The 63418-nt window shown below is 29.4% G+C and overlaps 8 protein-coding genes across 9 annotated transcripts in view; 5 read left to right on the top strand and 3 right to left on the bottom strand.

Moving 5' to 3' along the window:
• Window positions 1-1715: 1715 nt before the first annotated feature.
• LOC129912351 (transcription factor 15-like) lies at window positions 1716-3264 on the bottom strand. Of its 2 annotated transcripts, none has more exons than XM_055990571.1 (3): window positions 2203-3264; window positions 2003-2145; window positions 1716-1943 (listed from the first exon to the last, which is right to left on the bottom strand). In XM_055990571.1, the coding sequence occupies exons 1-3, from the start codon at window positions 2349-2351 to the stop codon at window positions 1816-1818; spliced, it is 420 nt and encodes a 139-aa protein (XP_055846546.1). In that variant the 5' UTR covers window positions 2352-3264; the 3' UTR covers window positions 1716-1815. The 2 variants fall into 2 exon arrangements, with proteins under 2 accessions (XP_055846546.1, XP_055846547.1); XM_055990572.1 differs by having other exon boundaries at window positions 2003-2133; window positions 2203-3255.
• Window positions 3265-6174: 2910 nt separating this feature from the next.
• On the top strand, window positions 6175-9146 carry LOC129909682 (glutamate receptor ionotropic, delta-2-like). The gene is made up of 3 exons (XM_055986756.1): window positions 6175-6458; window positions 7343-7652; window positions 8148-9146. The coding sequence occupies exons 1-3, from the start codon at window positions 6175-6177 to the stop codon at window positions 9144-9146; spliced, it is 1593 nt and encodes a 530-aa protein (XP_055842731.1).
• A 7723-nt stretch (window positions 9147-16869) lies between these two features.
• LOC129909681 (uncharacterized) lies at window positions 16870-18646 on the bottom strand. The gene is made up of 3 exons (XM_055986755.1): window positions 18510-18646; window positions 17943-18450; window positions 16870-17883 (listed from the first exon to the last, which is right to left on the bottom strand). Exons 1-3 carry the CDS (start codon window positions 18644-18646, stop codon window positions 16870-16872), a joined length of 1659 nt encoding a protein of 552 aa, XP_055842730.1.
• A 5307-nt stretch (window positions 18647-23953) lies between these two features.
• Window positions 23954-26641, top strand: LOC129909680 (uncharacterized). Its single transcript, XM_055986754.1, has 5 exons — window positions 23954-24027; window positions 24664-24852; window positions 24913-25420; window positions 25480-26457; window positions 26606-26641. The coding sequence occupies exons 1-5, from the start codon at window positions 23954-23956 to the stop codon at window positions 26639-26641; spliced, it is 1785 nt and encodes a 594-aa protein (XP_055842729.1).
• Window positions 26642-27748: 1107 nt separating this feature from the next.
• Window positions 27749-29701, bottom strand: LOC129909679 (uncharacterized). The gene is made up of 2 exons (XM_055986753.1): window positions 28862-29701; window positions 27749-28798 (listed from the first exon to the last, which is right to left on the bottom strand). Exons 1-2 carry the CDS (start codon window positions 29699-29701, stop codon window positions 27749-27751), a joined length of 1890 nt encoding a protein of 629 aa, XP_055842728.1.
• Window positions 29702-32794: 3093 nt separating this feature from the next.
• LOC129909678 (uncharacterized) lies at window positions 32795-39927 on the top strand. Its single transcript, XM_055986752.1, has 5 exons — window positions 32795-33141; window positions 33196-33715; window positions 35240-35440; window positions 35486-36215; window positions 39836-39927. The coding sequence occupies exons 1-5, from the start codon at window positions 32795-32797 to the stop codon at window positions 39925-39927; spliced, it is 1890 nt and encodes a 629-aa protein (XP_055842727.1).
• Window positions 39928-41071: 1144 nt separating this feature from the next.
• On the top strand, window positions 41072-42534 carry LOC129909677 (uncharacterized). The gene is made up of 2 exons (XM_055986751.1): window positions 41072-41914; window positions 41977-42534. The coding sequence occupies exons 1-2, from the start codon at window positions 41072-41074 to the stop codon at window positions 42532-42534; spliced, it is 1401 nt and encodes a 466-aa protein (XP_055842726.1).
• Window positions 42535-56213: 13679 nt separating this feature from the next.
• LOC129909676 (uncharacterized) overlaps window positions 56214-63418 on the top strand; it is a 13701-nt gene continuing 6496 nt past the window's right edge. The window contains exons 1-4 of the mRNA XM_055986750.1: window positions 56214-56545; window positions 56613-57141; window positions 59205-59604; window positions 60101-60554. Coding sequence (XP_055842725.1) covers window positions 56214-56545; window positions 56613-57141; window positions 59205-59604; window positions 60101-60554 — 1715 coding nt within the window. The remainder of the gene's footprint in view (window positions 56546-56612; window positions 57142-59204; window positions 59605-60100; window positions 60555-63418) is intronic.

The raw sequence follows: 63418 nt of genomic DNA, 5'->3' as shown, positions 1-63418 counted from the left end.
ATTCTGTAGGTAATGTCGGTAAAAAAAGTGTTTCAGTGCTACCAATCTGCATTTTTATTTCAAAGATTATTTTAAAACTCAAACGTTTGTAGTTTTGATTATAGCCCTGTTCCTTTGGGAGGTGGCAAAAGTACTACTAGTAGTTTACTAGCGATTTTTAATGGAACGCACTTTTAACGAATCAATGCAATTTCCGTCTACTCGGCAAAAAAGCGTGAATAGTTCTAGTAGTACTAGTAAATGTACTAGATTATCTACTCATGAGTAAACTTCTACCTCCAAAGGAACAAAGGAATACGAATTTCATTGCCTTTTATTAGGCCTGTTCATTTTGGGGGTGGCAAAAGTACCACTAGTAGTTTACTACACACCTTTTCTCGATGCTTGAAGCGTTTATTTAACATCTGATAAATGACAAAGGCGTCAAATTTTAAATGATTTAATAAAATGCTAAAGCCATTTTAGTAATGGCTAAGTTAAAAAACAATCGACAACTTACTTAAACCGCTTTAGCATTTTACTAAAGGATTTTATTTGATTTTACTAACATTGATGTGATCCGAATCTTAACCACTCTTGTTTTTTCTCTTTTAACTATTTTTTTTGATCATACGTTAACGAACGTATGCCGTAATTCGGCCCCTGTTTGATTTCTTTAAACGTACTTGATGAAAGAAAGTAAGCCTTTTTGTTTAATACGTAAATATGTTAATTTTAGTCGAAGATTATTCAGTGGCTGATATGTTAAGAACACGGAAAGCGTGGTCTTAAATGTTTAACACACTATGTATCCCGAAAATCATCTGTCCAAGTCTATTCTCTCATAACTGAGGCTGAGGGATTGAAAGTCTTGTTTGTTGAAAATATCTATGTCCCAATGAAAAAGTACAAAAGTGAAAATTTTCAAATGCATTTTTCTATAGTTTTTTGGACTGGAAAATTAAAACAAATGATGCAGAAAGCTTAATTTTTGGTCTAAGAAACAGTTTAATATACTCTTGGTGTAAGACTTCAAGCATAATAAATTTTTTTTCATTTTGTTGATATACCTGAAAGGTATTTTGGTTTTCATGCTCATTGGCGGGCGTTAAATTAAATTAATAATAACCTACCTACATAAAAATGAAAAATGTAGGTATGCAAATTAGTTGTTTCTGTTCACTTCTCTTGTGGTTTTTTTTTGTAAAATACTTTGATTTTAAAGGAGCCTTAAATTGCCAAGTTCGCTGTTTGGAGAAAAAAAGCTGGCTCTGGCAATTCATAACACCGGCACACAAAAAAAAAGTGTCATTTACCAGAAACCACACCAGATCCGCTGAATTGGAATTTCAAGTTCGTTTTGCCCGGTCACCCTCCAGTTTTGAGAAAAATGCAAAAAAAAAAAAAAACTTTCTTTTTTGTGAGTTTTTTGCATTTTACTCAAAACTCAAGGGTTACCGGACCAAATGGACTTGAAATTCGGATTCAGCGGGTCCAAAAACATATAGAAAGATAGGTCTGGTTTATGTTACATGACACCTTTTTTTTTTGTGTGGCCGGTGTAATTTAAGAGGCTCATTAGACCATTCAACACACAATTCATACAACTTCGTGGGTTCGAACACTCTTCTTAATTTGATCGCTAAAAAAAAAAAAAAAACTATGAAAACGTATAAGTTTGATCTTTCAATCCTGTTGTACCATTGTCCCATTCACCAGTAAAAAATAGACACGACTTAAAATTTTAAAATAATTTTTGTTTTTATTAAGAGACTAAAATATGTATTTAAATAACCTTTATGTACATTCCTCAATTAACACTTTAATAAACCTACATCAGCTTCGAGCGTTGATTGCTTTAGCACAAAAAGTACAAATATTCGACCTTGTTCCAGAATCTCCTTCAATAACAGCACAATTATGACCTTGAAGACTGTGACTAGTACAAGGTTTCTCTGTAGTTCCTAAAAAATAAATTTATAAATCAGCAAATTCTATAACACCTTGTCACTATTTTCCATACCTGTCAAAACTATAGCATCCAAATGAGCTATATAACTTTTGGCCAATCGAAGTATCTCAATTTTCGACAACTTCCTGTCAGATGGTTCAGTTGGAATTAACGTTCTCAAAGTATTAAATGCTGTGTTAACACTGGAAACGCGACTTTTTCACATCACTGATGGGTTTTCTTTTTGTTAAAAATAGAAAGTATTCACATACCTTTGAGTGCGAAATCTTTCACGAGCATTCACTTCCTGTCGGGGTTTTAAGGGGCTATTTGATGAGTCCGATTCACTTGGACTCACTCGACTATTGCTATTGCTATTAGTGTCGTAGGTAAAATTTTGATAATTTGTATAGAAATCCATTTTTGAAATGCGTGCGAGATGTGCACTCGAACTGCAGTTCAAAGATTAACTGATCCAACACAGGCCTTTTTTAAAAAACCAAATACTGTGCAGCCACTCTCACTTGTTTTGTTTTTTCTGAGTTTTTTTTATATTACTCAGCCAGACGTTGGGGTCAAAACAATTAACAGTTATTTCTAATTTTTTAATAAATATTATTAACATGAGCTCTCTAGCGACTTAATTAATACACTTTTCTGCTGTCCGTAGTCACTTGTCCTCGTCATCAACAACGTTACCATCAGAGTGTGAGTTCTCAGTTTTTCAAACCCGCGAACAGCGATTCTACATTCTCAAACCAGAGGCCGAGATATTAATTTATCGTATCGAGAGTTTGGGTCTGGGAAATGAATTAAGTCATTAGCGACGACAAATAACCCATAAACACCCCCGACTCTCTACTATACAGAAGCAACAAAATGTGGAACAAACTTTATACTGCCGTCGTCACCGCCCGTATCAATCCGCACACTTTTGAGTTTGTTCTTCTCAAGACCCTCAGAGTATCTCAGAGATTCTTTTGCGTTTCGCCACAAAGTACTTGGGACTTTGGGGTCGACCAATAATGATGATGTTGATGATGATGTCCGCAAAAAAATAAATTAAATGTACGGACTGGCTTATTAATTTCTTTCTTTTTTTTTTTGTATTCGTTCGTTTGTTGTTTTGAAAAATAAAAATACGGAACACGACGAAAAAATAAACGAACTGCCTTCTCTTCTCAGACAAAAAGATTTGAATCAATGGGCGGTCAGTAAGGCACTGAGATAAGGGCAATGAGTAAAGAGCACCCGAGCCCCGCCACAAGGGTTGCCTTTTTGCCTTTCCTTTTTATTTTCCAACTATCAGTACTCCCAAGTACCAAGTAGGTACACAAACAATCTGAATATGGATGCTGTGTATAGAAAATTTATAAGCAAAGCAGAGTGAAAGTGACAAGAGATGCCAATAAAAATGAGTCAAGTGATCTTATTGTTTATATTATTGTGGTGGCGGTGGCGATGACGTCATGTTGTGAATAGTATTTTAAATTGTATATAAATGGTGCAGCTGCAATTTTACATTACTTAAAGTTAAGTGGAAAAAATGTTTATCTAAAGAAATTAGTTTTTTAATCTAAAAATAGAGAGGAAGCAGGATGGAACTGAAAAAAAGGTTCTGATAAATCAAACAATATACACTTGATCATTTCCACACATTTTCTTTTTGTTTTGTTTAAAGGGATATGGAGTTGAGAATTAAGAAAAATATGTATGTGGAATTATGAACTCTTATCGGGGAAAAGTTTTTTTTTTGTAAACAGAAAATTTGGACCAAAATAAACTTATTCGTGTGTGTTTTGAGTCGATTAAGGAAATTGATTAAAAATAGATAGGTAGGTATAATTTCGGAAAACAATAAAACACATGAAATGTATATTCCCTTCAATGTGTGATCAAAATAGCTTCTGAAATGTTAGAAATTTAAAATATTGTCGATATAAGATTATTAACCCTATTCTGCTATCCGATTCACGTAAATGTGTAAAATAAATAGGAAAAAGGAAGTCACAATGAAGGAGCACTACACCATTATTTGCAGGATCCAACTTAGACCATTTTCGGCCTATTTCTAACTTTATTTTATTACCAATGGAGACAAAAATGTCAAACTTGCATCAGTAGTTCCTGAGATATACCTATGGCTTCAAATATCACAAAAACTGTAACTGTCTGACTAGCTGACTTACTAACTCATTGACAGATCATAAAAGTCATGAGAGTACTTCCAGTTGTCATAGAAACTTGAAATTTTGCACAGCGATTGGTATTGTGAAATTTTCCACTCGGGCGCGTAGTAGCCGCCCATTTCTTCTTGATACTTTCAAAAAAACACAGAAACAATGTTTTACCGTTGAAAGATAGCAATTTTTGGATACTGTATAGAGGGGTTTTTGGAATTAATTTTTTGGTGGAAAAATAACGGTCCTGCCATATACCAATTTTTGAAATGTTTAATTTTCTCAAAAACGGCTCCTACGAATTTGATTCAAAAAATAGTTTTTATACAAGGTCTGATCTTTTCATTAAAAAAGTTGTTTTTTTTTTTTTTTCAAAAATCGTTAGCGGTACCTCCCAAAGAACCGTTTTTTAAATATCTGAATCTACCGTATTACTGGTTAAATTTCAACGGAATGTTTGTATGGAAAATCATTTATATCGCTTGAATATAAATCAAATTTTTCAAAATTAAAAATGTTTGATTTAAAAAAAAAAAATTAAAAATTTTTTGTTGAAAAATTAAATTTTCGAAAAAGGGATTAAAATTTTGGTTTAAGATGTTGATTAATAGTTGGTTCAAAATGGCATACCAACTTTATTTTTGAAAAATTAAAGTTTGTATTTGGTATATAATTAAAACAAAAACTAAAAATACGCTTTTATCATGCACTAAAAACTATAGAATAATTTAATTGCTTTATTGGAAATGGCTAGATCAAAAAGCTTTGGGCGTTTTGTTCAAACTTAAGACATAAAATACACGCAAAAAAAGTGCTCTACGCTTTTTGATATTATTTTTTATTTTTTAGTCTTTTCATGATTAAAAGTAGGTTCAATTCAACTTGGGTTGTATTAGCCTATACTTGGGTTTTATAAACCCTATTAAATGAAACGAGTTGCAAGCCATTGTAAAACACCTTGTCAAAAAGGAAATGAACAAAGACAACTTCAATCGTTTCATTTAATAGGGTTTATACCTTCCTTATATAATTCAAAATTCATAAGCTTAATTTTAGGTCGACTGAGATAGCAGTGTCCACTATAAATTACAATCTGAGATAGCAAACGTCACTGTAAATAACAGTCTAAGATCACTATAAATTACGGTCCGAGATAGCAGACTACTTAAGAACCTGGGATTCCACTTTTGGAGCCTAAGTCTTTTTCAAAAATGGAGGACATTCCTGACATTTTATAAACAAAGGGCATTATCTCCAAATAGATATGTTATGTTTAAAAGAATACGTAGATAAAATGATGCTTTACACAACAATACCTACAAATTTTTAATTATTGAAAAATAAAATTTCATAAATTCGCAAAAACTAATATAGCAGCTTGATTTCTCAACCCCAAAAATTATAGAAAAACACCCCTTTATTGCGTTCATCTCAAAATACGGAAAGACAGTACAACGTTAATCGGAAACAGGGACAACAATTTTTAAATTTACTCGTAAAAAATATATCATAAAAAAAAATGTATTGAAATAAAATATATATAAAAAAAAATTCATAGAAGTAGTTTTTAACGACATTCTTTGAAAGCGATTACCATGTTTATAGAGCACTAGCACAGAGTATATTAGTTCTTCTAGCCCATCACATGTAGGTACTCAGAAATTAAGGACAACTGTTTGCTCAGTGGATGTAATTAAACCACAACACCATACCATAACTTAGATGCAACTTTGTTATAATTTATTAGATTACATTTGTTTAAAAAAAGTGACTTAAAAACAACCGCAATTTGATTTGTTGAACATTATAGCCTAATGATTTAACAGATAAAGTAGAAAGGTTTCTTTTTTTTTTTTTCATTTTCGTGCTTCCTTTTTCCCATTAGCTACATATAATCGGAATTCATATAATATTTCTACATTGTCAACTACCTTCTTCGGTTATTACCTAACATAGTTAGTATTTTTATTTCATATTCTGTCAGAAATGCATTGGTATCAGCTGCTTAGAAGTTTATTTTTGCTAATATTTTTACTGCTTTTCATAAATGTGTTTATTTTAGAAATGGTTCTTGCTTCTATATCGAATTTCGAAAGTCATGAAAATCATAATAATGCCATTTTGACAATTGAATATATCACGCGAACTCTTGTGGTCGAACAAAAAAGAACTTTTACTTTTTCAACACAAGCTGAAAATCAAAAAATGCTCTCAATGTTTGGTGAAATAGTTGATAAAGTTTTAAAAAGAATTGATTATGCAGCAATACAAATTGATCAGAAAAATTATGATATGGTTGGAATTAGAGAATGTAACATCTTATTTGTGGATAGTTTCAATGCATTCAAGTGAGTAGAAGAAGTATTTAGCTTCCGTCAAATAAAGGATGTCTATTTTTTTTTGTTAAAAATATTATTTCAACCCCATTTGCTACTAGTAACTAATGCCATGATCCGACTTAAATATAACTCTGCTTAGAAGGTTTTTTCTTTCTAGCTATGTCTAGCCTACACGGAGAAAAAAGGGCACTTTAAAGCAATACGACCGACCGACTCACGTCCGCTTAAAATAAGTGGAATCCGTTTAAATTCTATTAAATTTAAGGTGAACTTTATTTCATTTTAATGTGAGTTTTTATCTTAAAAATGCGACAAAAAAATTTAAATTATCGTCAGTTTTTTTTAATTGAAAGGTTTCCACATAAAAATAAGATGAATTTCTGTTTAAATTAAGCGGATTTCTTTAAAATTTTTGCATTCAAGAAATAAAGAAGATTTGTCCGCTTAATTTAAGACGGAATTCATCTTGGCAAAAAACTATGTAGAAATTCGCTTAATTTAATGTAGAATCCGCTTTTTTTAAGGTGGTCTTTTTTCTCCGTGTAGTAATGGGTAACCTCATTAAGCTTTTGTTTAATGTGAGATTAAGCTGATAAAACGATTATACCTATTTTTTATAAAAATGAAAAAAAAAAAATGTAATAAATTCATATTTCTATTCAATCAAGGAACATCGATCCAGCCAAGAAGACTAGTACCTACGATTTTAATGAATATTATATAATCTTTTTGAAAGAAAAATCTAACGACCAAAGTTTAACTTATAAAGATCTCCTTCGAATTTTAACTTACTGTTGGAAAAACTACATCATCAATGTTAGCATTCTCGTTGAACATTCACCAGAAGTCACTCATCTTTACACTTACTTTCCATTCTCCAAACACAAATGTAGAAACACTGAACCCATTTTAATAAATCAATTTGAAAACGGTATTCCAACAAACGGAACTGATAATATTTTTCCGCCAAAGTTAAATACCCTTCAGGGATGTCCGCTGAAAGCTGTATTATGGGATCTTCCTCCATTTTTAAGAATCTTTCCCGATCGAGAGGGACTTGATAAGTTTATAGATTTTGAAGGTGTTCTTTTAAGGACCTTTGCTGAAAAGATGGATTTTTCTTTGGATTATATCATTCCGCTAAATGATGAATTTCGTGGGAAAAGGTTTCCAAATGGTACTACCAATGGAGCTATGAAGATGGTAAGAAAAATGTACATTCACAGAGAAAAAGATCACCTAAAATTAAGCGGATTTCTGCACGTTTTTTGTCAAGATGATTGCCGTCTCAAATCAGGCGGAAATCCACTTAATTAATGATGATTTTCATCTTAAATAAAGTGGATTTCCGCTTAATTTAAGACGGCAGTCATCTTTGAAAAAAAACATCCAGAAATCCGCTCAGTTTAAGATAAAAAACGTATTATTTTTATGATAATAAGATGATTTTCATCTTAATTTAAGTGGATTTCCGCTTAATTTAAGACACCAGTAATCTTGGAAAAAAAAAACAAGCAGAAATCCGCTTAGTTTAAGATGACAATCTTCTTATTTTTATGATAATAAGAAGATTTTCATCTTAATTTAAGTGGATTTCCGCTTAATTGAAATTGAGAAATCCGCTTAATTTTAGGTGTTTTTTTTCTTCGTGTTTCTGGTTAGTAAAAACAAACAGTCAGCTATTTTTCATTGTTTCAGTTACAAGATCGAACAGCAGATTTGAGTCTTGGAAGTTTCCGATACACTATGGAAAGAGCCGATATAATGACAGCTGCTTTGCCTTACTATCAAAACTGGCAAATCTTTGGGGTCCTCAAATACACTCGACCATATACGGCAATAGAAATACTAATTTTCCCATTCACCACATCAACATGGCTCAGTTTGATAACATTTGTTGTAGTTTTAATGTCTTTGGGACTCTTAGCAATGTCTTATTGCAAAATTGTGGAACGATTGTTTTTGGAATTCTCAGGAATTCAACTTGTCGAAAGTTTTTTTGGAGTTTCAATATCACATTTACCTCATGGAAATTTCCTACGATACTTGTTAATAATGTGGGCAATTTTTGCATTTGTAATACGAAGTGCTTATCAAAGCTTGCTTTTTAAACTTCTTCAATCAAAATTATATCAAAAACCACCGGAAACTTTACAAGAACTAGTAACTCAAGGTTATACACTTGTTTTAACTCAAGGCACATTCGAAACAGTTGTTAATATGCTAAAAATTGAGAATAAAAAAATTCGATATTTAATTAGAGATAATCCATCGGATTTAGCAATCTATGAATTTATCGAACGTACTCCTGGAAAATATGCTGGAGTATCACCAATTGATTTTTTAACATATTATGTCCAGGCCAATTCCAGACGAGATATTTTTCATATTCTTCGTGAGAAAGTTTCTGCTCAACATAATACTATGTATTTTTCAAAACACTCTTATTTGATTGAGAGGTTTAATAAAATATTGATGAATTTACGAGGTTGTGGTATGATTGATTTGTGGGCATCACAAAGTTGGGATACGTCTTATTTTGATCAACGGAATAAGGGTGGTTATGTGAAGGAACCATTGAAATTGTCACAACTCAGAGGAGCGTTCGATATTTATTTGGTATTAATATTTGTAGCTTTTGTAGTATTTCTACTTGAAATGATATTGAATAGAATAAAGTGTATCAAGAAAACTTGATAGTTTTTGAACTAATTTTAATTTATAATAATAAAAGATGGTATTTATTTTAAACAGATTTTTATAGTTATTTTTTTTGCTTAGATTTCTAATGTGTAAAAAGTGCCAACAGAAACTCTGCAGTTTTTCTACTCATTTCAAAAACTGAGAAAATTGAATGCATAAAAATAATATTTCAGATAAAGTTTTGATATCTATTCTCTTTGAGTTTGAAGATGAACTCAAGGCCCAAAGACGCGCGTCAGTTTTCAAAAGTGACGCGCGTCAGTTTTCAATAAGTGACGCGCGTCAGTTTTCAATAAGTGACGCGCCCCATTGCTATGTACGGCCTGTTGCTTAGTGTGACGTTGAAATCTCTGCACTTAACGCTTTAAATTTATGTATTTTATTTGAAATTCTGTTCTACCGTAATAGCTGCTAAACACTTCCTAAAAAACCAAAAGTTCATTGTCCATCATATACACACCCAAGTGTGTTATTCTAACTTTAAAGTTAATTTCTTTCGCTTTCATCGCACAAATTGATCCAACACAAATACACATACAACACTAGGTCAAGCAATTATGTCATAAAAGAACCTATTAGGTCACACCTCCTAGAGTCTAAATGTTGAACATCAAAACCAACATTTAGTGCTCGTATGATAACCCTTACATTAGCACACACTCTCAGCATACATCCATATACACAATTTGACCACATTCCCATATACCAAGCCAACAACTTGATGTCCTTGCATTAATCATAATTATAGTTCTCAGTTCTCATAGAGTTTGCTTCTAGCTAGGTTGGTGTATAGGTTTCTTCATTATTGAAGTAAACATCGTTTGTGTGTGTCCGAAGTCCGAGCCTCAACTCAACTAGACATGCAAATTTCGTAAGCGCCTCGGAATTCCTTCATCTTTATTTTCTTAAAGAAAAAAGAAAAACTGAATTTGTGTATCGTCCTCATGAGCAACCAGTGATGATGATTTTAGGACGAGAGAGTTCGGACTTTGAAAGTTAAACGTTTAAATGAAATTCCCTCGTCTTTTACCCGTTTGGTCCTCATGTATGGTATTTGCTTAAAGCTATTAATTGGCTCTCAAGTGAAATTCCTATATATGTATATTATGAACGTGACATACCTATCTAGACACAATACAACTATAAAGTTCCTTGTATGCTAGCGCATACGATGTAGAAACTCTCGTAACACATTAAACTTTCACATGAGTCCTTCAACATTTAGCCTCTGTCTCTATTTTGTCACACAACAGGAGCGATTTCAATAAAGTGGGAGCCCTGTTTTTACAAAATTGACAATTTAGTAAAGTAGTATACCTACACACTAAAGACAGCATTAAACTTTCACATGAAATGCTCTTTAACATTCAGGCTCTGTCTCTACTTCGTCACCAAAAGGACCGATTTCAATAAAGTGGGAACCCTGTTTTTAAAAAATTGATATTTTTTAAAAGTTCCATTCTCACTAAAGATAGCATTAAACTTTCACATGAAATGCAATTCAATACTAGCCTCTATCTCTATTTGTTCAATAACAGGACCGATTTCAATAAAGTGGGAACCCTGTTTTAACAAAAATGTCAATTTAATAAAGTCTCATTCACACTAGTGACAGCTTATGTGAGTAATTTTGTCAGAGCTTACCCATTTACTGTCATAATTGTGTTTAATGAGAAATAATGGGCTATAATTGCTGACAAAATTACTGACAAGTTGCTATTTTCTTTCTTTTGCTTTATATTTTTGTTTAATTCATTGTCATACTTTTTTTCATTCTTTCACAATTTCTTAGCATCATGGTATGCGTGATGCACCATCTTCTTCTTTGAGTCCAACAGCTCATTCTGTCAAAATGAGAAACTACAATAATTTAAAGATGAGCTAAGTCGTGATTTTGTAAATCATAGGTATATTTGTGACTGTGATTTTTAATTCACGGTGATTTTAAAGTGTGATTCAGGTCAAAACGTAAATTGTTTTGACCGGAATTCACGCGAAAATGCATTGGAAATTATTTTTAATCTGTGATTTTTCCCAATTATGATTGAAAAAAACCAAATCATATCCTAGAACGAACTTGTCCAAATGACATTTAGTGTAAATGCTTTATTTGTGCGAACTGTGAAGTAAAAAGTGAATACTCAAATCACTTTTAAGATAATCACAGGTTATCTATGAACTGTTCACAAGTAGTTATTGTGATTTGTTATTCACCAGGTTAAAAATCACAGGTTGTGATTTTTATTTTTCAGCGAGTTGGTAATACATTAATGGAAGAATCAATTGATTTTTTTTCCATTATTTGTCACATTAATGGCGCACAATTTTTCAAAACTTATTTCTCCTTGGCCTTGTTACAAGTCATTGTTGGCATCACTCTTAGATACATCCCTGTCATATGCTATATGTCACAAGTCACTATCATATTGTGTATTTAATTATTACTACTAATTTGGGGTAGACCAATGGGGTGGTGTGCGAGGTATAGTGTGGACACTGAAACCGATGGAATTACAACTTCTATATGTATAACAAGTAGGTACTCGTACTCGTATGGAACTTGTGCCAACGGCTTCGGACAAAAATCGTTCATTCGTAATGAACTTTTGACAGATGTACGTGTTGTTGATGTATTTTGTCGTAATTAAAACTGAAGTGTCCTTAATATAAGTCCCTAGAACTTACACACATACACATAAACGTACATAATATCGTATTTCAAAATAAACATAATATAGGGAAAACTCTTATTTTTGAAATAATGTTGTAATATTTTTGTTTGAAGAAAAATAACATATCCTTAGGTTATGAATCAGTCTGAAAATGTTTATTATTTTCTCTATTTACTTTTTCTACAGGATTAAATTTATATATGTAGATATCAAGGTACTGAAAGGATTTTTAATATGATGAAATGTAGCCACAAGAAGGTCAAGACATTATATGAAAAAAATCAATGCCTGATTTTGATGAAATTATTAAACTTTGAGCTTTAAGGTGCTTGTTCAATATGTTTTCAAACTGTTTTCGATTTTGGAAATTATGTGACTAAGATCTAAATAAATAAAAGTAAGATTTTGCTTGAAGTTGTCTACAGGAAAAAACTTTAACTTATTCGACTAGGTACTTTTCACTGAATTTTAACTAAAATTTTAAAAGAAATTATATCGCAAAGAAAAATGATAAATAAAATAGAAAATTAAACAAATATTTGTGATCCTGTAATAAATTATTACAAAAGATTAAGTTACAAACCCAACAAGTGTACGACAAAATTTTCAAGTGTGCCAGTTAAACACCCTAACCATAACCACACAAAACAAACAATATCGAAAAATACTGTTTCATTGTTATTTTTCTTTTAGACTCCGATCCGGAAGTGACTGAAGTGAAATGAATGTCACAACACTCACAACAACAATAACATTTCAATTTGACTCAATTATGCTGTCTCAAATGGAAATATGAAATTGTTTTTTTGTTTTGCTTGAAAATTGAGCAATGTTTAAAAATAGATTTTTATGGAATGGCATGAGCAAAACGATAACACGTTACGTTTATTTTTGGATAACTATTTAAAGTATTTTTAAAATAAATTATATGCACAACTCTGTCGCTTTAAGGTGCTTGTTCAATATGTTTTCAAACTGTTTTCGATTTTGGAAATTATGTCAATCCGATCTAAACAAATAAAACTAAGCTTTTGCTTAAAGTTGTCTACAGGAAAAAACTTTAACTTATTCGACTAGGTACTTTCCACTGAATTTTAACTAAAATTTTAAAAGAAATTATATCGCAAAGAAAAATGATAAATAAAATAGAAAATTAAACAAATATTTGTGATCCTGTAATAAATTATTACAAAAGATTAAGTTACAAACCCAACAAGTGTACGACAAAATTTTCAAGTGTGCCAGTTAAACACCCTAACCATAACCAAACCATACAAAAGAAACAATATCGAAAAATACTGCTTCATTGTTATTTGTCTTTTCAGACTCCGATCCGGAAGTGACTGAAGTGAAATGAATGTCACAACAACAATAACATTTCAATTTGACTCAATTATGCTGTCTCAAATGGAAATATGAAATTGTTTTTTTTTTTTTGTTTTGCTTGAAAAATTGAATAATGTTTAAAAATAGATTTTTATGTTGTGTATGTGGAATGGCATGAGCAAAACGATAACACTTTACGTTTGGATTTGGATAACTATTATTATATTAACGTATTTTAAAAATAAATTATATGCACAACTGGGTCGCATGAAGTTGGTCTTGTAGTTCAAAGTTATATTAGTTAATTATTCAAAATATTAAATTTCAACAATTCGAAATTTTAAACGGTAAGAGCCGAAATGTATAACATTTTTTTTTTTTTTAAACTTTCATCATTCTATTTTTTGAGAAAAAAACAAAAACGCAGTTTTATCGGGATCAGATAGGGCGGTTTAAAAAAAAAGTCATGAGTGCAATTCACACGTGGAAGAAGTGAAACCTTAAAAAAAATTTTTCTTGAAAAAAAAAAGAAAAAATCTACCTATTTTTTATTCTATCTCCTTTTAATACATGTTTTTTATTTGACAACCTATATTAATTTTATATTATCTGAAAGCTTATTGTTTCAGCTCAAAATATTTATATCGTCCATAGTACAGGAAAGATAGACTTTTTCGTGGAACGAAATATAGGACGGCTGAATTTTTCAAATCTGAAAGAGGGGTATTAGAAAAGCTTAAGTCCTGGTTTTCGGGACGCCAACCCCCTGGCGAAATCCGCCATTTTGGAAAACGCGAATCAGTCTATTTCTCCAAAACTATTTGTCCCAAAGAAAAGTTTATCAGATCAAAGTTCTTGGAAATTTAATTATCTTTTTCTTTGTGATACATTATTTTTCTGAGCGGCCAATAGTTTTGAGGTTATCTTGTTTTGATTTATTTTTTTTCGTTTTTTTAAAGATTTTATCATTCCCGGTATTAGTTACATATTTTTTTAAGCAGTACAAGATATAGACCATCAAATTTCCAATAAGTATATTTTTGAAAGTCATGCGATGTATGAGTCGAAAGTTATTAATCTGAAAACTATAGTCTAAGTACAGGAAAGTTAGTAAAAAAACAGTAATTTGATGAAACGAAATATAGGGAGGCTGATTTTTTCAAATCTGAAAGAAGGGTATTAGAAAAGCTTAAGTCCTGATTCTCGGGACGCCAACCATCTGGTGAAATCCGCCATTTTGAAAAACGTGAATTGGTCTATATCTGCTACACTATTGACTTCACCGTATAAGTTACCCAACCAAGTTGTAGGTAATAAAAATATCTTATCTTGTACATGCACTGTTTTTCAGCGAAAACAACACTTTTGAGGTTATGTTGTTTTAATTTTTATTTTTTCGGTTTTTTAATTTTTCTCAGACTCTATGATAGAAACATAATTTTTTAGCATCATAAAAGTTGGATGTTTGACTTAACACAAAATGTGTGTACCACAATATTCTAAGTTTTACCATTACCCACCTTAATAACTCCCTCTCATACCATATGTTTCTTGTTGTTACATTACCTACACGATTTAGCCTTTTTTCATACCTTATCCAAAAATATATTAGTATATTTTTTGAAAATATTGAAAAGGATTTCTCTTAAAATTATGTATCTTTGTTTTGAAAAGTCATATAAACTTCAAAAGTACACCAAATTAATAGAAATTTGATGTTCTACAACATTATTCATGCTAAAAAATTATGTTTCTATCACAGAGACTGAGAAAAATTTAAAAAAACCGAAAAATAAAAAATAAAACAACATAACCTTAAAAGTGTTGTTCTCGCAAAAAAAAAAAAACAGTTAATGCACAAGAAAAGATATTTATATTACCTACAACTTTGGTAAAGCAACTTATTCGGTCAAGTCAATAGTTTAGTAGATATAGACTAATTTGCGTTTTTCAAAATGGCGGATTTCGCCATGGGGTTGGCGTCTTGAGAACCAGGACTTAAGCTTTTCTAATAACCTTATTTCAGATTTGAACAAATCAGCCTCCCTATATTTCGTTTCACAAAATGCCTTTATTTACTAATTTTCCTGTCCTTAGACTATAGTTTTCAGATCAATAACTTTCGACTCATACATCGCAAGACTTTCAAAAATATACAGAATTATTGGAAATTTGATGGTGTATAACTTGTAATGTTTAAAAAATTATGTTACTACTGCCGGGAATGATAAAAACTAAAAAAAAACCGAAAAAAAAAATTAAAAAACAAGATAACCTCAAAACTATTGGCCGCTCAGAAAAATAATGTATCACAAAGAAAAAGATAATTATATTTCCAAAAACTTTGGTCCAATAAACATTTCTCTAGGACAAATAGTTTTGGAGATATAGACTGATTCGCGATTTCCAAAATGGCGGATTTCACCAGGGGGGTGGCGTTCCGAAAAATTCAGCCGTCCTATATTTCGTTCCACAATATGCCTGTTTTTTACTAGCTTTCCTGTACTACCATGTCTCTACAACATTTACAAAAAGAGCTTATTTTTTTCAAACCAAATCACTTTTCATCAAAAAAAGCAAAAAAAATCAATCTTTTTTCTCTTTTAACACCATTAAATATATTTTTTTAAATGACAATCTATAGTAAATTTTATATCATCTGAAAGGTTATTTCACCTTATATATGACGTATGAATCATATTTCTACCATGTCTAGAAAAAAAATAAAAAATTTTTAAAGCCAACTATGTCGAAATTTCAAGCTGAGATTACGGTACTTCCTACACTGGTCATCGTCAACAGATCTCCACAGGTGTTTGAGGTATTTTTCAAGTTTTTCAATTTAAGATTGTGTAACTTGTAGAGCTCGTACAGTTAATATATATCAAGATATATCGAATGAAAGGTTATGTTATCTATCAGCATGCGTATTAAAGTTAAATCAAATTTGTATGTGCACTAGATCAAAAGATGTAACGTGTGTAGAAAAAGATCATCTTTTTACCGTTATCTCATAATTTTTTAATATGAAATTAATTGAAATTTTGTACATTTATAGTTTATTTAATTACCTATCTACAAAACAAATTTCATTCATCTATCTATTAAAACAAAAAAGTTATAACAAGTTGAATGTTCGTGTCGCGTTTTCGTTTCATCTTGTTTCAAATCACTACGGTACTAAAAAAGTTTTCACTTAAAAAAAAATTGCAATACCTCGAAAATATTGCATGGGAGGTATGCGTTTTAGAAATTCACAATCGGGTCTTACGTACTTACTTATATTAAAAGTTGCTTGATTTATAATTTTTTTTAAAAAATCATAAAAGAATTTTTTGAAAAATTTAAAAATAAAAAGAAGTAAATTTGGTTAAATGTTGCAAAAACAATCTTTAAAATGATTCTGACCTCAGTTTTCTAAAAATTGATTTTACAAACAAAAAATACCTAACCTAATTTTAAAAATTTGAAAGAAATTTTAAAATGTTGTTTTCTTAATTTCAACATTAAAATTACTTAAACCTTTTCATGCAAAAGTTTTCATTGAAATCGGTAATGTCGCTCTACTAGCAGTTTTGCTTGTATAACGCTATACTTACCGTAAAGCTTTATGGAGGCGAAGTTGTTGGTCCCACATAACGCGTCTACCGGTTCACATAAAATCTTTTTTGATCACCTTAACAAAAAACAGAAAAAAATCAATAGTTTTTTAATTCATTTTATTCAAACAATTTTCTGATATATGCAAATTTCACTGAAATAAGTTCCACAACAAATATCAAAACCGAAACAATTAAACATGACGACAACAACCAAAAAACACCATCAAACTGATCCATTTTCAACGATACTTCACCTTTAGGTTCAAATGGATTCTTCTCTATCATATCATCGGCAAGATTCTTAGATGCCCAATATTCAATTAAACCAAAACTTCGAAAACTTTTCAACACTTCATCAAATCGAGCTGTTAGAAATGAATGTTTTGTAAAATACACAACAATTTGATGTGTAAACACTGATTCTTTTAAAATATGAAATACTCCATATTTCTTTGTTTTTGCAACATGATAGCTTACGAAATCTCTTGGCAGCGAAGATGCTAATTTCATTGAGGAATTTTCCAATATCGGATATGTATCTTGTTCGTTGATTTTCTTTACCAACAAACGTAAATTACCATTTCGAATAATTGGCAATTGTGATAGAGTATCATTGCTCGATGAACTGACTACAGCGACATAATTTTGTTCAGCTAATTCCTTCGATGTATCCGGTGGAAGTTTTGCTAAATTCGAACTCAAAAGATAATACACCAATCCTTGATAGGAATTCCTCAATACCAAAGCTGAAAACATCCAAAGAATCAATATGAATCTGGCGAAATTTCTTCTTGGTTCCGGAGTAATGGGGTAACCCAGCAATACCGTGAAAATATTGAAGACATTTCCTGATTTTCCAGAGCCAAAGACAAACATCAAAATGTTGGGTTGGTATTTTTCCAAGAAAATACTCAACATTATCGTGGATATAATAATGATCAGCATTAAATACCAAATGTAAATGTCAAATGGGTAAAGCATAATCTCAAATGATGTCCAAGGTTCAATATGAGTTTTCACAAAGAAAACCTGCACCGTTTGATAAAAACTGTAAGACGCAGTCAACACAACTGCCCTATCCAGTGTGTATCTGAAGCAGCCAGTACTGAAATGTGCTTGTTTTTCCTGTAACTGTTTAAAAAAAACTTCTTAGTTGAGAAATTTGACAGGTAGACAAAATTTAAGTTTACCATTTTTACAGCTCCTGTAACGGTTCCATTTGGAAATATCAATCCACGTCTTTCATCATTTTTCGGAGTATCAACTTTAATAGTAAAATTCATATTTCTTGCCACTTCTATAAGCATTTGACCTTCCAAACCAATAAACCTATCAATATTGGTTGACCCTTTTTTCCAGCTTACATAAGGCGGATTCCACCAAATAGCACCAATAAGTTCACATTGATGTAAATTACGACTTTTTGATGGGAAGATTTCTTTGAAAGTTAGACCGTCTATTTCAACGATAGAAGTTGAGAAACATTTCTTTTTGTTAAAGGGAAAGTAAGTGAAGATTCGAAGAATTCCCATTGAATCCATCAGCATTATGCTGACATTAACTATGTGATAACTCCAACAATAAGTAAATATACCCTCGAGGTCTTGTGATAGATTGTCAAATGTTAAAGGCTGATAAACTACCAAGTAGAACTCACTGAAGTCTTGATGTTTGGTTTTTACACCAGGGTTAATTCTTCTAGAATTAAAAAGAACAGAATTCTTCAAAAACCTTGAGACAATATGTCCTTATTTTACCTGAATGAACTTGCTGAATCCACATAAATTATATTGTAATAATCCCAAAGCTTGGAATTGTTATGGCCAAAGGTGTCAAGTTGAACCTTGACAAGTTCAATACTCTTCAACAATTGATCTGCAAAGTCATTGAACATATATCAAGCTTCAATAGTGTTAACGTCTGCTGAAATGGTTATAGAACTGGATCTTGATTGAAAATGGGTGCTAGAGATAAAACGAGCCATATCGGATAGCTCTTTATGACTCTGCCAAAAATCAAGTTCAATTTTGTAAGTTGAAGTAGGTGGAAATCCACAAAGACACAGAATTATAACTATTCTAGACAACATAACTTTATTGTCTGCGGTTGTTGACGTTACCCTTCTTGATATACTGTGTCATTTTATAGGCCTCAAAGGATTAAGCTATAATAGACCATCTGTCTAGAGAAATAATGGAAGAACCATGTTAACGATAGAACTAGACGTAGAAAACTGGCACTAATAGGTTGTAAAAGGGTTGTTAAAAGGTAATATAAATATTAACCAGAACTAAGGATATGAGTAATTATCAACTTCTTATTGCTGTGTCAATATTGTGCGTATTCATTTGTAGACTTAGCAGAGAACGGAAAAAAAATAGTTAATTTTATGAAACGGGAGAAATACATGCTATTGAGGTATTATGTGACGCAGAATGTTAATGACTTTATATTTTACTCCATTTCAGCTTTTAATGGATGGTTTTACCGGAACTACAATTGGATCCCAGTTTAATATAATTTTTTTTTTTATATTTTTGTTTATAAACTAAATACAACACCTTAAAAGCTTGATGAGTTAAGATAATTATAGATTTCAATGAAGACAGAGAGAGTTTTGACAAAGAGGAGTTCAAGAATGACTTAAAAGACACAGCACCGATAAAAATGAGACCTACCTACAACCTATATATATTGTTAATTTTAAATAATAAATGTGAATTAATTTTTTTTCCAAAACCCATTCCAGGAACTTGCTTATGACTATTCATAAAAAGCATAAAAAGCACAACAAATTAATACTCATTAACGTGTTTTTTTTGACTTAAATGATATGAAAGTATAAAAAACAACTTAAAAAACGAAGAAAATTGCGTTTGAAGCAAAATTGTGGAGAAACGGTTGTCCGCAGAAAAAAAGTTTTGAGACAAACTTAAACTGTAATAAATTCTTGATTGGTTGTAAAAAAATCTTTCAAATCAAACGTAGTTTGGCAAAGATAAGGCCAGTTAAAGGACAAGAGAGCAAAAATCATAAAAACCGTGGTAACTCGAAAACGGGACGAAAACGAGAAAATTACCTCTTCAGTTTTTTGACTTAAAATGACCTCAGGAATCTATGGTTTTCATTTGGAGCGGTGTCTGTGGGACACCCTGTATATCGATCATGTCTATTAGGCATCTAAAAAAGAGTTAGAATTTTTTAAACTCGATCAATTTTCATAGAAAAAAGCAAAAAAAAACATATAATTTTATGTTCTCACGCTATTGAATCAACTTTTTTTAGACAACCTATAAAAAATTTTATATCATGTATAATTTTACCTTTCATATGACGTTTCAATCTTATTTCTGCGATGCCTAGAAAAAAAGTTAGAATTTTTTAAAGCCAACCAGGTATTTCGCAAGTTTTTTAATTTAACATTGTGTAGCTTGTAGTGAATGTACAGTTATGTGTGATATATCAAATGAAAGGTAACGTCATCAGAATGCTCAATAAAGTATCAATAAATCAAATTTGTATTTGCTTTAGTTCAAAAGATAGAACCTGTTGAATAATAATATTTTACCGTTATCTCAAAATTGTGACTACAAAATTGATTGAAATTTTGCACAGATATAGTCCTGTCTATTACACGGTGTAACACTCAAAATATACGCGGGCGGAGACCTATCAGGTTTTGTAGAGCTAGTCGCACTGAATACGAAACGGTATTGGAAAATCCCCTAACACCCCCAAAATCTGGAGTTACGGGCAAAAAACGGTTTTTTGGACCTTCACCCATTGAAAAAATTCTAGCTTCTACAATTTTTTACCCATTTTTGATTTTTTTACAGTTTCTGATAGAAGATAAATATACCTTTTTAACAATGTATAAAACATGTAACTCGGTTAAACCACTTAGAATTTATAAGATGTCAAAGTTCAAAAATTCAATTTTTTTTGTCATTTGCCCAACTTCGGCATCAATTTAAAGTATATGTTTTCAAAACAACATGCTATTTAAAAAATATATTCTAAAACTATATCTATTTCCCAATTGATCGAGGTATTTTTTATGAAAATCACTTCAAAATTGGCTTAGAAAAAAAAAATTTTCGATTTCAACCCAGATACAGAAATTCGAACTTTTAGATATAGAACAAAAATGTTGTTTCGGCACGTAGTAGGATAAGTTGGGCGCCAGGATTTGATGAAGGGTTTTTGTAGAAGAGCTCAATACAAACATTTTTTTCTTTGGTGGGGGGGTCTATCTCCCCCCGTTTAGGTGGGAGGGGCATTTTTCTAAAAAAAATAATCAAAATAAAAAAAAATTATTAAAAAACAACGGCAACACTTACAGTAATAAATGATACCATTTCCAAAACGCAAAATTGTGCATTTGATTTTAATTTTTAAATCAATATAATATTACGAATAGTTTTTGAAATAATCGATTTCAAAGTTAAAAATAGGGGAAACAATTTTTTTAAAACTCATTTTATACTATTTTTGTCCAGACTGTGAATTTTAGTAAATAAATTACTTAGACAGAAAACTGCCTCAATTAATTCCTTATCGAACAGTGAAAACTATATGTTTCTATGTCTTCTAGTTTTTGAGAAAATTGAAAAATAAAAACAAATAAAAACAAAAAATATTTTGAAAAAAGAAAAATCTGATAAAATAATTTTTCAATTTTTCCAAAAACTAGAAGACATAGAAACATATAGTTTTCACGGTTCGATAAGGAATCAATTGAGGTAGTTTTCTGTGGGAGAAATTTTTTTTACTAAAATTCACAGTCTGGACAAAAATAGTACCTATAAAATGAATTTTAAAAAATTTTTTTTCCCCTATTTTCAACTTTGAAATCGATTATTTCAAAAACTATTCGTAATATTATATTGATTTAAAAATTAGAATCAAATGCACAATTTTGCCTTTTGGAAATGGTATCATTTATTACTGTAAGTGTTGCCGTTGTTTTTTAATAATTTTTTTTATTTTGATAATTTTTTTTTAGAAAAATGCCCCTCCCACCTAAACGGGGGGAGATAGACCCCCCTCCCAAAGAAAAAAATGTTTGTAATGAGCTCCTCTACAAAAACCCTTCATCAAATCCTGGCGCCCAACTTATCCTACTACGGGCCGAAACAACATTTTTGTTCTATACCTAAAAGTTCGAATTTCTGTATCTGGGTTGAAATCGAAATTTTTTTTTTTCTAAGCCAATTTTGAAGTGATTTTCATAAAAAATACCTCGATCAATTGGGAAATAGATATAGTTTTAGAATATATTTTTTAAATAGCATGTTGTTTTGAAAACATATACTTTAAATTGATGCCGAAGTTGGGCAAATGACAAAAAAAATTGAATTTTTGAACTTTGACATCTTATAAATTCTAAGTGGTTTAACCGAGTTACATGTTTTATACATTGTTAAAAAGGTTTATTTATCTTCTATCAGAAACTGTAAAAAAATCAAAAATTGGTAAAAAATTGTCGAAGCTAGAATTTTTTCAATGGGTGAAGGTCCAAAAAACCGTTTTTTGCCCGTAACTCCAGATTTTGGGGGTGTTAGGGGATTTTCAAATACCGTTTCATATTCAGTGCGACTAGCTCTACAAAACCTGATAGGTCTCTGCCCGCGTATATTTTAAAACCTCATTTTTGTAACACCGTGTTATCTATCTACAATATAAATTTCATTTATTTATCTGTTGAAGAAAAAAAGATAAAAATAAAAAAAAACGGTTAAAAAAGGTCAAAAAACTTGGGACAAAAAAACTCGTTTTTCCCGTTATTCGATCAAAAACCATTTTGAAATACCAATTTTTTGCACATGTATGCGCACAGTCATAGACTACATGTTCTATAAGCTTGAGATTTTTTGAATTCTACAAAAAATTTAAAAAAATTAAAACTCACCCAAAAATACCCCAAAATAAATAGGTGTTTTTCAAAAATTCATATTTCGAAACGCAGAGACTTGAAAAAAAATCCGTATCAAACCCCTAACTATTTTTTTATTATCTTTCGAATGACGTTTTTCAAATTGTCAAAAAAAAATTCTCCTACCTATAATCACTACTTTGTCAAAGGTCTACCTCATGTTTTAGTTTTAGGAAACCATTAATAGCTTGGTTTTGAAATTTTTTAGAATTTTTTCAATACCATTGTCAGTCTTGCAATACAACACAAGTGATGTAATTTGTTGGAATTACCATGGTTAGTTGAAAATACTAAAAAATACTGTAAAAGAAATCACCTCACCTCACACACTATTTTATATTTTTTGATAATTTTGAAAAAAATTTGGATAGATTATACTAAGCATGTAGCATTTCTAGGTGCAAGTTGCTCATATGGCAAACCAAAAAAATCAATGATTTTTACACTTGAAAATATAGGTAGGTATTTGACTTGTATTTTGTGGTTTTTAAGGTGAAATAAATAAAATCAACCTAAGCTTCTTACCAGGAATGTTATATGGACTACATTCAATTAAGTAAGAATTCTAATTCAAATTATTAACATTTGAGGCGCAATGCCCATACCAGTAGATTTACTTTTTCTAAATTATAAATTCAAAAAGGTCACTGTGGCGTATACATACTTTTTTGTGATGTGAATAAAAAATAATGCTTCTATAATTTTTAAACTAAGAGTTGGAAGCGAAAACAAAAAATGGGCTATCCTGAGATTTTTTCAAAAAATCACAACTTTTCCGGTTTCTGATATGAAAAAAAAAAACATTTTTATTGCATCTCTTCGAAAAAGTGGAATAAAGAAACAAAACTTTGGCTATTCTGGGCTAATGTTGGGCGATCAAACCAGGCAGGTTTGAAAAAAAAAAATTTACATTTGGGGGTGGTAACTTCAACATAAAAATATTAGAAAACAACGGCAACACCTACTCTTTAGCGATGATTTAAGAAAACGCTTACTTTGGTATGCCTTTACTCATGTTAATATTTATAAATCCCATAATACTTATGATAAAAACTTCATTAATGTCTTGATTTTTAGAAGAAATGCTATTCTTTGTACCTAAATTTAAAAAATGTTTATTTCTCTTTTAATTGCTCAGATATTAATTTTTAAATGAAATAATTTTTTTCTTACCCATGATAATTTTTGACTTTGGGGCCGATTTTCTTCGATAAATGTGTTATAAACATAGTGTTTTATAGATTTATTCTTATCAAGAAAACAATAATGAACACAAATGTTGTTCACAAGTTTGCCAGAAAACTTATAGATTTAATGATATTTGGAAAAACCTGCACCAGGTAAAAAATGTGTTTTTTTGCTTTAGTCAAAAATGGGTACGAATTAAAAATTTATTTTTGTAGTTTAAGTTTATTTTTTAAACCACCGACGAGTCGGTATATTAATTTGGCATCATATAAATATATCAAGTAAAAACGTTACCTTATATAGAATATAATAATAAACATTCTACGTCACATAATTCCTCGATAGCGTGTATCTACTCCCTTTCATAAAATTAGATTTCTCTTTCATTCCCAAGGTTAAAGTTGGAAGCGCGCACAATATTGAAATAACATATCAGTTGCCCATATTCATTTACCGATTTAAATGTATATGTGCCTAACAACTTTTACAACCAATTAGTCCTATTTTTCTATGTCAGCTTATTGTATTGATAACATGTTTCTTGCATTATTCGTATATTACTGGCTAAAGACTTTATAATGACACCACATGAAATTAGACAAAAAAAAAAGTTAACACGTCAACACAATCACAGACACTAAAGCTATGTTGTCTAGAGCAGTTATATTTTTGTACCTTTGCAGTCTTCGACCTGGTTTGACTTTTAATTTTGAACTTGATTTTCTGCAGAGCAATTCGGAACTATCTAACGTGGTCAATTTTATCTGTCGAACACATTTCAACAAAAGGAGTAGTTCCTTAACAATTTCAGCAGACGTCGAAACTGGTCAATCGTGGTATGTGTTCAACGACTTTGCGGATCAATTACTCAAGACTATTGAACTTCTCAAGGTTCAACTTGACACCTTTGGACATCATCATTCTCAACTTTGGGATTATTATAATATAATTTATGTGGATTCAGCAAGTTCATTTCGGTAAGATAAGGACATATTGTCTCAAGGTTTTTTTAAGAATTTTGTTCTTATTAATTCTAGGAGAATTAATCCTGGTGTAAAAACCAAACATCAAGACTTTAGTGAGTTTTATTTGGTAGTTTATCAGCCTTTGACATTGGAAAATCAATTCGAAGAAATCGAAGCTATTTTTGAATATTGCTGGAACTACTATATAGTTAATGTGAGCGTATTATTAGAAGATTCGATAGGAAAAGTTCGAATGTTTACATATTTTCCTTTTAACAATAAAAAATGCTTTTCAACTTCGGTCGTCGAAATAACAGGCTTAAAGTTTAAAGACATTTTTCCATCCAAAAGTTTTAATTTACATCAATGTGAACTTATTGCAGCCCTTTGGTTTGGCCCGCCTTATATCAGCTGGAAAGGAGCTCCGACCGAAATTAATACATTACTTGGTTTGGAAGGTCAATTGCTTATAGAAGTTGCAAGAAATATGAATTTTACGCTTAAAGTTGTAATACCTCAAAATGACGAACGACGTGGATTGATTTTTAAAAACGGAACTGTCACAGGAGCTATTAAAATGGTATAGAAATTCACTTTTAACTCATAAAATTCTTTAAGCTATTTTGTAAATATTTATAGCTGCAACAAAAAGAAGTTCATTTAAGTCTTGGCTGCTTCAGATATACCCTAGAAAGAGCAACTGTACTGACTGCCTCTTACAGTTTCTATCAGACACCTCAAGTCTTCTTTGTGAGAGCTCGAAGAGTGCCTTTTTCAGCATTTGAGATTATGACTTACCCATTTGATAATTACGTTTGGACTTTAATGCTCAGCATAATAATAACTGCTATTTTACTAAGTGTTTATCTAGGCAAATATCAACCCAAGAAACTATGGTTTATTTTTGGATATGGTGAAACGGCCAACATCTTTAATGTCATCTCGGCCTGGATGGGCCATCCAGTCGTTCCGCTTCCGAAAAAAACTTTCGCCCGATTCATATTGGCTCTTTGGATATTAACAGCTTTGGTATTGAGAAATGCCTATCAAGGATTGCTTTATAAAATATTAAATTCCAGTCTTTCCAAACTTCTACCGGACTTAGCAACGCAATTAGCTGAACAGGAATATGTTGTAGTTGTCAGTACTTCTAGCAATGACACACTCTCACAACTTCCAATTGTTCGAAATGGAAATTTACGTCTACTGGTAATGCAAATTAACGAATTGGATACATATCCTATTTTAGAAAATTCTACATCTAAATTAGCATCTTCTTTGCCAAGAGATTTTGTAAGCTATTATGTTCGTCAAACAAAGAAAAATGGAGTATTTCGTATTTTGAAAGAATCAATCTTTGCTCATCAGATTTGTGTGTATTTTACAAAACATTCGTTTCTAACAGTTCGATTCGATGAAGTGTTGAAAAGTTTTCGAAGTTTTGGTTTGATTGACTATTGGGCGTCAAAAAATCTTGCAAATGAAATGATTGCGAATGAAAAGGAAAAATCTAGAAAGGAAAAGTCATTGACCATGGAACAACTTGATGGTGCATTTGCTTTACTGTCGATGTGTTTGCTTATTGCAATGGTGGTTTTTATTGTTGAAATTATGTCCGTAAAATATATATTTTTCAAGAAATGGTTTAAATAAAAACATTAGGTAAAAAAAAGCAGTTAAATTTTCTTTTGTTATTAATTAACTGGATACAAATGACACTATGAGATCTCAATGTGAAGTGCTCTTCTTTTGTGTGATGATGCAGAAGATCGTTAAGGCCAAATCAGAACTTCAACAATAAGCTTGTAATACACTGAGGGAAAAAACTATTTAAAATCAACGAAAACCACTTTGATTCAACTATTTTTTGGAATGATTTTGCGTTGAAGACGAAAATTTTAAAATCAAAGTAGAACATCGTAAGTTTTAAGTGGTTTGTCGTTATAAAACATCCTTAAATTAAAGTTGCTTCAACTTTGAAAAAAAGCAAAAATTGGCAGCCGCTGGGGATCGAACATACAACTCTTGGGTTACTAGGCGAATGCTTTACTAACGTGCTATATCACTGTTGGAAATTAGGGTGATCATCAAATGCAACAAAAGCATAATTCCGACAAAAAAATAAAAAAATTTTTTAACGTTGTTCCAATTTTAATTTAAAGATTTTTCATATTGGTTTTGTAACAACTCTCGAATAAAAGCTATCAAGCTATCGATAGTTGTAAAATATTCATTCATTCGATAGTTTTTAATCATTCATTCATTTAGTTACTATTTTCATTCGATAGTTTTTTATTCGATAGTTTTTTCATTCGAATAGTTTTCTTAAACGATAATTTTTTTCTTTCGAATAATTTTTTTAAACGATAGTTTTTTCATTCAAATAGTTTTCTTAAACGTTAATTTTTTCATTCAAATAGTTTTCTTAAACGTTAGTTTTTTCATTCAAATAGTTTTTACGTAGGTATAATTAATTTGATAGATTTTTCATTCGAATAATAAATGAACTATTCTATAGTTCACATCATTCAGTTACTAACTATCGATAGTTCAAATTATTCGATAGTTCCCATCACTAGTCCCCACTCTCTTAGTCAAATTTTCATGGGACACCAAAATTGCTTCGAGTTAGAGGGATTAATATAACCTTTTTTCTCAATTTTCTTAAAATATAACGTCACTCTAAAAAAGTAGAAATACAAGACTAAATTTATATTTTATTTAATTAATTATTAAAATTTATTTTTATGTAAAAAGTTTAAAATTCTATTTTCCTTTTATTAAAAAACAAAGCAAAACCATTAGGCCTTAAAACTTGTAAAAATCACTCTAAAAACTATCGATTCCTTCCAAAACGATAATCACAAAAAAAACTCGTTACTTCACAAATTCTATTTATGACTTAGTTTTACAAACGTCTTTTCCTCAAAAATCTTCTCTTAATTCTTTTAAAAAACTTTCTATACTTTTTCATCAACTTAAACACAATTATTTCGCCCACAAAAACAAGCATTCCTAACGAAACTCCACAACAAAATATATCAACTGCTCCATAGACTTCCCAAAGTGTCATAACTTTAAACGGTGGTGTTTTAATTTTTTCATCTCTCTTATTCGTTGCAATAAATTCTCGTTCCCATTTTAATGTCAATCCAATGCTATAGTAATCTAAAATATATTTATTAAATGATAAATACAAAAACGAATCCCTTCTCAGATACATGCTGAGTTGTTGAGTAAAAAGATGTTCTTTGACAACATAAAATTCACTGATATCTTCAATATGATGTTTTTTGTAATATCCAAAATATTCATATGGAGTTAGAAAAGCAATTTTTTTATTAGTGGCTTCCTTGAGTAAAGGGAAATTTTCAACTTCTGTACCGTTCAGAAATTCTGAAGCAGCTTGAATCGATGGCAATTTGCCTAAAGCTTTGTACACTGTTGGTGTTAGAAAAATTTTGTAGTTCTCCTTCAAAATATCGTCAATGTTTTCAGGTGGCGCCAAGGAAATGTCCATTCTTATAAAATTAAACAAAGCTGACTGATATCCAGATCGAAGGACCAACCAAAGAATCATCCAGGTACAAAGAAGAAAACGGGCGAGATTCCTCTTCGGAGTTCTGTGTACTCCACCTCCAAGAGCCGTTAAGAACATATTGTACAATGCAACTCGATTCAATGATCCAAGAATGAAATCCTGAATTCGTTCTGTCAACCAAGTTGCACCAAAAGCTACAATTGCCCCAACTCCAAAATAAATTAACACATAAACCCACACAGTGGTAGTAAAAGGAAACAAAAGCTTAGCTAGTGGAGAAATTTTGCCTCTTCTTGAGCTCAGAATAATGTTGTAGTCACTTAAGTAGTATCCATTTGTCGCTTGGAAGTAGTCTTCATAAAATGTAGGCTTAAAATGCAATGCTCCAATCACAAAATCCACTCCATCCCAAAAAAGCTGCAAACAAATTTATTCCAATTGAAATCAAATTTGAAAAAATATTGAAAAACTTATTCACACCTCATCAAAAACCTTTCCAGTTTCTTCGAGAGTCCTTTCAATTTGAGTCTCATTCAACATTACAAAATTAACCGAAAAATTCATTTTCAATGCAATAAATTCCAAAAGTTTTCCCTCAATTCCATTATAAACCTGATTGTCTTTTTCATTATGTAAAATCGAAAAATAAGGTTGATGTTCCCAAGTGGCACAGACCAAAGAACAACCATGCAAATTGACCAATTTCAATGGAAACAAATCATCATTCTCCCACATTGAATCGGTGAATCTATTGCAAAGGACAGGTGCCACTACGGCACAAGATGTCTTTGTAAATGGAAAATAAGTGAACATCAAAGGAAAACCCGGTATAGGTTCAACAAGGACATTAACGTCGACAATACCAATATCCCAGAAATAGTCAAACATTTCCATCAGAATACTCTGAAAATGGCCATCGAATGTGTGCAAAACAATCAGGACATGCCCGACGATATTAAAATGCATATCAAAGATTTCTCGGAACAATTTGCTCATGGATGTAAATGAATCAACAGCGACGACCAAATAATGACGTTCAGTATCCGTTGGCAATTCTTCGCGATAACCAATTCGAACCGAGATAGTATCGAGTTTTCGCACCGTAAAATCAATGAGATCGTAGAAAAATTGAATTCGCCGTACATCATCTTCACAATTGATGTAAAAATTTAATATCGTTGTATGACTAACGTATGAGTTTTCAATTATAGCCACGATGGCTTGAGGTAGAGTAGTTGTTGTTCCCGTTTCCGAGGATATTTCGTTAATGAGAATACAAACAAAAATGTGGATGGCACAAACTAGGTTTTTTCGAGTCATATTGACTGTTTAAGGATTTACGTCCATCTGATGGGGGGACATTGTTTGTGTTTTAAAAATATTGATGTGGCATGTTTTTTGTTATGTGTATTGTGGCAAATGAAAAGGTTATAAGTAAATTGCTTACAACACGATAAGTAGACTTTCACTATAAAAGGATTTTAAATGGATGCCTGTTAGGTGAAGATGGATGAGGTTAATTAGTGGTTGAGGGCGTGAATTAAAAGGTTTATTTTATTCAATTTTCGAAGAAGTCCTTTGAGTTATATATACGATGGGGTTCTAATGCTGGATTCTGTTGAAATGGTGGCCTAGGTGCAATGTTTGTTTTAAGTCCGCCATATTGAACGGAAAGTTAAATTTAAAAAAACAGAAGAGATTCTATGAGGACACCTCTAGAGGCGCATTCTAACAGCGCGGAACATATTCAATTTTGTTTTTGCTTAGATATACGGCTTTCATAATCTTATTTTACATCATCTTCAGGGCACCCAGACTAAACCAGGCGAAACCCGTCGACTCTGTATAACTTATAAATTAAAAACTTTAAATATATTGTGGAACAAAAGAACAAGTACCTATTTTGTTTTATTTTATTTTTTAAGATGCAATTGTTCCATCAAGTTTCTTCTAAACGCCTTCTACTTTAAGCCAATAATAATAAAATTGAAAATGCGCTATTTTTGGTAAAGCCTGGTACGCAGTTCGAGATAAATTTTAGGTCCCATACAAATTATCGAAAAATTTTAGCCGAGCTAAAATGGATCCCATACAAATTATCGATAACTTGTAAGGGAATTTTATTTCCGCTAAAATTTAGCGCGAACAGCTTACCAGGCTTAAACATTTAAATGAGAAATTGTTTCAAGATGTCAAATATGCCTTTAACTCAATTTTTGAATTTTTGCGCCTTTTTGCTTTAAAGTATTTTTAATTACCGACGTTTGAAAAAAAAGATCATCAAAATCTAAGCTGTTCGGCCGGGTTCCCTAATATTGCCAATTTTTTAGCTTTAGTTACTCCACTATAGGTCTAGGTATAAGTTTTGAGAAAAAATAAAATAAATTGCACAACTGGGGTCGCACGTACTTGCTCTTATGCTTAAAGTAACTCTAATGTTCAAGCGTTTTATTCAAGAAATTTTAAATTTGATGTTTTGAAGATTTTTCATAAGTAGTGTAAAAAAAATCTGTTTTTATAATTAATAAAACACCGTTTTAAATGATCTTATACAAAAAACGAAGTATGCCATTTTATTTCTTGTATAAAAAGATATTTTTAGAAAAAAAATGAAAATCGTTGAAGTCGTTTTAAAAAAAAAAAATAATTTTTTATATATAAAAATTTTCCAACATTTTTCAAAAAAAAGTTGGTATGCCATTTTGAATAAATAATTAATTTACACAAAAAAAAAACGAAATTTCAAAATTTTTCGTCTACTCGTTTTCAAAAAATTGATTTTTCGAAAAAAAATTTTGAAATATTTTTTAAAAATCCAAAAATGTGTTTTTTGTAAATTTTCTTTAATTTTAATATTATTTATACTTAAACGCTTTTCTATAAAAAATTTCGTGAGTCTTGTACGAGATATTTAGAAAACAAAACAACAGTTCTAAGGCAGGTACCGTTTATAACTGTACAAAAAATATTTTTTTTATTTCAAAAGTTGGCATTTATGTGTAATACTACACACAAAAATTTTAATCAATATCGTTAGAGCCGTTTTTGAAAAAAAATTAACTTTTGTATTTCCGTTATATGGCAGGTACCGTTAGTTTTGGTCATAAAAATAAAATTTCAATTTCCCCTCTAGAGAATCACCCAAAACTGCTAAATACCAAGTTTGAAGAAAATCTTTCACTCGTTTAGGCTCCACCTCCAGATAGAGACAGACACACATACAGACAGACAGAATTGCCGCACGCACTTTTTTGGCATTCTCCATCATCGTAATGTTATACGTAAAATTGTTATTTCGAGTTCGATTTTTTTGCGAATCCTAAACTTGCCCTTTAGTACCTATATCGCAAGTAAAAACGATAAGGTAATAAAAATAAATTAAAATTTTTTCAAAAATCTTTTTTTGAAATTTGTTTGCATTTTACTCATTAAAATGATAAGAATTACACTATGCTACAAAACAAAAAAAAATTAAATACACCCGACAAGTAACTTAATGTAGGCTGTTTATATGGTCGAATAATGCATACCTACAAATATTTTTGTTATATTTTTGGAACCCTCCATTTTTTTTTTATTTACAAAAAACCATTTTTACAGACTTTACGATGTAATATATCGATATCTCAGTCATTTTTTTTAACAATAGTTATAATTATCTGTGTGTAAATTTTCAATAAAATTGGCTTATTCTTCGATGCAATGGTTCAATATTAACTAAATACATTTAATTTTTTGAGAAGAAATAAAAACGCGGTTTAGTTAAAATTACTAAGAGTAATTACTAAGTAACTAACACCAAATTTGATCAAAATCGTTAAAGCCGTTTTAGAGAAAATTGCAATACCTCGAAAAAGTTATATGGTGGCCTTTCGGCACTTGGGTTTTAGTTTTTATTAAATATCTCGATTTTTATCTATCCTACATAAAAGTTGTGTATAAAAAAACGTAGACAATTAAATTTCGTGTCTTTTATGTTAAAAACATTTTTTCGATATTCTGAATATTAAAAAAGTTACAAGCCAAAAAAATAGTAAAAAAAAAAACAAAAAAATGGTAATTTCGGTCCGCAAACTACACAACACGTATTTTTTGACAAACTTTTCTGTAATATTTTCCGTCAAAGTCCTTCAAATGTTCAAAGTTGACATTTCTATTTAAAGCTGGTACAAAAATTGAATTAAAAATCCCTGATATCATGTGACATGTTATTGTTGGCAAACAAAATTATAAATCATGAATCCATTACAAAAAAAAAGAAAAAAACCATCTAAGTGCATCCATTAAAAAACATCCAAATTATGACTTTGCATGATGGTGTATCATTTAAATCTGACAAACAAACACGCCAGAAGAGAAATTCTTTTTTGTCTATTTAGAATTTGAATTTGTAAGCTTCCAGTAGTTAACAGCATGTCAACTTTACACTTTCACTTGACACAACACACCTCTATTAACCATCCAATAAATTCAACACTTCTCATGGCTACAGTCTGGACTATTAATCATCTTTATGTTGGCTATACAAATACTTTATCGTTTTCACTATGGTCAAGAACAGCGGATGATGACATTTTTCACATACAACTACTTGGTGATATTTTGACATCTACCCGTGATTCTCAATTGATTTATGTCATTGAAATGGCTGAAAATATTCATTGCCATGGTCAACAACTTTTAGGCGATGATATCATGACGAAAAAGTGTCTTGTCCATAAGGATGTTATCGTGATTATTGATAGTTTTGAATCTTTCATGTAAGTTTTTCAAAGGATAAAATTTGACCATTAGTTTTTTAAATTTATTGATAGGCGATTTAAAAAGGAACTTGCCAAGGAAAACTATCTCGTTCGAGGCTTTTACACAATCATCTACACTGGAAACAAACAAACCTATTACAATGTCATTTATCGAATATTTGATGAACTATTTAGAGTCTTTATGACAAATGTGAATATCTACGTGGAGGTCCTTGATGAAACACTGGTTTACACGTTTTTTCCATTCACAAAGTTTCACTGCCGCGGATCATATCCAATATTGCTGAATAGATTCACTCGAAAAGATGGGTTTATATTTCAAAAATCATTCTTTCCAAATAAAGTTGAAAACTTTTATGGATGTCCTTTGACAGTGTCCACTTGGGATGGGCCACCATTTATATTTTTTGAAAGAAAACAAAATGGAGAACCAAATGTTTATGGAATCGAAGGAGACCTTTTGCAAATGCTTGCAGTCAAAATGAATTTCAAGCTCGAATTCATAGAAACAGATATAAGAGGAAGAATTTTTCCCAATTTGACATCTGCTGACTATGGAGCTGTCAAACATGTAAGAATTCAATTTCTGAACCAGGGTTGTAAAAATATCAATTTAAAAAATATATATTTGAAATAAAAAATATTTATTACAAATAAAAAAAAATTGCATAAAAAAAAATATGCATTAAAAAAAATGTTATTGCAACTCTAAAATATTTATTTTAAGTTAATGTTTATTTTAAAAATTAAAAAAAAAATATTATTGTAACTAAAAAATATTTGTATTGAAAATAAAAATATTTTGCATTAAAAAAAATAATTTAGGTACATACATATTACAAAATTTTCTAATGCAAAAAATTTTTAGTTGACAAAAATATTTTTTTTAATGCAAATTTTTTTTTATTTGCAACAAATATTTTTTTTTTTTAATTTATAATGCAAAGCAAAAATGCATTAAATTTTTTTTTAATACAAAATATTTTTAGTTTTGAAAAATGCAAGTTCTTTCATTTGCAGTAAAATTTGTTTTTAACTGCAAACATTTGTATTTTCATTAAAAAATTTACTATCAATTAAAATATTTCACAGTTGTAATAACATTTTTTTTTTAATGCAAAATTTTATACTTGCAATAAATATTTTTCGGTTGCAATACAAATAGTTTTTCAATGCAAATTTTTTTCAGTTGTAATAAATTTTTTTTTCATGCAAAAATTTTTTACTTGCGAAAAATATTTTTCGTAATGCAAACATTTTTCATTTTTAAAAAATATGTTTTTTAATGCAATTTTTTTATATTTACAATAAATTTATTTTTTTAATGCAAAATATTTTTATTTGCAGCAAAAATTTTAGTTTCAATGCTAAACATTTTTAGTTGCAATAAATATTTTTTTCAATGCAAATATTTTTCACTGGTAATAAATATTTTTTTAAGCAATTTTTTTTAATTTGCAATAAATTATTTTTTTAATGCAAAATATTTGTATGTTCAATACAAATATTTTTTAGTTACAATAGCATTTTTTTTTTTAATTTTTAAAATAAATATTTACTTAAAATAAATATTTTAGTGTTGCAATAAACTTTTTTTTAATGCAAATTTTTTTCATTTGCAATAAATATTTTTTGTATGCAATTTTTTTTATTTGTAATAAATATTTTTTATTTCAAATAAGTTGCACTACAAAATATTTTTTTTCAATGCAATTTTTTTCAGTTGCAATAATTTTTTTTTCATGCAAACATTTTTTACTTGCGAAAAATATTTTTCGTAATGCAAATATTTTTTATTTTTATGTTTTTAATCCAAATTTTTATATTTGCAGTAAATTTATTTTTTTAATGCAAAATATTTTTATTAGCAGTAAATTTTTTTTTTCAATGCAATTTTTTTTTCATTTGGAATGAAATTTGTTTTTAATGCAAAATATTTTTAGTTGCAATAAATATTTTTTTTTAATGCAATTTTTTTTAAATTTGCGATAGTAAAAAAAAACTTGTTATGGAAAATAAATGCATTAAAAATAAAATGATTTTTTACAATCCCGTTCTGAACGCTGATTTAGATGTAAAAAGTTAATATTTTCAGGTAATGGATGGAACAGCAAATATTACCATCAATAGCTTTGGTTATCAGGAGTTCCATTTGAAGGCTATGTTAGCATCATATACCTACGCTAACTATGACATTGTTGTTGCAATCCCTCAAGGTCAACCTCTGAGTTCGTTTCAAAGATTAACAAAACCGTTTAAGTACATAATTTGGTCATGTCTCTGCACAAGTGTCCTGGTGGGGATACTAATTATATTAATCATTAAATTTCTTCGAAAAAAGAAAGTTAAAGATTTTGTTTTTGGACCATTGAATACGATACCGTTTACCAACCTGGTTAACGTCTTCTTTGGTGGCCCAGTGACAGTTCTTCCTTTCGCTCGATATATCCTTTTAATCTGGCTGTTATACACAATGGTCTTAAGGAATGCTTATAGCGGTGAATTGTATATGATGCTTCAAGACTCTTCATCAACAACAACTCTAAAAAATGTCGAAGAAATGGTTAGTAAAAATTATACATTTTGGTGTGCTGACAATACAATTGAAGTTGTATTAAAATCTACCAACTCTAAACTCTTGGAAGTTTTTCGCGGGTTTCCTTTTCGTTATTTGTCAAAACTTCGTGAAGAAAATATCAAAATTGGTGTGGTTATTTTTAAACCGTATGTCCGCATTTATAATCGTATATTTCATCCAATACCGCTAATTCAAACATTACCAAATAAGCTTTTATCTGCCCCGCTAACAATGTATTTGCAAAGAAATTCATACCTTCTTGATGAAATTAATAATCATTTGATGGATATTGTTGCAGCAGGAATGTTACAAGGTTGGGATAGTTTTTATTTAAGAAGTTTTGAAGAGAATGTGATTGAAAAGGAGCCAGCTGTTCTGTCGGTTGAATTATTGTTGGGATTATTTTGTGCTTATTTTTTTCTTTTTGGGCTTTTCGTTGTTGGTTTTTATTTTGGAATTATTGTCGAAAATATCACCGATATGTCGAAGTGTTGTGAATTTTTTTAACTTGTAAATGAAATTATTGTGATTTTAAAGATTTATTTTAGGCGTGTTTTTTCTATTACTCAGTAGCTACTCATTTTTTTTTATTCGCAAAACAATAATAAAAATTACACGAGTAAGTATTTGTTATTATTGTTTTTCGAATAAAATAAAAAAATGAGTAGTTAGTGAGTTGTAGAAAAAACACGCCTTTTGTTTAAATTTTATTGATGTGAAATGTATTATATTAAGACTTTTAAGTTGTTAAAAATATTTAAATAAAAACACACAAAACATAATATAAATAAAATAAAAAAATACATTTTAAAGCAATCTCTTAACTCTAAAAAATAAGTAAATAAGTAATAACATTTTTAATGAAGGCATTGCATATGTTTACATTTATAAATACCTACTGCAATTTCTGCAATAATTTATTTTTTTCGTTACTCCAGATTCAATTTAAGTTTTGTTGCTTAAATTCCATGTACGTATATCTTAACTCTAGGGAATTAATTATATAAAAAAAACCTTGTTCCCAAAAATCACATCAAAACTTTTAAATAACTTAGTGATATGGACAGGGGCGGATACAGGATTTTTTTTGGAGGGGGGGGGGGGGGGGCGAAGGAACGGATTGGCAAAAAAACAGCAATAACAGTTAGAAATGAAGTGAAGTATCATACGACTGACTAACAAGCAGAACATTTTAACAACCCACAGTGGTCTAAAACCTGGCCAAAAATATTTAGGCACATTTCCCACATCAAATAGGTACCAAATGACCAAAAAGTTATTCGGAAGAAAAAATTTTCATTTTCTTGTTACAGTAAAAGCCACTTAAGTGCTTACCCACTTACCCCTGGATTAGCCGGGAGGAAAAAAAAATATAAAAAATCAGAAAATGCACGTACCTACAATCCTGTGCTATATTAAAGTTAGTAATCTATTCTTTATTTTATTTTTTGACTTAAGTTGTTTCATCAAATAGTTTTTGAGAAATTAAGTTTTAAAGATGAAATTTTGAAAAAAAAAAATGTTTACGTTTTTTAATTGATTTTGTATAAAATTTTGCAATATTATGGACATAATTATACCATTAGTTAATGACCTAGTAGTTTTTAGTCAAATACTAAAGACTTCATTCTAATAAATATTAAAGTTCCTAAGAATAACAAAAAAACTGAATCATACTTTTTTGCCGGGAAACCCAGTTTGGTTTTTTTTTATTTGTATTAACCTTTTGTAACCCAAGGTCGTAAATTTAAAAATTAATAAGTCAATCGATTGGCCTTTATCTTTAATAAAACACGTATTTTTTAAAAATTCAATAAAGTCATTATTTACTTAGTTATTTCGATATTCAGGGAGTAAAAAAAAAGCTTAAATAATTTATATTTATATAAAAATGCAAAAATTCAAGCAAAAAACTATCTAATATTAATTTGTAGGCACTTTCCTTTCTGAATTTCGTAGTTTTTACACAAATTAGCTTATTTTCAAAAAAAGCCCAACTTTCAACATTAACTGTCAATTAAAAACTATTGGTGCTATTTATTAAAAATTTGAAGTACTATTTCGATAAAGCAATACTTAAAGATTATAATATTAGAAGCTTCAAAAGAAAAAAAAATAGTTTGTAGAGCTTTTATGCAATCTTTTTCGGTTTATTACGGAAATGTCACATGGGGCTACAAGGGGTAAAATTTTATACCTCAAGATTATTGTGTTCAAATTGTAGGTCTCTTGGAACCAAATTGACCAAGTTATGAGTATTTTAATACTTCCCTTAGGAACGTTTTAGTCTTTTAGTCCAGAGTTCAAAACTTTAAATCGTTATCCCCACAACTAATGTTTTCAACGCCGCACAGTGCGGCGACTAGTGGAAAAAAATCAAAAAAAAGAATTTGCCAAAAATTAGAAGAAAGTATGCCAAATTCAAGGTAATAAGTCTGAATGAATAAATCGACAGTTAAACTATGATAAAGTTCAATTTTCTGTTGTCAGAGATCCTCAGAAGATCAATACAAAAAAAAAAAAAAAAACAATTAGAGTAAGATTTGTAGTTACCGGTTAAAAGACCATTTACTGAAGAAAAAAGGAACATATGATATTTTTTTTGCTAGGTTCACATTCAGGAGAGAAAATATAATTATTCTAACTGCATATTTTTTTTTCTACATGTAAATTTAAATTTTTTTTGAGGGTCAAAATCAAAGCTTCTTTGTTCGTGGTAAGTACTAACTTTGATAAGCCATATATTTTGAGAGGGGTCAGATGGGAAAAAAGTCATATCTTTTAAAAAAAGTAAGTTTTGTCTGCAGAAACTTGCGCTTTCTCTTGCAACAAGTGTTTGTTTACCAGTATTTTTTACATAATGTGTTCAGCTAGGGAGCTTTTTGATGTTTGTTTTTCCAACCCAACAGCCCCATTGCGTGGTGTTTTGCAGTTAATGAAGTCAAAACTAAATATGCAATCAAATTTAGAGCCTGAAAATCAAGAAATCTTAGCAAAACACTTGTTTTTTTTATTTTTTTCCCGAATTCCCATACATACAAGTTCCTGGATCGAATCATGTATACAAAAGTAGGCGTGGCAGGGGGCGATTAGGGTCGACACTATTTTGTACTTTTGAACTCGCCTAGATAATCAAATTTCTTCAATTTTATTCAAATTGTGCAAGCCGTTTTCTAGATATAAATATGCACACTCAGAAGTGGGCGTGGCAGGGGGCGTGGAAATTTCGCTAAAGTTTGTAAAACGTGTTGTTATTACATTTAAAAACAATTTTTTTTCCAAAATCAACTTTTTTTTTTAAATTTGATTTTTTTCCAACGACGCGCCGGTGCTCCTCATAACTTCAAAACTACTGCACCGATTCTTTTGAAATTTGGAACACTATTTTTTTTACATATTTTTAAAGGTATCCCTGGAGAAATTTTCTCAATAAAATAATATTTATAAAAATCTATAAGTAAGGGTCTCTTTTGAGGAGTTTTTTTTAAGGGGTCTTTATTTTCGGGGTGTAAACTTGGGCAAACTTCTGAAATGCAAGTTTGTTCTACATATCCAGCAGTTCTATAATATATAGTTTATGCAATGTTGTGGCGTGTTCCGCTATTTAAAAACACTAATGTTAAAAAAAAAAAACAACGAGAAAAGTGCAAATTTTGTAACCCCTCCGTATGAAAAAATAGAGTTGCATATACAATTATTTTTTTTTTAGAATATCATTCAATGTCATTCGATGTCCATATCAAAATTTTTCACCAAAATTACTTTAAAAATTCACTTTTTTTTAAATCGAAAAAAAATTCGTGTGTACCCAACAAATAGCCGTTTATTTATTTGTGAGGTGGAGCTTTTCATAAGAAAGGGATGCAACAAACAATAAAATTCGCATTTTCAGCCAGAAATAGACAAGAGTTCCACTCAAGTTCTTTCTGTTATTATTCATATATTTAAAAAACTCTTATAATTTGATTTCTTTTAAGTATGAACTTTAAGTTCTGGGGGGGGGGGGGGGGCACGTGCCCCCGTGCCCCCTCCTGGATCCGCCGTTGGATATGGACACTGGACTGGACAGTGCCAATATGCTTAGTTCTAAACATAAAATTATCTCATTTACAGTTTACAATATGCGTGGCCTTGAAAGCGGTGTAGTAAACTTTAAAGGAAGCGAAGTATTGCGTAAATTACAATCAAAGGCTTTCAAATGCTAAAAAGCTTTGAATACAAAGCGGTGCGACCTGTGGGAGAACGAAACTTTTCTGCTCTATTTTTTTTTTAGAAATCCGGGGCAGGGCCCAAGTAAAAAAGAAAATTAAATTTTTATTGAAAGATTTTTTTTAACCATACCCTTTTGGCGGAAAATGAAGCCACACGTTTCGTGGGGCTGTGGTTCAAAGATGTTAATTTTTTAAAGGTTTGGTCGTGGTTCGGCTAACAAATACATTTTTGATCGTGGTGCGGTTCTGTGATTCGGCTCTCTAAAAGCCTTTTGATGCGGTGTTTCAATGCGCTGATTCGGTGGAATTCCATTTTTACTCAGGTAGAAGTTTCAAGAATTTTTAATTTTGAAAATTATTTGTTTAGATGCTGATCAATAGTTTCTTAAGAATTCGAAGCAAATTTTTTCTTTCGAATATCATTTAAAGTTTTAATAGATCAACCTGTGAACCGAATATATATAATTTTTGATGCATTTCGCTGGAGATTCCAGTAACTGAAAACCTATTTACCTATTTCTTAATATTTTAAGAATACTTAGTTCTTAACCATTTAACGATCTAAAATTTATTAAAGCCTCAAACCCAAAATATATACAAACCCAACAGCCAAACACTTGCCCTTAAGAAGAAAACAATTCAATTACAATAAGTAAATGTTTTCGGTGCTTAAAAACTGATTAGATTTTGTATCTATTCACTTAAATATCAGAGACAACATGATTATTTTATATTCAAATATGTATCTTCAACATTATTCTAGTTTATACTTTGTGTGAGTCCTGAAGATTGATGATATTCTCAAGTGTATGTATTTTTTTTATTCTATTTGAGTTGATAATAGTCTTCATACATAATTTCTAAAGCTTAAACTTGCAACACAATGAAAATGTTGTGATTTAAATAGCTTTTACTTAAATTGTCTCTTTTTGTGACAGCTGACAAGTTATTATTTAACTCTCGATAGGGTGTATCCTCATTTAAATAAACACACGTGTAATAGTGAATTTCAAAATATGCACGCAATGATTGTGGATTTTTGATAACTTCCAGCGGATTATATAAACCAGCTGTGATTTCAATTTTCGAACAATAGTTATTCAGTATTTCAATCGGGAATAACCTAATAATCACTGTCATGAAGCTTATTTACCTTCTAACAATCGTGGTTGCAATAACAAGTAGTTTTGAGCTGCAACAAATTCATGACGAAATTATAACTGAAACTCTTGTCTTTGCTGTCAAACATATCAAGATCCAAGCTTATACAACTTTTCATATTGGCTTCTCTTCAAAAAGTTACCAAAGTGCTTATCAACAAGCTTCAATTATAAACGGTTTTTTGTTAAAATCCGATCAGGATCTTGTAGTTCGGTTAGATGATTTTGGTGGTAATCAATATGTTCCAAATGAACGAAGGAAATTCACCATGTTGCTGATTGACTCTATTGAAAGCTTTCAAGCCATAGAATCAATTTTAAAGTCCCGTCAATATCACACCGATGGCAAACATTTGATAGTCATTAGTCAAAGTCTTGAAAAAGACGAAACACTTGCCTTAATTCAAAATGTGTTCGATAGCTTATTTGAGAGGTTTATTGTTAACGTTGAACTTATTGTCAGAAATGCAACTACGGGCTTGGTTGATTTTTATACATTTTTTCCGGTATCATCGAGCTATTGCTTTAATGTTATTCCTTCGTTGCATAACACTTTTGACGGAAGTCATACTTTAAAGCCGTTAAATTTATTTCCTCGAAAATTTGTCAACTTTTTCGGATGTCCGCTAGTATTGACTACTTTTGATTTTCCACCACACGTCTTTATGTCGCGAGAAAATGGTAAAGTTAAAGTACGCGGTCTTGATATTTCGATCCTCAATGGAGTTGCTTGGAAGCTGAACTTTTCTATCCAAGTTATTGATACCGGAGTTCGAGGTATCATGTTGCCGAATGGGACTTTGACAGGAACTTTGGCTGTGGTGAGTTTTCTTTTTCAAATAAAAAGGTGGGTTGTAATATTAAAACAATTTGTTTTTGTAAGCTCAAAAACGCTGAAGCCAATATAACACTTGGAGGTTTTTCGTCAACATCGAAAGCAATGTTACAATTTTCACCAAGTATTGCATTTCATTATACTTCAATGGTATTTGCAATTCCACAACTCCGAGAATATTCACCACTCGAGAAACTGATTTTACCATTTGGTTATGATGTTTGGATTGGAATTGAAGTAATTTTTGGATTAACATTTCTTGCTTCGATTTCATTGGAGTATTTTAGCAAACCCTTAAGAGATTTGGTATTTGGAGATACGGTAAAAAATCCTGTATTTGAAATGATTGCTGTTTATTTGGGTCTAGCAATAGTACGTTTTCCGAAAAAAGCACTTGCAAGAAATGTGGTACTTCAGTGGTTGATAGCATCGTTGATTTTGAGCAGTTGCTACAAAGCTATTCTATTTGGAATGTTGAAAACTGGATTTTTAAAGAAATACCCGTCGACGATTGAGGGAATGTTAAATTTGGGATTTGTTATTGATGTTCCGTTGCCATTGATGCAGAATCTAAGGGATGGACCATTGGGTGGCAAAAAAGAGTGAGTATTGGGTATTTCAAATTCAAATGATTACAAAGGTTTTTTCTTCGCTGCTGAAATGAAGATACTTGTATGAATAACATACATGGAACTAATGTCAGAAAAATTAATTCATCAACGCAAAATTTCTCACTGTATTAGGTTCGTCCAAATCTCCCTATTGACTTTTTCTCTAATCGCATTTAAAGTGCAAGAGTTGGTGAATTGAATTGAATTTTGAATATGTTATTGATCATTAAAAAATTAATCATTTTTCGATACAATAAGTAATTTGTAAAACTCTGTTGAAAATAATGGAATTTTGAAATTTAGTACTGTGGTTTCAAAGTAAACAACGACTTCTATTACATATTGAGTTTTAAAATATACCATATAAAAAAAGACAAGTAGTTTAAAAATAACGATTGTTGAGAAACCTTTAGAGGTTGAAAAGTTTTTAAATATTTGTTCTGAAGAGGGATATTCATACCTGAAATGTTGACTGATACGAATTAGTGAATACAAAAAAGACCTAATAGCCCACAAAATAGTAAAATTTAAAATTAAAGTTAATTATATTTTTTCACGTGAGAAGCTATTTTTTTGGAAATTGGAATAAGTACCGAAACACTTTCTGCATGAACCCAATACTGTAAAACTCGGTAAAAGCGTCTGATAAACCAAGAACTAAACGGACTTGTCCAAATATGCAAGGTGAAAGGGTGTTTTTTTTCAAAAGATATGAAAAATTAGATTTTGTAAGACTATTATTTTTTCGGTATGGAGAAAAAAGACATAGTAAAACAAATAGGATCTGTATTAAATTAAATAGATGCTTCTTAACCAAGAAATCTTTCTTACTTAAAATAAGTGGACAAATCTTTTTATTTTCTAAAAAGTCTAACTATTTTATGTTTTGAGAATTTAAAACATTTATTGATTTCGTTGATTGAAATCAGACACCTCAAAGGTAAAATAAATAATAGATACATAATTTTTTTGGGTGAAAAATATTTTAGAATTTTCTCTTACGAAGTCTAAAATAATATTAATAACGCTTTTATTTGTAAAAAAAAAATTTCTTTTATTTTTATTATTTTATCAGCTTAAAGTGTTTATGTTTCAGAGAAGGGTTTGTAATCGTTTGTTGTTGTTAACTCATAAAGAGTTAACCCAAAAATTTACTCCGTAAATCTAAACATGCGAATGGGTTTGTTTAAATGAACTTGGTTGTTTTTTTGTCGTTTAAAACGTTCGCAGTTACCAATAAAGCATGAGTATACAAAATTGAAAACCTCGACTGTTCAACATTTTTTTTAATTTTACTTTTGAGTAAGATGTATGCACGAAAAAAATTGACAGTTTTAGAAGAATTTGACAGTGTTAGCGGTGTGGTATAAAGTGCATCTTTAAGGCCTAAATTTAGCTTAAGACAGGTATATGTACAATAGGGTCAGGAATTCACGGTAGTAAACTGTTGTCCGATATGTTCATTGCACCAGAGGTCTTAGATACTAATCCCAAGAGAGCCCAATACTATTTTTGTTTGTTTTGTAATTAATTTTTGTTATCCAAATTTTTCGCTTTTGTGCCAATAAAACAAATATCTAATTGACGTTATTACTAAAAATTATCGTCCGTTAACCAACCAAAACTCTCTTTCAGGAAAAATAATTTCTATACGTTCAAATATTTACCTGCTTGCATTGGGGTTCTGTTTTTGGGGTTCCATTTTTCTGTCATAGTTTATTTGGTACTGATTCTGAATTTCATCTTATCTTGAAAAACACCCTTTAACAAGAGATTTTTAACTTAGTATCTATTAAAATGGTCTTAATGGATTTTTTTGAAACAGAAAAATTGAGGAACGTTAGAGCGTTAAAAAAAAAATTAATTTCTTATTTAGGTATGTATATTTTATAGTATACCTATACCACATACCACATACAATTTTCGTAAACATTTTTCAAAAAAAAAAATTAAGAATTAATTAAAAAAATATTGATTTTCAACAAAAAAAAATTAAAATACTGTTATTTGAACGTTTTTGCATAAATTTTTTTCAAAGAAATCGGCTTGGGGGTTTTCGAGTAATTTTACGAGAAATTAAGAAATAAAACAAAAAACACTGGTTCAAAAAATGGGTCTTATTTGCAGCACTACAAATAAAAACTTTAATCAAATTCTGTGAAGTCGTGTTTGAATCAATAATTTTTTTTATAAATCCTAGACTTGCACTTTTTCACACATAACTAAACTCCTAAAAAAAAACACCCTTTAACGAGAAATATTTCCCTCATAATGTTTTTCACAAGGCTTTTGGTTCTGTACTACTTGGTTGTAGTGAAAGTACAGACACCTTTGCTTTAAATGGCCTATAACTTTTCTTGACTTAGTTCTAATGCCATTCAATTCAGGTTTAAAAACAGGCCTTTAAATTATATGTCACATGCTTTTAATGCACAAACAACTTTTTTAAGTCTCCCGCGAAAAAAAAACATCAAAAATATTTGTATAGCTTCTTTTGATCCTTATTCTTATTAAAAATGAAAACATTTTAGCAAGTACAATCCGTCCGTAAAGAATTAATAAACAATTGCTATATTTTCTATTTTATTTTAGCTCATTCTTCCTTCTGACAGACAGCTTACACACTCATTATGCAAATCTTCAACAACCAAATTCCAATCGTATGGTCATCGACACTCGAATCCAATTGGCATATTATAACTCAATTAATTACCAACAATCTGGTATTTTGAATTATCTACCACAACGATTATTTTTATTTCCATTATTCTTTTACTATCGAAAGGACTCTTATTTAGTAGAACCATTTGATAGAGTCATAAGAAGATTTATAGAAAGTGGAATTATCAATTACTGGCGCGATTCTGTATTGAAAATCACAAATTTCCAATCAACTCAAACTGGATCTGAAACAAAACCCTTGTATTTGAAGGATCTTCAAAGTTGTATAGCAATTTGTGATATACTATTTTGTATTTCAATTGTTGTTTTTATTTTGGAAGTAATGTCAAAGAAAAATAAATGGATTAAAAAATTGTTTAATGCATTAAATTTAAATAGAAAAAAAGAAAAAAAATGTAAAAAAATTAAAAATAAGAAATAATGAAATCAAAGTAAAATAAAATAACAATGTAAAATTTTACAACAAATAAAACATTTTTTTAAAATCATAATTTTCATTTTAGTGAATATCCTTTTTCACCATCGAAACTCATCAAAATCCTTTTACAATATCAAATTTACAACCCCACACGTATTTTATATAAGAGCTATAATTAGCACAACTCATTTGTTATACAAAGAATAGAACACGTATTTTAGGTAGGTAGTATAATTAATCTAGATTAGCCTGTTGCAGCAACCATCAACCATCAACGTACAACAAATTAACAATCGATTTCCAAAAATAACAATGCCCAACTTAGCACACCTACGCATTAATGATTATAATCATCATCAATCGAGAGAGCGAGAATGGAATCAAAAGACCTACTTATAAGCTTCAATACAAATTGAAACGTGATTGATCCTTTACCGGATGCTATAATGTATGCAATTTAATTTCCTGGAAAAGGCTTTAATGCCTCTTTATATGCATTCGTTTAAGCCCATAAGGACTCTTGAAAATTGTATAAATTTATTAACATTTACACTACACTGATTGTTCATCAAATATCCTTTCTTTCAGGAAAAACAAAAAAAAAAAAGGAAAAATAAAAACACTACAACGTAATCGTCCTACGGCTGTTTAAATTAATATAATTACTTAATGCGTGAGAAAAAAAAATACAATAAAAAAATATATAAATAATATACAAAAAATCAGGAAATAAATATTAAATATAAAAAAAAAATAGTATAAATCATCAACGGAAAAAGGACGAATTCAGTATAAAAAAGAATTCTTCTTCAGTTTGAACAAAATGCATTCGTTTGCAATATACCCATTAAAATAATGAAACAATGGAATGATGAGTGATGTGTGTGTGTGTGTTTGTTTGTGTTCACAACAATCCGATTAAACATTTATTTTTTGGGCTCTGACTTTTAATAACAATTTTTCTGATTGTATTTATTTGTTTTTATTTATTCAAGAAGAGGTTTTTATTATTTGCTTTTTATTGTGTAAGACAAAAGATTTAATTGTAAGTGGGTTATCTTAAGGGTCTTTTAATCTATGTAACCATTTTCATTAGATGTAAATAAATAAAAGAGGCAAAAATGGCTTTAATGTTTTGTTATGATCATAAAGCATTTTTTTTAAATAACTAATAATCCCAACTGTTTTTTTTAAGAAGGTGGTAATATTACACGTAGGTACTCCTAACCCTACATATTTGATAGAAAAGAATTTATTGAGTTTAGAGAATGAAAATTGAAATTCCACAGTACCTACTGAGATTTTTAAATAAAATTTTGTATACTATGTAAAATGTTAGATAAATTCATAAATTAATCCAGTTGAAAATAATATGATGGTAACAAACAGTGCTATGTAGGAAAAAAATATTTTAAAAGTAAAGATAAAATAAACTAAACATGAAACAACATAGAAATAGGTATTTAAGGTAAAATTCCATACATAATATTATTTTTTGAAAAGAAATATGTACATAGCATACTGATACTTTTAATGTACCTCTGTGTTTCTATTAAGAACAAGTTTACAGAAAATCTACTTTGTGCTCTGTTTGGTCTTCTAATAGTAGAGTAACTAAAGCTCAAAAAATATCATTATTAGGGAACCCGGCCGAACAACTCTGATTTTGATGATCTTTTTTTTCAAACGTCGGTAATTAAAAATAGTTTAAAGTCTATAGATTAAAATTTGCCGCTGTTGCCGTTTTGATTTTTTAAATTTAATTGAAGAATTTTGTGAACAAAAAAAAATTGTTTTCCAAAAATTTTGCTTAAGTTTCATAAATTTACTAATGACAAAAGATTGTCTAGGCAATTGAAGGAAAACAACTACATATATGGGAGTGAAGGAAAATCTTCCATCGTTTAGGCGATAAATGCAATTTTCTCACAAATTGACTTCAAATACAAAAAAAAAATATTTGAACACTACGGCAACACATACAATATTTATATATACATTTTTAATATTCATATTTGTAAAATTAAAATTAAGTTAATTGAGTGAAGGGTTTTTGAACAAATGGTAATTAAACTCAGATTTTTGAAAAAAAAAGAAAAATTATTGAAAAATTTTAACATGTCCTTTTTAAAACTTTTTCGTAACATAAAATGCATTTATTTTTCAATTTTTTAGGCCACATTTATTATGATTTGAAATTATAAAAGAAATGTCAATATGTATTACAATTTATGAAAAAAATTAAAAAGCATATCATTTTGGAAGTTTTGAAAAAAAATTAGCAAATTTTTTTTAAAGTTCAACATTTAAATATAAAGTTATATTTTCTTCATTCAATAGCCCTTATTGTCAAAAGTTTAAAGTTCTTATTTGCCAAAGTCTTTGAGAAAATTAATTATTTCAATGAATAAATTCAGTTTTTATCGAAAAATCCAATGAAATTAGAATAATTTTTAATTTTTTTTCAAAACTATCATTCATATACCTTTTCTTCTTCGGAATTTAACTAATCATATCTATGGCCAAAATATTTTTAAAAATAAATTCATATTTTATAACGAAAAAGTTTGAAAAAAAAGTCATTTTAATTTTTTTGTTAATAACATTTTTTTTCAAAATTCTGATTTTAAGGACCATTTATTCAAAACCTATTTATAAAATTTTGTGGATTTAAATTTTGTAGATAAGAATAAGCTTCTGGCGTTTTTAAAATGTATTTTTTAATATTGTAGGTGTTGCCGTTGTGTTCAAAATATTTTTTTTTCTGTTTAAAGTCAGTTTGTTAGAAAATTGCATTTATTGCTTAAACGATGGAAGATTGTCTGTTACTTTCATATATATTTTTTCCTTAAATTACCTAGAGAATCTTTTGGTATCATTTTATCAATGAAATTTAAGCAAAAAAAAAAAAAAATGGTTTAGTAAAAAAAAAATTTAATTTTAATTTTTAAAAAACAATACGGCAATTTTTAACCTATAGACTTTAAAGTATTTTTAATAACCGACGCTTGAAAAAAAAAGATCATCAAAATCAGAGCTGTTCGGCCGGGTTCCCTAATAATTTGCTTTAGTCTCCACTATAATTTTGTGTATTACAGCCCAGTTAATATTTGAAACATATTTCTCATTTTTTTTTTTTCTTTTTTAATAACATTTATGGTTTATCACATACAAACACTTTTTTAACAATTTTTGTCTGTAGCAGCTTGGTTAATATGTTTATTTGAACTTACCGCATAAATAAAAAAAAAACAAAATCATCGGAAATAAAAACACACTATAATTTCGATGAGTATTCGATGAGTATTCGGCTCATATACTGGAGATTAAGTTTCAATTACTTTCGGTGCCATTTTTTTTTTTTTTTTATTTTCAACAAAATAAAGTTGGTATGACATACATATTTTCAAACAAAACAAAATGACTCGTTTTCGAATATTTAGTAAAAAATAAATCAAATTTTTTTTTCAAAAATCCAAAAGTTTATTTCTTTGAAATTTTATTTTTGATTTATTATACTATCGCACTGACCAACAATTCAAATATATCAACTTTTAAAATTTTCCTGAAAAATGTAGGTAGGATATAAAATTTTATGGATTTGGGTTCAGTATGCCCTAAAATCATATTGTTTTTTTTTTTTTTCAAGTAGCTCTAGTTTTTGAAATAAAAAATGTTGGGGGCATGTTCATTTGTTCATACTAATTTCTAAGTTTTCCTTATTTTGGGCGTTTGTTAACTTAAAAAAAAAAAAAATTATATTAAAACTAATGTTCATACTAATCTTAAAGTTAAAAAAATGATCTCAGTATATGGGACATGTTTGACTTTCAGCCGCATCCTCTTTGAACTCGTTCCAGTGTTCTGTCTGTATCGAACTTACTACCCTGTGTCCCAAAAGAATCACATAGGTCCAAAAGTCCAATTCCCCTTGCGGTGCACGTGTTGAGAAAAAAGAAATCAATGTCGACTAGGAATTTGAACTCCAAAAAAACAAATGTTTACCTAATATAATTAGCCTTTTTTTTAGAAAAAAAAAAAAAAAAATTAAAATCAATGAATCCGTTTTTTTTTTCTTTAAAAATAAACAAAACGGTACCCTTTCAAAAATATAGCTTTTGGCTTTTCAACGAATTAAAAGTTGCTATACAATAATAAATAATAAAAAAAAATTAATCATTTTTATCAAAAAACAAAACCGACTTCCATGGAAAAAACTGGGGTTTATGGTTTTTCTAATAGTTTCTATGGCTAGAACTGAACGAAATTGAAATGGAACCGCACTGCAGCCACCAGCTTTCCAATACAAATACTAAGAATTATCAAAATTGGTTCACTCAGTCCAAAGTTACGAGGTTACAAACATAACAAAAAATACAGACGAATTGAATAACTCCTCCTTTTTGGATAAAAAATAAAATCAGTCGATTTAGAACAAGTTTTCGAAAAGCTTTATAAGCTTCATACGCATTTTAAACATTGCATTTGAAAATAAATTAATCAAAATCATGTTATACCTAAATATTTGACTTAAAACAGAATTTTTGGAATATTAATGGGGCACCCCTAATAACTTATTTCTCTTTAATTTTTTTTTTCTAAACGGACTTTGTTTCTCAAGATATCTTATAAAAAACATGCTAAATAAGAATATCAAATTTTTTCATGATAGTAAATTTATTTTTAACTTGGTTTTAAAGAAATATAGCCCAGCTAGTCAGAAATTCGTCCTTTGAAAAGCGTATTCGTTTCATGACCACTCAAATTTTGAATTTAAGAAGCACAAAAGTGCGGTTTATCAAATAATTCGGTACCAGTTTTTTAACTGACGAAATTAATTCCTTATTATGATAGAAGAACACAATCAATGGTGATAAATACCAAAAGTTTACGCGCTTCGCATAGTTTTCTAAATTAAAATTCTCTCAGGATGTTCCTCAGACGAAAATCGCACATGATTTTGGAAATTGGTTTTGCTGTTTCGCAATTATAATTAAAGCCAATAGCATTATTGCCTATAGGAATGGAGGATGATGCAAAAGCATTTAGCATAGTACTTCCGTTCTTCGACACGGAACAAACTAATACAGGAATGAAAATTTTGATTCAGTTAGGCAGTCAAATGTTTGACGGGAAATTTTAATTACCAAAATACCATATCAACCGGAAATTGCTTAGCTAGAAGTAAGCAGCTGTTTTAGTATGATCTGTGTGGTTTGATGAAAAAAGATTTTAACTTGAATCAATGCAATTGGACAACAGTTCACAAAAATGAAAAAAAAAAAAATATGCTGCTAATAATGCGGTTTTATAATTTGATTTCAATCGATTTATTTAGAGACTCTTGTTTTCTGGTCAAGTTTGCATTTTTATTTTGCCAAAATCTGATTGAAATCATGTACATTGTCGTGACACAAACAAATTTTCGTGGAGATTCATTAATTGGCATTCAAAATTCTTATTTGAAAGGAACCAATTTTCCAATTGATAAGAATAATTAGCCTCCATTGAAAACAAGACCGCCAGTATTGACATATCTATCAAAGGATATTTCAACGTTCGATGGTATTTGCTTTTAACTTTCAAAAAAAAAAAAAAAGATTGAGTGATGCCAACCAGATGGATAGGCACTCCGAATACTTCCTAATTCTTTCCTATGCTCTAGTGCCATTATAGTGTGTTAGCTCTGACCTCAAATCCGTAAATGGCGTCATCGCAATTCAACATGAATTTTCAATTAAACAGAAATAGGCAGGCTACGTTTCTATACCCGAATCTGTACGAGTACCTATTTTGTACCTGATGTTAAATCCATTGGTATCACAGGAATTTTGTTAAACCAAACTTACTGCTTGCCTCTTTGGCTATTTCGGTTTTGAGTCTAGACGGAACTATCAACATTTGTATGTGCGTCAATTGTGCATCTATACCACACTCAACACCAATGCTGAGTAGGTATTTTGTACTGCAAATATCAAGTAAATGTAGATTTACCTACCACAATTGTCTGTGCTGCAACGAAATTTCCAAAGAGGATATGCACCTTTCTGTGGGTATGGAAATAAGTAGAATAACCTCGATAGGCCATCTATAGTTGCACTTTCCTGCCATCCGACTTACAGTTTATATGAGTCTATTAGATTTGTATGTGTTTCACCCATTCGTAACAGTAAAATTTGATAACTGCAATATGTGGCAACCTCATCAGAATTAGTTAAATAGTTTAAAAATGTTTTTTCTAAGAAAATACGACATCAAATTGATTTAAGTTTGTATAGAAATATTTCTAAGGAAATAATAATGTTCATTCCCGTAAGGTTCAATTTATGATTGATATTCGCATATTATGTTCCAGAATTGATAAGATTTTTTTATGCATTCTACCTGTCAATTTCAATTGATTAATTTTGTGTTATGTTGAAATTTATTTGAAATAATGCATATAATGACATTATTTGAGATTACAACATAATATAACAATTGAAACAAAGAGAAAATTCAAAAACAAACAATTTGTCAGAAAAATTAATATCTTCTAGAAAAAATAAATTTTGAAAAAAAATGTATTTTAGACCTCTTGATTACATTAATAGTTTTTCAAAAAAAAGAGGTTGTCTGTAAAGCCGGTCAAGGACGATGATTTTACGTGATAACGTAGTAAGAAAACAGGTTGTGTGCTTTTAAAATGAGTCAATTGAGGCGTTTTTTTTATTTAAAACAATCGTAATTTACAAGAAAAAGCTAAAACAAATTACCTTTTTTCTTTTCTCATTATATTAATTTTTTTATTTTAAAAGCTTACAACAAAAAGTATACCATTAAAAAGCCAAATATTTCTTCTTAATAATAAAACCATTTTTAAATTTTTACAATGAGCAAAAAGTGTTAATATAAATTATTAAAAAAAATTCTTTCTTTTGAAAAAAAAATGAAAAAATCATTTCCATCACCCAAAAATTCATTTTTTTTTGATATGACGACCTATAATAAATTTTATACCATCTGAAAGCTTATTTCATCAGCTCAAAATATATATATCGATCATGTCTACTAGGCATCTACAAAAAGAGCTAGAATTTTTTGAACTCGATCAATTTTCATCAAAAAAGCAAAAAAAAAAAACATGAATTTTTATCTTCTCACGTCATTAATTGCATTTTTTCCCTAACAACCTATAAAAAGTTTTACAATGAGCAAAAAGTATTAAATTTTTAAATTTTTACAATGAGCAAAAAGTATTAATATAAATTATTAAAAAAAATCCTTTCTTTTGAAAAAAATGAAAAAATCATTTCCATCACCAAAAATTCATTTTTTTGATATGACGACCTATAATAAATTTTATACCATCTGAAAGCTAATTTCATCAGCTCAAAATATATATATCGATCATGTCTACTAGGCATCTACAAAAAGAGCTAGAATTTTTTGAACTCGATCAATTTTCATCAAAAAAGCAAAAAAAAAAAACATGAATTTTTATCTTCTCACGTCATTAATTGCATTTTTTCCCTAACAACCTATAAAAAGTTTTACAATGAGCAAAAAGTATTAAAATAAATTATTAAAAAAAACCCCTTCTTTTGAAAAAAGTGAAAAAATCATTTCCATCACCAAAAATTCATTTTTTTGATATGACGACCTATAATAAATTCTATACCATCTGAAAGCTTATTGTCTTAGCTCAAAATATATATATCGATCGGGTCTATGAGATATCTACAAAAAGAGCTAGAATTTTTTGAACTTGATCAAATTTCATTAAAAAAAGCAAAAATAACATTTATTTTTATGTTCTCACGCTATGGAATCAATTTTTTTGTTTGACAACCTATAAAATTATACCATGTGAAAGTATCAATGACGTATCAATCTCATTTCAAAGATGCCTACAAGAGAAGTAAGAATTTTTTAAAATCAACCATGTGGAATTTCAAGACTGAGATTACGGTACTTCCCACACTGGTGGCTGTTCATGGCGCAACAGATCTCCACTGGTGGTTTGAGGTTTTGAGTCTAGCGTTATGTGTGATATACCAAATGAAAGGTAATTGTATCAGAATGCTCATAAATGTTTAATCAAATTTCTATCTGCTCTTGCTAAAAAGTAATAACCTGTTGAATTCTAAAATTTTATTTTACCGTTATCTCAAAATTGTGTTTACGAAAATGATTGAAATTTCGCACACATATAGTCGTAGTCATGGTCTATCATTACTCCGCATATAATATTCCTCTATCTATTAAAGAAAAAAAGGCAAAAATAAAAAACGATGAAAATCGGTTAAAAACGGCCAAAAAACCTGTTTTTTAAAAACCTTTTTTTATCCGTATTCAGTCAAAACTCTTTTAACGATTTCAATTTTTTGCATATGTATGCACATTTATCAGCCCTATATGTCCCATATAACTTGAGATTTTTTGAACGCTCCAAAAAAAAGGTAATAATCAAAGACTACCCAAAAATACCCCTAAAAAAAGTATTTTATTTTTCAAAAATTCATATTTCGAAACGCAGAGTGTTGGAAAAAAAATCCGTATGAGACGCCTAATTTTTTCCTTCAACTTTCACCTGGCACCTTTAGAATTGTCAAAAAAAATTTCCCCTACCCATAATCAACATTTTGTCATACTTACAACACCTGATCAACGTTCAAACAAAACGTTATAGCGGAGTTCCAGATTTTTTTAGAATTTTTTCTTAAATGCAGTTATCCTTAAATCAGTCTCTTCTATCTATAACAAAAAGAATCAACTCTCTACGACTTCGCGTTTAGATTTTAGCTCAAACTTCATCTACCCCTGTTTTACCCCTGTTTACCATATTAAATGACAGAATTTTTAAAAATCCTTCATTTGGATTAAGCTTTAGGTTATTATCTTTCAAATAAGCTATAGGAGATTTTTGTATCTCTAATAGTTTATTTTTAATTTTTAATTGAATTTTTTTGCCGCACTGCGAAAGTGCGAGAGTGTAACGTTAGAAAACGGCGTCACTTTTTTGTGCTGGATGCCATGGTTCATCGATTTATAAGACGTTATCACGTCAAAAACAAAAAAAAACAACTTTCAGAATTCCATAAAAATCATCTGTACCAAATTTGAAGAAAATCCGTCCACCCGTTTAGGCTGTGGAAATGTGTACAGATGCACGCACAACCGCACAGACGCACGGACGGAATTGCGAGACCCACTTTTTCGGAGTTCTCCATCATCGTAATGTTGGTTTTGATTAAAACCTCAATTTTTTTTTCGACATGAAACCAATACTTGCCCTATATAGAGCAAGTAAAAAATTAAAACTGTTTAACAATTTTAAAGTATGTGTTGACAAACTTTGATTTGTGAATTGCATTGAACGATATCTTCTTAAAAATTAAAAAAAAATTAAAATGTTATTTGGAGTGGACTATAAAATCTATAAGTTTTGAAGGTACAATATTATTCTATGGATTTTATGTTTGAAAGTTATACCTATGCAGAGAATCGATATTTTCAACATTTTAACTTGAAAAACTTGTGATTTTTCAATCATATTGTTCCCTTTTAATTTTTTGTTAAATAAGTGAATCCAACATTTTTTTTCTGTCCTCTAAGAAACCTTTTTTTTTAAATAATTTTTTATTTTGTTAATATGAATGTTTTGGTAATATTTCTTTTGGAAACGTGATCGATGTACAAATGGACAGACCGATCGATGGACCAAAAGCGCAGGGTTTGGTCCTATGTTAACCCTCTGTAGGCACACCTCTTTTTTGCGAATTTGGTTTATACTTTTTCATGTCGCTAGAACTTTTTTCGGTCTCACTATTTTATAGAGAATCATATATGAAATTGATGTAGAATATTCCGAGGAATTCGAATATTGTATTCAAAATTCAAAGCTATACACAAAACCATTTCAAAAAAATTGATTTTTAAAGAAATTCAATAAAAACTGGAAAAATAATATAAATTCAAAAATCACATAAACTAACATAACATTAATAACGGTTCAAAAAATATTTTTTTTAAATTTCAAAATTAGAAATTAGGATGTGCAACAGTACAAGTATTTTTTTAATCAATTTTGGTCAAATGACAAGTACCAATAATTTTGGCCCCCTAAAACTTAAGTTTAAATTTATCCTTTCGGGAATCACTCAAAACCCTTAATTACCAAGTTCAAGGCAAATCGCTTTAGTTGTTTGGTCTGTATTTCGAGATAGATATAGACAGACAGAGTTGAATAAAGGTTATAAATAATTTTTGTTCTATAAGCTCCACACCTTGCTTTTATTTTTATAATCCTATAAACAAGAGTTTACTGACCTTAAATAACAGTTAAAGTCTCAACAATACGTCACATCAAATTATTTTGCCGTCTGGAGTTTCTATGAACGATTATGTAGAAACCCTTTCAAAACGCAAATATTCATCCAAATAACACTAATGATTGATTAATTACAGCCTCTAATTGCTTTTTTGTCTGTAATTCTTGACTATCCATATAAAATAGTTCATTTTGGATTGATATAAAAACATTTACCTCACTCAATAAAGATACATTTCCACAGTTATTTCGTTCAGCAAACATGAACATTCAAGCCTTGCTAACATTTTACTTAATCAATTCTCGTGGACAATTCTCCGATCGCAATATCAATGAAGAAATTGCAAATTCTTTATTTTATGTAATCGAAAAATTCTTCGTTCCACGTGGTGGTTCGTTTATATTTGTAATGTCTTTCGAACGGGAGGAAACTAAAACTTTTTATCAGGATCTTAGTGCAATTTTATTTGGTTCATATGACAACATTAAAACACAAATTGTTGTAAATAATGGAATTTCTGTAAGAACAGGTCTCTATGATGCTAGAATGAGAGCTTACAATATATTGGTGGTGGATTCCTTGAAATCATTTTTGTAAGTTTAAGAAGACTTTTTAGAAGATTTTTTTGTTTAAAATTAACTTGAAATGTTGTCTTTTCAGGAATATTGACCTTGCAAATAAAGTTAAAAACTATGACATCAATGAATTCTATCATATTTTTCTCCATAACAAAGATAGTTCTTTGGAAGCTGATATAAAAGGTATACTTTCGTATTGCTGGGCAAACTACATCATCAATGTTAACGTCGAAGTTCAAACAGCAAAGGGAGACCTTATTGTTTACACATATTTCCCCTTTACTGAATCCCATTGCAATAAGGTTATCCCCGTGGAAGTGAATCGATTTAAAAATGGGGCAATGGTGAATGCAGACTTATTTCCCCAAAAGCTTCAAAATATGCACAAGTGTCTGATTAAAGTGGCTACTTGGCATACTCCGCCATATTTAGGTTTGGATAACACAAAAAGTGGTGGTATAGAAAAAATCAGCAGTGGTTTTGAGGGCCAGTTATTGAAGGAATTAAGTTCTTTGATGAATTTTAGTGTCGAAATTATTGTTCCACCGAAAGACCAAGAAAGAGGTGTAGTTTTTTGTAATTATACCAAAGGAACAGGGGCAATAAATATGGTGAGTATTAATTTCTTGAAGGTTAGAAATAGGATTGTAAAAATATCAGTTGAAAAAAAAAATGCATTTGAAATTAAAAAATATTTTTTTTAATGCATTTGTTTTCCATTACAAATTAAAAAAAATATTTATTGCAAATACAAAATTTTTGCATTAAAAAAAATATTTATTGCAACTGAAAAAAAAATTGCATTAAAAATAATTTTTTTATTGCAACTGAAAAATATTTGCATTAAAAAAAATATTTATTGAAAATAAGAAACTTTTGCATTAAAAAAAAAATTGTATTGCAACTGAAAAATATTTCCTTCGAAGTAAAACTTGTAGGTTTTGCAAATGAAAATATTTTGCATTAAAAAAAATTAATGCAAATAAAAAGTTTTCAGCATTAAAAAAAAAATTGAATGGAAAATGTGTGCAATAAATATTTGTTTTTTTTTTAATATTCGTCAAATTTCTTACATTTTTGGAGATTTGAGTTGACCATACATTAGCTATTTCAACCTAAAATTGAAGCTAATGTATGGTCAAATCGCCAAACTAAGTATATTTTTTGGTTGCAATAAAAATTGTTTGTTATGCAGAAAATTTTATATTTGCAATAAACTTTTTTTAATGTAAAAAAATTTGTATTTGCAATAAAAATTGTATTTTAAACGCTAATATTTTTCAGTTGCAATAACACATTTTTTTTTTTATTTTATATCATACAAAAATGTTTTTCAAATTTTGTTCAGTAAATATTTTTTTAAAGCAAAAATTTTTTATTTGCAATAATTTTTTTGTTAAATGCAAAATATTTTTATTTGCAATACATTTTCACTGCAAATATTTTTCAGTTGCAATAACATTTTTCTTAATGGAATATGTTCTTGTTTCCAATAATTATTTTTACTTGCGATATAGGTACTATATATCAAGTTATGCATTCGTACAAAAAAAAAAAAAGTTGAGATAACATTTTTCCATGACATTACGATGGTAGACAATGCCAAAAAAGTGGGTCCCGGAAGTCCGTCTGTCTGTCTGTCAGTCTGTCTGTCTGTCTGTATAAGGAGCTACAGCCTAAACGGATGGACCGATTAATGCCAAACTTAGTATGTAGCGTTATTTGGCGACTCTCCAGAGGGGTTTTTGGAATTAATTTTTTTGGACCAAAAATAACGGTACTTTGTCATATACCGATTTAAGTAAAATTGAAATATCTCAAAAACGGCTCTAACGATTTTGTTTAAAAAATTCAAATGTTAGTTTTGAGCTAAGGTCTATCTTCTAATGAAAAAATTTTATTTTGAAAATCATTATTAACGGTACCTGCCATAGAACCGTTTTTTTTTCAAATCCGATTATCTCCGAAACTGCTTATTCGATTTCAACCAAACTTTTTGTGAAGAAGTATTTATATAATTTAAATATAAGCCAAAAATAAGATTTTGAAAAAAATAATTTTTGGATTTTAAAAAAAAATTTGAAAATTTTTTTTTTTTAAATCAAATTTTCGAAAACGGGACATTGAATTTTTTTGAAATTTTGTTTTTAGATGTTGATTAGTGATTTCTAAAGAATGGCATACCAATTTTATTTTAAAACTTTTTTTCCAAAAAATTATTTATAAAAAATTAGTTTTTTAAAAAACGGCTCTAACGATTTTTAAAATTTTTTTTCTAAAAATGCATCTTAATATATCAATCAAACTGCATACTTGTTTTGGAGGGCAATTTAATTTCGGATTTTATTTAATTTTTTTTTTTAAACGAATTTTATTTTTTTTTTCCAAATTTCTATATAAAAAGTCTTAAAAATTTAAGCAACTTTAACTCTAAGAGCAAGTTCGTGCGACCCAGTCGTGCATTTTATTTTTTATGCAAATATTTTTCAGTTGCAATAAAATTTTTTTTTTAATGCAATTTTTTTTTTTCAGTTGGAATACATTTTTTTTGAATGCAATTTTTTTATTTGCAATAAATATTTTTTTTTGAATTTGTAGTGGAAAAAAAAAAATGAATTAAAAAAATATTTTTTACAACTTGGTTAAAAATAAATTCCTTCGTTTTATTTTTCAGCTCGATAAAAGAATCGCTGACATGAGTCTTGGATCATTTTGGTTTACCAGAGCTCGAAGTCAGGTCCTTACAGCTTCAGATTCATATTTCCAATCGTCAAACGTGGCTGTATTAGTCAAGAATTCACTAAATTACGAATCTCCTGGTATCTTATGGTTTCCGTACAAGTTCAAAGCTTCAATGGTATTGATAGCATCATTCATCATAATGCTCGGTTTTGGTTATATTATCGAAAAATGGTCAACTTTTATGCCCAATAAAAGACGACGAAATAGATGCATTAATTTTATTGCATGGACTTTAGGACTACCATCAATTACATTGCCAGTACAGAATTCAAGACGAATATTTGTCATGGCTTGGATCCTATTTGGTCTTGTCATTCGAGCTCAATATTCTGGTATAATCTATCATTTTTTAAGGAATAATCTTTTCCGACAGAGTCCAACTCGAATTAGTGAACACAGAGAAAAATAGACCACATAAAATAGAACAAAAACAATAAGATTTCTCTATGGTTTTCATCCAAGAAGGAAACCTTATTAAAACAATCGGGTTTTCCTTATTGTTTTAAAATCTGCAAAACAATAAAAAAAAACCATGACCAGGCTGGGAATCGAACTGGAGACTTAGAATCATTAGTCGCCCACCTTACCACCTGAACCAACCTGCCATGAAAATATTGATCGCGATTTTTGTTCTAGTGCTAAGTTGCAAAAAAAATCAACTTTTCAGTCAAATTTTAATAAGATTTTCTCTATAAAAATAATAAGAAATCTCCTTAAAAAAACCTTATTAATCGTTGATTTTAATAAGATTTCCTTATGAAATGTATGGACGGTAAAACAATATGGCAATCTGTTAGTTTTTAGCGGGTCATATTTTTCTCTGTGAAGTTGTTGCTTTGGACTACACAATCATACTAAGCCAATTTGGTTACAATGCCTTGAATGACACAACTATTTTCACCGATACAGGACTTCAACATAAAATCATTGATTTTCAAGGACATGAATCTCCATTATTTGTTTATTTAGAAAAACATTCCAACGAAAGGCTATTTGTCATTTCACCTTTAGAATTTTTGTTAAATTATGTTGGTGAAAATCGTAAAGGTGGTGTTTTGACAACATTGAAGGAATCATTTATGTTACAAAATATTTGTATTTATTTTACAAAACATTCATTTTTAGTTGATCGTGTAAATTTGTTAATACAACGAATTAATTCTGCGGGTTTATTGAATTCATGGGCTAAAACACAAATTGATTGGTCATATTTGAAATCATCAATATTGCCGAAGGAGATTGTGATTGGACAGAGAGAATTGAGTGGAATATATTATGTTTGGTTAGCAATGGTGGTGTTTACGTTGTTGGTATTTTGGGCAGAAATATTATCGAAAAAGTTTAAATTTTTGAAAAAAATTTTTGATAAGTTTTAGTTAAATACTTGAATAAAATATTGGAATATTGGCACGAAAATATTTTTTATACATTTTTAAAATTGTTGTTAGAATTGTAAATTTAATCTTAAACAAAGTAGAAAAACTATAATATTTTTAACAATAATTAATTTAATTAACTTATTATAATACATTTTGGCTTCTTTTGGTCATACTTATTATGTTTGTAAAAGATGTTTATTTTATTTCATTTTGATTACAAAATTTTGGCTTCTTTTGGTCATACTTATTATGTTTGTAAAAGATGTTTATTTTATTTCATTTTGATTACAATACATTTCCTTAGAAAGATAAAATTGTGAGAGTGTTAATACATACAAAAGTTGGAAATTGTACATGACACCTAAAATAATATATTTGTATGTTTAGTAGAAAAATGGATTAATTTTTTGAAACCAATCATAAAATTTACAAGAAAATGCTAAGAGAATTAATGATTTCTTAAAATCACTAATTTTTATGAAAAAAGCAAAAAGAAATTAACTTTTTTTCTTTCGCACAACATTTGGTTTATATTTTTACTTGACAACCCACTACAAATTTAATATTGTCTTAAAGCTTGTTATTTCAGCTAAAAACATTCACCTTAATCATGGCTATACACCATCTAAAAAAAGAGATGGAAGTTTTTGAATGCAATCAGTTTTAATAAAAAAAAAAACAAACTTTTTTCCTTAATTTCCATTAAAAAAAAAACAACCTTAAATATATTTTATATCATAGAAAAGCTTATTTTTTCAGCTTTAATAATATGCCTTAAACATATCTGTGCGACATCTACAAAATCAGTTACCTACAATTTCTTAAAACCAACCATGTCAAAATTAAAACTTATACTGCGGTGGTTGGTCGTAGCAAACGATCTCTACAAGGAATTTGTGGTATTTTTTGATTTTTTGAAATAAAGATTATATTATCAGATAACGTAATTTCTCTACTTAAATTGATAGAAAGTGTATACAAAAAGAGCATCTACTTACTGTTATATCCGAATTCTGAATATAAAATGATTAAAACTTTGTAAAAATATGCCTATAATCTATCTACTCTATAAATTCATTTATCATTTATCTTTTAAAATAAAGAAGTTATTAATAAAAAAAGGTTGAAAACGGTCAAAAATTTTGAAGCAAAAGAAATTGTTTGTTCATTTTATTCTGTTAAATGTCATTTTAGAAATCCAATTTTTTACTCGCATGCGAATCAGTAATGCCTATAAGTTCTGTTAGCTTGAGATTTTTTTTGATGTTTTAAAAAATATCTTAAAAACACAAAACTGCCCAAAAAACGCTAAAAAGCAATTGTTTTTCAAAAAATCTAATTTCAAAATCTAGGGCCTGAAAAAAATCCGTATTAGTTCTTTATTTTTTACTTGCTCTATAGGGCAAGTAGTGGTTTCGTGTAGAAAAAAAAATCGAGGTTTTAATCAAAACCGACATTACGATGATGGAGAAGATCAAAAAAGTGGTTTTCGTCATGCCGTTAGTCGGTCCGTGCGTCTGTGCGTCTGTGCGTCTGTGCGTATGTGCATATGTGCGTCTGTGCGTCCATCTGTACATCGAGCTAGGGCCTAAACGGATGGACGGATTTGCTTGAAACTTGGTACACATGATTTTTACGTAATTCCCTAGACCCGTTTTTTTTTATTTTTTTAATATCTTTTCTTAATATTGATTCTTACAAAACTGCGTTTTTAGTTTTTCTCAAAAAATGCGGAGAACGGAAATATGTCGTTGCCGTTTTTCAAAAATTAACATATTTTTTAAGTTCATATAAGTTCATCAAAGCATAAGTTAATTTTATTCAAAATTTAGAGACATAATTTTGAAGTGTCAAAAATAAAAAAAAAAATTTAAAAAAGTTTTTGAAAATAATTTTTTTTAAGTTTTTGAAAAAAAAATTTTAATTTGAATTTTTTTAACTTGCAATTTTTTTTTTTATTTTTTTTTCTCGACACTAAAGAAAATCTTAAATTTCCAATAGCTATTTAAGATAACGATACTTTGAACTACAAGAGCAAGTACGTGCTCTGTAACTTTCCTGGGGTAGATATCTTTCAAATAGTCAAAAAAAATTTCCCTATGTGTATACTGTATAATAGTAACATTGTCGAATCTTTTTCAGTTTTCGTTTTGCCATTCATAAATTGGTTTTGACATTTTTAAAAAATGTTTGTATTGCCTATTTTTATATGTTTTATAGCATACCTACACTAAAAATAGAAATAAAATCCTGGATCAATTATACTGCCTGCAATAGAACCAAATACCTGTCATCGAAAAATTTAATTATGAGTCCATTATGTGTCCACAACCACTAGAAAACCAGGTATGCCAAACTCATAATTTCATTTGAAATTCTAACCCCATCAAAATTTTTAACCTGAAGGATTAATATAAAATAGTTTGGTTGAATTTTAATAAAATGTGCTTTAAATTACTTCAGCATAATACAACGTTTTTGTTTTGTTTTAAATTTTTCTATAAACTAAGGAATTTTTCCAAAAAAAAAAAACACTAATACGTTGCTTTTACTAAATTACCATTTTAATTCTACCGAAGTGCATTTAAGGCATTCATACCCACACACAGTTAAATTAAATAGTTTTATTGGAATTTTGGAAAATAAATCCTTGCACACTGGCGAACTGGCTGGATGCAATGCAATGGCGAGAGTCCCCTTTCAGTTGAACCACAAACCAACCACTCTATTGCTGATCCACCGACAGCCATCATCTGAGCATTTCAAA

The sequence above is a fragment of the Episyrphus balteatus genome, chromosome 2, assembly GCF_945859705.1.
Source record: "Episyrphus balteatus chromosome 2, idEpiBalt1.1, whole genome shotgun sequence".
NCBI classification, from domain to species: domain Eukaryota; kingdom Metazoa; phylum Arthropoda; class Insecta; order Diptera; family Syrphidae; genus Episyrphus; species Episyrphus balteatus.
Note: the sequence above shows the minus strand (reverse complement) of the source record. Positions and strands in the feature narration are given on the sequence as shown.

What these genes read in the sequence shown, in the direction of transcription:
- LOC129909682 (XM_055986756.1), top strand. Translation starts at nt 6,175, where the DNA reads ATGGTTCTTGCTTCTATATCGAATTTCGAAAGTCATGAAAATCATAAT. An exon ending in GATAGTTTCAATGCATTCAA is followed by an intron (nt 6,459 to 7,342) that starts GTGAGTAGAAGA and finishes ACACAAATGTAG; the next exon opens with AAACACTGAACCCATTTTAA. An exon ending in CCAATGGAGCTATGAAGATG is followed by an intron (nt 7,653 to 8,147) that starts GTAAGAAAAATG and finishes TCATTGTTTCAG; the next exon opens with TTACAAGATCGAACAGCAGA.
- LOC129912351 (XM_055990571.1), bottom strand. Translation starts at nt 2,351, where the DNA reads ATGGATTTCTATACAAATTATCAAAATTTTACCTACGACACTAATAGC. An exon ending in GAAAGATTTCGCACTCAAAG is followed by an intron (nt 2,146 to 2,202) that starts GTATGTGAATAC and finishes GATGTGAAAAAG; the next exon opens with TCGCGTTTCCAGTGTTAACA. An exon ending in GGATGCTATAGTTTTGACAG is followed by an intron (nt 1,944 to 2,002) that starts GTATGGAAAATA and finishes TTTATTTTTTAG; the next exon opens with GAACTACAGAGAAACCTTGT.
- LOC129909680 (XM_055986754.1), top strand. Translation starts at nt 23,954, where the DNA reads ATGAACACAAATGTTGTTCACAAGTTTGCCAGAAAACTTATAGATTTA. An exon ending in GATTCAGCAAGTTCATTTCG is followed by an intron (nt 24,853 to 24,912) that starts GTAAGATAAGGA and finishes TATTAATTCTAG; the next exon opens with GAGAATTAATCCTGGTGTAA. An exon ending in TCACAGGAGCTATTAAAATG is followed by an intron (nt 25,421 to 25,479) that starts GTATAGAAATTC and finishes AAATATTTATAG; the next exon opens with CTGCAACAAAAAGAAGTTCA.
- LOC129909677 (XM_055986751.1), top strand. Translation starts at nt 41,072, where the DNA reads ATGAAGCTTATTTACCTTCTAACAATCGTGGTTGCAATAACAAGTAGT. An exon ending in TGACAGGAACTTTGGCTGTG is followed by an intron (nt 41,915 to 41,976) that starts GTGAGTTTTCTT and finishes TGTTTTTGTAAG; the next exon opens with CTCAAAAACGCTGAAGCCAA.
- LOC129909681 (XM_055986755.1), bottom strand. Translation starts at nt 18,646, where the DNA reads ATGTTCAATGACTTTGCAGATCAATTGTTGAAGAGTATTGAACTTGTC. An exon ending in GATTCAGCAAGTTCATTCAG is followed by an intron (nt 18,451 to 18,509) that starts GTAAAATAAGGA and finishes TTTTAATTCTAG; the next exon opens with AAGAATTAACCCTGGTGTAA. An exon ending in TTACAGGAGCTGTAAAAATG is followed by an intron (nt 17,884 to 17,942) that starts GTAAACTTAAAT and finishes TTTTTTAAACAG; the next exon opens with TTACAGGAAAAACAAGCACA.
- LOC129909678 (XM_055986752.1), top strand. Translation starts at nt 32,795, where the DNA reads ATGTCAACTTTACACTTTCACTTGACACAACACACCTCTATTAACCAT. An exon ending in GATAGTTTTGAATCTTTCAT is followed by an intron (nt 33,142 to 33,195) that starts GTAAGTTTTTCA and finishes ATTTATTGATAG; the next exon opens with GCGATTTAAAAAGGAACTTG. An exon ending in GTCTCTGCACAAGTGTCCTG is followed by an intron (nt 35,441 to 35,485) that starts GTGGGGATACTA and finishes CTTCGAAAAAAG; the next exon opens with AAAGTTAAAGATTTTGTTTT.
- LOC129909679 (XM_055986753.1), bottom strand. Translation starts at nt 29,701, where the DNA reads ATGACTCGAAAAAACCTAGTTTGTGCCATCCACATTTTTGTTTGTATT. An exon ending in CTGGAAAGGTTTTTGATGAG is followed by an intron (nt 28,799 to 28,861) that starts GTGTGAATAAGT and finishes ATTTGTTTGCAG; the next exon opens with CTTTTTTGGGATGGAGTGGA.